Source organism: Orbicella faveolata, unplaced genomic scaffold (assembly GCF_042242905.1).
Source record: "Orbicella faveolata isolate gen_17 unplaced genomic scaffold, um_ofav_v1 contig_1, whole genome shotgun sequence".
NCBI classification, from domain to species: Eukaryota; Metazoa; Cnidaria; class Anthozoa; order Scleractinia; family Merulinidae; genus Orbicella; species Orbicella faveolata.
Genome location: NW_028301536.1, coordinates 3590230 through 3661715, shown reverse-complemented (window position 1 = coordinate 3661715; position 71486 = coordinate 3590230). Strand labels below are relative to the sequence as shown.

At 39.7% G+C, this 71486-nt stretch overlaps 4 protein-coding genes and 1 long non-coding RNA gene across 18 annotated transcripts in view; all 5 read left to right on the top strand.

Moving 5' to 3' along the window:
- The window catches only part of LOC149117750 (uncharacterized), a 7243-nt gene extending 6020 nt beyond the window's left edge, over positions 1 to 1223 (top strand). For both annotated transcript variants that reach the window (XM_089285565.1, XM_089285561.1), the window contains exon 5: positions 1 to 1223. This exon is cut by the window's left edge and continues 1110 nt beyond it. The gene's annotated coding sequence lies outside the window, so the exon portion shown is untranslated.
- Positions 1224 to 6967: 5744 nt separating this feature from the next.
- On the top strand, positions 6968 to 8047 carry LOC149117749 (uncharacterized). The gene is made up of 2 exons (XR_016205332.1): positions 6968 to 7048; positions 7624 to 8047. It is a non-coding gene; the product is annotated as an uncharacterized LOC149117749 (long non-coding RNA).
- A 4851-nt stretch (positions 8048 to 12898) lies between these two features.
- On the top strand, positions 12899 to 44991 carry LOC149117748 (uncharacterized). 8 transcript variants are annotated; one of them, XM_089285602.1, is made up of 5 exons: positions 12899 to 13021; positions 14060 to 14112; positions 14368 to 14444; positions 14904 to 14963; positions 15519 to 17933. In XM_089285602.1, exon 5 carries the CDS (start codon positions 15536 to 15538, stop codon positions 16541 to 16543), a length of 1008 nt encoding a protein of 335 aa, XP_089141728.1. In that variant the 5' UTR covers positions 12899 to 13021; positions 14060 to 14112; positions 14368 to 14444; positions 14904 to 14963; positions 15519 to 15535; the 3' UTR covers positions 16544 to 17933. The 8 variants fall into 8 exon arrangements, with proteins under 8 accessions (XP_089141728.1, XP_089141709.1, XP_089141697.1 ...); XM_089285583.1 differs by lacking the exons at positions 14060 to 14112; positions 14368 to 14444; positions 14904 to 14963; positions 15519 to 17933 and adding exons at positions 40423 to 40475; positions 40731 to 40805; positions 41269 to 41328; positions 41880 to 44991 and having other exon boundaries at positions 12900 to 13021; XM_089285571.1 differs by lacking the exons at positions 14368 to 14444; positions 14904 to 14963; positions 15519 to 17933 and adding exons at positions 40731 to 40805; positions 41269 to 41328; positions 41880 to 44991 and having other exon boundaries at positions 12900 to 13021.
- Positions 44992 to 56575: 11584 nt separating this feature from the next.
- LOC149117747 (uncharacterized) lies at positions 56576 to 62588 on the top strand. Of its 5 annotated transcripts, XM_089285613.1 has the most exons (5): positions 56576 to 56660; positions 57753 to 57805; positions 59111 to 59185; positions 59653 to 59712; positions 60255 to 62588. In XM_089285613.1, the coding sequence occupies exons 2-5, from the start codon at positions 57760 to 57762 to the stop codon at positions 61193 to 61195; spliced, it is 1122 nt and encodes a 373-aa protein (XP_089141739.1). In that variant the 5' UTR covers positions 56576 to 56660; positions 57753 to 57759; the 3' UTR covers positions 61196 to 62588. The 5 variants fall into 5 exon arrangements, with proteins under 5 accessions (XP_089141739.1, XP_089141744.1, XP_089141748.1 ...); XM_089285618.1 differs by lacking the exon at positions 59111 to 59185; XM_089285622.1 differs by lacking the exons at positions 56576 to 56660; positions 57753 to 57805 and adding an exon at positions 57846 to 58703.
- Positions 56584 to 71486, top strand: part of LOC149117746 (uncharacterized) — a 21746-nt gene continuing 6843 nt past the window's right edge. For both annotated transcript variants that reach the window (XM_089285531.1, XM_089285518.1), the window contains exon 1: positions 56584 to 56660. The gene's annotated coding sequence lies outside the window, so the exon portion shown is untranslated. The remainder of the gene's footprint in view (positions 56661 to 71486) is intronic.

Here is a 71486-nt window from a genome sequence, read left to right as displayed (position 1 = left end):
CCCAGACTACATTAGTTTTGATGCATTTTTAGTTCCTGTTTTTCTTGCTTTTAATCTTTCTATTTTATTTTGTTATTGAAATTAAATGTACATTTTGATTTAAGAGCCTTTTTTTCAAGAATTTACTCTTGACACTCAGTCAGTCAGTCACATAGCATATGAACTATCTTGGTAGTTGGAAAGTTGGGATATTAGATTAGTTACCTTAACATTAGCCTCCAGTGCAGACGCTTATTGGGCTCATCATGGCGTGATGAAGAAACTGCTGTTGCGTGTTAAAATATTACTGTGGGTACAAAGTTAAGGAAGCCGTGACTTTGTAGTAGTTGATATTGCAATTATTTGGCTGCTTCGGTAAGTTTTCAAGACTAGTGTTATATTACATTGTGAGTGCTCAAACCAAGCCACATGGGCCAAATTGCTATTTTTAACTTTGTTCACTTGGGCAGAGTTAATTATGCTATCAAAACGTTAATTGAGAACAGAGGCTGGCGATATCTTTTTTTTGTAAATGAACCACTGACCTTGAAGAATATAAACAAGAAGTTGTTGATCTTTCGGGAAACTATGTCAATGTTTTTATTAATTAGTTTTGATCTTAATTTTTTGAAACAGTTTTAGACTTTGTCAGGCAATAAAATGTTACAGGTAAGAGTTTCGCATGCAAAATTCCCACAAAGGAAACAAAACACCCAAGTGAGATAGAATCCAAAGGGTGTGGACCGATGAACAATCAACACAATTTGTATATATAAAAATTATCTTATTGTCGTGAAACCATCAGCCATATAATCAACAACAAGTTTATTGATTGGATTATAATTCGATGTGAGACATACACTTATAGATATTAGCATTATCATAAATTTAGGATCAAAACTAATGAATCATCAAATGACCAAGTTTTCCAAGAGGTACGCAACTTCTTGCAACTTTGTTGGGTTTCAAACTTTGTTGCCGAACTGTATTGTTTGCATTCTTTGATTTCTTTTGATTTTACTGGAAAAGACACCATCCTTTGCTCTTGCTGATGTTGCAAGTGCCCTGGTTATTTTTCACTGGTATTGAATTATGTTGCATTGAATACTTTGTATTAACCAGGACTTAATAACTTTTGCTTAATTAGAGAAGTTGTGTTTCAGCTGCCAGACACAAACGGCTGTATCGTGTTTGATTCACATGTCTCTTTGTAAATAATTAAACGACTAGAGAAGGCTGGTTTACTTCTGGCTACTGGCTTGTTTCGTTTTCTTCTTTCCTTGGGTGAAACTTCCGACCGACTTCCCGTGGTCACACTGCCTTCTCTTAGGGATGGTTTGAAACATTCAAAGCCTCCAAGCGAGAGCAAACCATCCTGAGTCGTCCCCAGGACGTTATTGTAGAAAGGACTTAGCTAGTCGTCAAGTTTAAAATTATTTCCGTAGAAAAAAGCATGTTATCGCTTAACCGTAGATAAAAGTTTTTGTTGAAATTCGCTCAGCTCTTATTGTGAGCTCAACAGGCCACTCTTGAAGGGTTTAAGGGCGGCAACTGTTGAAATAATTCTATTTTTTGTCGCAGTGGGACTTGGAATATAGTTACCACCCAAATAAAATCGACATTTCCAACGGCCAACAATCAGCCTGCTCCAGCGTGATTGCTTGCTTGATTGATTGCTTGCTTGCTTGCTTGCTTGGACCACGAACAAAGTCATTTTCTTTACTTTCAAATTCTTGCTGTCATTTGTTGAAATTTCTCGGCCGGCTCTGGTTGAAGTCGTTCCACAGAAAAACGTAACATTGTTTATCAGGCGTCAATTCAAGGACTGGCGTTTAAAAACAATATGAAGCCCCGGACACACGGTGCAACATTTCGAGCATTTTTTTGCGCAACATTTTTTTTTTTTTTGGCTCAATTCCTGGAATTGTTACGCACAATACTGCAGATGCAGAATTAGATTCTACTTCTGCAAGTGTAGTTGCAAGTCTTGTTTTCCCCTTCAATATTGCACTTAGCAATTTAAGTATGGACACAAGATGTAATTGATAGGGACTATTGGGCACATGGTTGCATCGTGTGTCTGGGCCTTCATTATATAATCGTGATGTTTGTGAATGCCATCTGTGATGTGATATCGGGAAAACAAGTGCAAAAACGACACTAACTGAAAGGCGAGAAACTATTAGCACGTGAAAAAGGTAGCCTGCATAGCTCGACGGTTTAAGCAATTTTTTAAAGCAATTTGAGCGGGAGCGCACAAGTCGGCGAAGCCGCGAGGAAGACTCCCAGACTCCTCGCCGCTTTCTTAGCGCGCTCAATTTGCTAAACCGCCAAGCTACGCAGGCTATGAAAAAGTTAAAACGTGTCGGGGAGTGAAATTAATTGTACTGTTGACATTTGAAACTTTTAAGTAAAAATGACGAAAGGTAGTAATGTTACTGACGATGCGATGATATTCTGTAAACTCTTTGTTATCGGGTGATCGGTTAAATTACTAGTAACTTGAAAAGTCTGTTGTCACAAGCATTCTAGGCCGTGAACATGTCTAGTACACCGATCGTTTCTAAGGGTGGGTTGAGTTTTGAATATCTTGACTTTTATATCCCCTGGGAAAACGCTAGCATCTGTCGCAGCCGTCCTTCCCAAAAGAGAAAATAAGCAATTTTTCTCTTTCGTGGGGGACGGCTGTGACAGGCTAGAAAAACGCGCTATAGAAATTCAACGTTTAAGGACGGTGCCTACTTTTGTTAATGCGCACACGTTCTGCGCATCACGCAAGGCATGGTTTAAGCGCCACGCGCGCGCTGGGTTGACATGACGCAATTAACTACGCTAACCAGTACGCGACTAAGTTGAAAGCAAAATTTTCCTACTGTGACCAAATCAAGTTTAATGAACGTGTACTTAAACCAGCAACACCAGAACAGCAGCATATCGCTAACCACTAACTGTTAACGTCTTCCAGCTGAAAAAACTAGCTGTTATCTGTCGAAAATTATACTGAAATCCAACTAGACATGAAGCTGCAGATGGCGTAGTGCGCGCGCAAAACTATTGCGAGATACGCAAATGTTTTACTTACTGGGGAGGCTACAGGAAAAAATGCAATAGGTACCGTAAAAAGTTTAAAAAAGGATCAATAACTTTAAAAAACACGTGGTTACCCCTATATTTTCTGTTATGAAATGGAAGTGGCAAGCCTATTCAGCAGGTGATTAGTTTCTGGTTGTGAGCAAAAGATATTTAGACTGTATTTTAGCTGAAACAGAGGTAGGCTGTTAGAGACGCTGAAAGTGCTGTTGCGACGATTTTGTTACTAAAAACATACCAAAAATGGTTTTTATGTTACCATTTACCATGTAGTTTTCAGATCTATATAAATGTGTTTGCTTTTCTGTATGTAAAGGTGAATTCTAAAGAAAGCTGTGAAGAAATATCCTCTCCATCTCTTTTCAGAAAAATGCTGATGTTAGCATTTCTGTTGAGATTGAAGGCTAATTATCTCGAAAAAATGCGTGGCTACCCTCTTTTTTTATTTATGGATTCGGATAGCCCTTGCGCAAAGATCTACTTTTTCCGCAAGGTCCTAACCTGGCGCAAAAACCTTTGTATTTAGTAGGCACCGTCCTTAAGTAGTAAAAACTTGCTTACACCACATTCGTCTTACAAGCCTTGAACATATTTTCTGAATTTTTAAAACAGTATTTCGAGGGTGCTTAGTGGTTAGATGTTTCGGAGACTGCACTTTATCTTTTGACGATGCAATATTTTAACCTGAACAACAGATAATGACGCAAAACTTTTCTCTCGACAATCTTCAATCCGGCAATATCCATTCCAAGTGTTACCAACTATCTCGGTAGTTGTAGCCTTTAAAAAGGCTACGGCTAGAAGGGTCTGACCGCCAGAAGTGTGGCAGCTCTCGTAAGCTTTTAATTCTTTTCATTGTTAGCAGCTGTTATTGTTTTAGGGCTAGGGGCATTGTTTCTGTTGTTTGTTCTATTGTTCTCTTAAAGGCTATCAAGCCATTCATATGAGACTTTACGCTGACCGCGGCTGGAATGGGGTAGCGATTGGGACATCGAAGGGGGAGATGTCAATACAACATAATATATACAATACATGAATTTATATAGCGCTCATTTCCAGAGCTCAATGGCGCTTTATATATCAGGGCTGAAAAGTTCAGTACCAAAAGTTATAATGTTTCCTTGCAATTGTGGACCTTATTCCAGACTATTATATATACTCTATATACAGCTCCCTTAGGGAGGCGCGGTGGCCTCATGGTTAGTGCGCTCGTCTCCGGATCGAGCGGTCCGGGTTCGAGCCCTGGCCGGGGACATTGTGTTGTGTTCTTGGGCAAGACACTTTACTCTCACAGTGCCTCTCTCCACCCAGGTGTATAAATGGGTACCGGCGAACTAAATGCTGGGGGTAACCCTGCGATGGACTAGCATCCCATCCAGGGGGGAGTAGAAATATTCCTAGTCGCTTCATGCTACAGAAACCGGGATAAGCTCCGGCCTGATGGGCCACTTGGCGCGCATGCAGACTTTACCTATATACAGCTCCCTGACATTTTTAGCTTTTTAGTTTCAGTAAAAAGCGCATATAAGGCTAGGCATATAGGCTGAAATTTGGTATTTAAATAATCAGAAATAAAAAACCTGTTCACCCTGGCAAAGAAAAATAGGTTTTATACAAAGAAAAAAAACTCCAATTTTGATGGTCCAAATTCTGGAATTTTATTGTGTGAGTAACTTTTGACAAAAAGTTAAGGTGCCTATTTCATTGATTTACGTTTTTTGGAATTTCACTAGAAATATGTTTTCCATAAAGCTACGGTGCAATATAGGGCATATAAAATCTAAATATCTTATAAAATATAGAAAAGTATTGGAAAGCAGTTTTGTTGTTGAAAATAAAAGTTCTAAACCATTATGTATTGGTAAATATATTAACTAATATTAAAATGGAGTAAATGATGTGTTGTTGCTATGAAAAAAGTTACCGAAATAATGGCTGAATTATTTAAGTCCCTTGAGTATAGTAGGAATCACTAGTTTTATACGACAGCATTCAAAAATGACAGGATACGTTCAAAGACAAACTAGTTGAAGAGATTCCTGTTACACGTTAAAATGTTACTGTAGATAAAACGAACATTTTAGGTTTACATTTAGGGTGCGTCTCTTTGGGGTGATCTGGATTAGGATCAGTGATCCAATCACTCGGATCATGGTATATCAAAGGAAAGACGAATCCACTCTGGTCACGGATTACTCGGCTCCTTTTATGCACCATGATCAGAATGATCTTGGATCATTGGTCAAGTTGATCCTAGCCTGTAGAACAGGCGGATTAGAGGGGCAGAGAGCGAAACGCGATACACGAGCGCAGAGCGCTCGTGGTCGCTCTCCGCGCTCGTGTATCACCAGGACGGAAAAAGGCCGGGTACATATAAGCGCCCTGTATATCGCACTTAGTAGTACTTGATCCTGAGCGATCACCGCACGGGTCTCACCACACGATTCCTGCTCGGCCCGCCAAAACGGGAGATCATACGCAGTCATTGTATGCCTTCAAAACCATTTACAGTGTTGTGCGTTTTTTCCACGGGTTGCATGATATCATTTTTTACTGTTTCTCGTTTTCTGGTTGCAGGGTGTCACTTGATCGCTTATTTGTGGCCACGTAAGCAGTTGAACTAGTAATTCGAAACCTTTTCGCAGCAATGCTTTATCGAAAATCGAGTTAGAAATCTGCTTCACCTTTCAGCTGCTTGTCGACCCGCTCTTGTGCTCGCAGGTTTCTCATGTTTCGTCAACAAGCTGATATCAAACTGTTTGTTTTAGCGCAGTTGTGGCTTTTATCGATACATTCTTAGCATACTCCTGTCCTGAAGTAACATGAAATAATGCGCCGTTGAATGAGATCAATGGAGGTTTGGACAACATAACACAGGGCTCGATTTCCTCGGCTATGTCGGGTCTGAACTTCAGGATTAAGGACAGAGAGTCAGTTTTATATTGCATGAAGATGCAATTAACTTCGAACTTCCACTAAAGTGTACTCAGAAAACTTAGCAGTACCAGAGATGCTAACAGTACTTTTTACAGTTGTATGCCCTAAATTAGCTTGTTTCATTTGTTAAAATCAACATTTCTAAGTAACAGTTGGCCAGTGCAGTTTAGGGCCCCTTCATGTATGTCTCGTCAACCGGGCTGGCTCGGTTTCCGCGATCTCGCCTTGCCACTCTTTTGTTCGTAAAAATGTCAATGTGTTCATATGAGAAGCTTAGCTGGCCTTGTTACCGAGATCTCAGTTTATGCAACCAAGATCTTGATTACATGGATGTTAAACTTATCATTTGGTGTTAGGTCTTTTATATCACATCTTTTTCACGCGAAATTAATCTTTTATCGATTTTAAGTTTTTTGGTTGTTGTTTCTATGGAAATATCAAATATCAAAACTTCAGTCTATTTTCAACCACTGCCGGGTGTAAGGTTAATATCAATTGGGTGAAAGCAAGTGTGGTAAAAAGCTCAATAAAAATGTTTGGTATGGTCCAAAATAACTGTATCTGGGCATTCCACTCTGATGACAGTTTCTGTGCTCCTCTACCCAAAGTAGAACTCCACTGTGCTAATGATGCTCTCAATTAAATGTCATGTCTGGTAACTGTAGTTATATTGTTCCAGCTACACCCCGGAAGAAGGGAAACACTCAAGCTACAGTGAAGAAACAGGAAAAAGGGGACCGTGATTGATTGCTACAAACCTCTTAGAGGCTAATAATATTTGCCGCATTGTGCAAAACTGAACTCAACAGGAGTTAGATACAATGTACCAGTGATGGTAACAGGAGAAAACACTTTGATCATGAAAATTCTAAAACATTTCCACTGTTCTCCTGATGCCATACGTGTACATGTACATCAAGAGTTTGTGTGTCTAGTAATGGTGATGTTTGTTCATGTGTTGTACTGACTCCAGTAGTTTCTCACGAGATAGGTAACAAGAAACCACCAGCCAAGGCAGCAAGACCAGAGAAAAAGGCAGAAGGTGATTGGTATTTATGACTTCTTAATGTGGTACAGTTTTAAAGTTAAACCCACTGCCCCTGCTGTGGGCCAAATTCGAACTCAATAGCAATTACCGTCTCGAGACAAACAAGAACCCCCATGACACCTTGAACATTTAAACATGCAGATTAAAGCTCTCTTAACGTCTTGGAAGAGCACAGGCAGATAGAGACCAAGGTAGCACCTTAAGGTTATCCTAGAAAATTCGGTAACCCATCGATCATCATCATCAAAAACTATTTGGGTGTCACGTGACTGTCCGTATGTACGTCCGTACATCCGTGCGTCCGCACGCCAAGCCCCATACCTTGAAAAATAAGAGGGTAGCACCATTACCATAGGTACATCTTTGATATTGGACATCCATGCTATGATTAATTGACAGCTGTCAAACCAAGGTATCCGCTCACCAGTATCATGTGATCATATCGTGGGCTCAGGTTAAGAGTTCGCATGTCTTTTTGAAGTTGACCGCCGAAGAGGTACTGTGTTTTATTGGAGCTCAAGTTGAGTTTTCTAAAATGATTTGTGTGTACTGGCAAACTCTTTTTTCAGTTTTGCTCAAAGAAGGTGTGCCTAAGGATGAAGAATTAGAAGGACTGGGTAGGAGTATCGGCGACAAGCGGACCCAACTTGGTCGTCGATTAAAAATCGGGGAGCTATTTCTTCAAGCCCTATGTAGAAATTTTGATTCGGACCATGAAAGGGTGTTTCGGATGCTGTTATATTGGAAACAACAGCGCGGTTCTGCCGCAACATATACGTCTTTATCTGATGCTTTAAAGCACAAGTTGGTGAAACGAAAAGACTTGGCGGAGAAGTATTGCCACAAGTAATATTAAGCGTGCCAGTAAATCTGGCGAAATAACCGTTATTTTATTATTTGTATAGAAAACTTGGTGTATGGGAAGCATGCTTCTTTGTGTCAGTAGTGAAAATATTTGCGTAAGACGTGATAAAATACATATCAGACGTTATAGTTGTGATGTTAAATGTATGTATGATAAAATTCATCTCAGATGTTTTAGTTGTGATGTAAAATGTCATGGTCATGGGTCATGGGCCCGATTCCTATCGAGTACTCAGATTTTTTCTTTGTCCCACGCTCGTGTCATGTTGATCAGATCACTTTTCACATTTCATTACCGAGCTTAAAATTCACCATGTTTATTCACTTATCACGCTCACGATGACTTCGACAGTGCTGACCCTAGTAGTGTGCAGGACGCATGTCACATATGGACTCAGTTAAATGAATTTGCTCCCCATGAGTTCTCGTAGCTCAGTGGATAGAGCGCCCGCCCGGTGTTCAGGAGGTCATGGGTTCGATTCCTGCCGGGAACTCAGATTTTTTCTTTGTCCCACGCTCCTGTGATGTTTATCAGTTCACTTTTCACATTTCATTACTAAGCTTAAAATTCACCATCTCTATTCACTTATGAACTATACCTTATCAATCAACGTACTGGCTGAAATGTCCATCGCACTCAGTCTAAATCCCGAGGGAGACCGCCTCTTGTCCGCCTGAGAGTGCTAGACTTCCTGCAGTCTGCTGTTCTCTCGAACTCACCAACGCAATACAGGACTGGGAACGCCCAAACCCCTTCTCGTCCATAGCACCATTTTGCGTTCTCGGAGTCGCGGAAGTAAATGCTCGGCGGACCGCTAACTTTCTAGAGCGCAGCTGACTTTTCAGGTTGACATCGTTTTCGTTGGTAACACGTGGCGAGAATGTACAAGGGTGCGGTCGCCCTTTCAAGAACTGTATTTAGCAATGCATTGCCTGGCGTATTCATCTAGACCCACTTTGAACTGAGCGTATTATACGTCTTCCTCGGTGAATGCATCAGTAACACATTTTAAAAGCAGTAACCACGGTGTAGTTAGATTTATGTATAGTTTTAAATAATATCTTAAAATTATATGTGTAGCATCTCGTACTCAGTGTAAACCGCCAGAAGTAGTACAAAATAAAGTGAAAACTTCAAGTAAAGGTTATGGAGGTATTAGTTTTTCTGGCTTTTTAATTGAAAAGGCAGTTGACGATTGGAGTGGTTTACAGCATTCTCGTCCCCAGAGGCCCTAATCCTATTGGTCAGCACCGAGGATGGTCCAACACCGGACGTCCGCCATTCACGGACTTCCTCTCAAATCTGACAAATCTGATTGGCTGGGAATACGAAACGATTGGGGACGAGATTGGACCTGCATCCGTTTTTGTGTTTTATGTGTGCGCTTATGTTTCCAGCGTTTGCTTAGTGACCCGAAATCGCACAGAGGTCAAAGAACACAACGGCCAGGCGTTTTGTAATTTTCGCTAGTCGCAAACCGGGTCGCGAAGCTTGGAATGATGGAGACAAACAAAGAGAAATGCTCTTTTCTGACTCCTCGGCTGTAATACATATATATGTTATTAGCCGACTGGGAGGTCCGTATAAAAATGCTGTCCGAGGACGAACCAGTACATAGCAAGAGCGCGCGCGGACACTGTGTTCGCCACCTTAATCTTATAGGTTATTTGGTTTTATCAACTGGGTTGATAATGTAAATTAGCCACCATAAAGAGATTCGAATCTCTTTACGGTGGCCAATTCACATAATCAACCCAGTTGATAAAACCAAATTATCTTGTTATACTCCCCACCTACGCAGCACCACAGTTTATTTAGAACGTTACCCCCCCCCCCCCCTTAATCTTATAGGCCCTACAATGTATCAACGAGAGTCTTAATGCGACCAATTTGTAAGAGTGTGAGGTAAAGCTGGGAATTAATTGGTTAATAACCCAGTGAAGGTTTTATTTTATTACCATCATTTTTATTGTTATCATCTTTGAGCGATCCATAGTCCCATGTTTAATTGCCATTGGATAAATTCGTCTGGGACAAGAGAAAATGAGGTACATTTTCTCTTGTCTGGGATCATTTCAGGGCTGACGCAAAGAAAAATTAAGATCATTTCGGGGTCGAGATCACCTCGGGGGCTGTACAGTTTCCCCCAGGATTTTAACCTCCTTTTGTCATCTAAAAATACAGACATTCCTTGTTTTAGGATTCTGGGCCTTGGTTTTCGGAATTCCGGGTTTCTGGGTTTCCGGCATTCCCTTTTTACAGTTTTAGGAGACTTGCAAATTGACATGAACTTTTTAACGCAATACTTTTAGAATTCTTATAAGATTAAACTTGGAAATACAGTTAACAATAAAGATTAGCGAAAAAACTGAGCAACGACGTTTCGGTGTCATCCTGGCACCATTTTCAAGTTAAAAAATATTTGTGCGAAAAGTAAACTAATTTATACCAATGGTAGAGGTGCGAAATTGAATAAATTAAGATTAAGATGAACATGAACATTGAACAGCTATCTTAATACTTTTAGAGAGAGTGGAAGGAATACTATTCAAACTTTATTTACCTACCTTTTGGTCTCAGTGTTGTGGAAACTGTCCGTACAGAAGAGTGAACATTACAAGAAAACAACCTTCTTGAAACAGAAAACATGGCCGCCACCGCCTCTGCCACAGTGATTTGGGTATCCCGTGTTCAGTGGGTACCCCCAGTAGGGATACCCAAAACACTGAAAGCGTTAAATACCACAGACTGGGGCAAGTGAAATCATCCATAATTCTACTCAAAAACCATTTATCTTCTTGCGAAGTTTTGTCTCAATAACTGAAAGCTTTCTTAATCTTGATATAAACACATAACGTCGCTGAAAAGAGTCGCAATTTATAACAGACTGCCTGATCCGAGTCCGCAATATTTATTATATGGCTGTGTCTCACAAGGACTGGGAACTACCGAATTCACGAATTTGATTGGCTGAAATCGATATTGACCGCGGTCTAGATTTTCCCATATAGACCGGCATCTAGACCGGTTTCATTTTGGGTTGAAAAATTAGCGAACTAAAATACAGAAATGTTCACCATTTTCTTTTATTTTCTGCTTCATCATTTATGTAAGTGCCAAAAAGCCTGATGACAAAAAAAAAAAAAGTAAAGAGGACGAGCAAATTTCGGCAGGTTTAAGTTAAGCTCATCTCCGTTTGCAAGCAAAATGTCAGCAAACCAGTTACATTAAACGAATTAAAGTTTTCTTCTTTGCCATATAATAAACATCTTATTAACCGAGCTAAGTCGGTCTGTATGGGAGAATCTTGACCTCGGTCGTGTGTACAGACCTCACTGCGTTCAGTCTGTACTCACGACCTCGGTCAAGATTCTCCCATACAGACCTCCTGCTCGGTTAATAAGAGCTAATTGAACGCAATACAAAACCGACTAACGCGCTTAAGTTCCTTGTATGAACATGCGCTTGTTGCGTATGGATAACCCTTGAAATGAACGTTATTTTAAACGAGAAAGGCGCATTCTAAACCTCGGATAGTTCGGCGATTGAATTTAATCAACATGCGAGCGAACACACTGAGATAACGGCCGTTACGTAATATGCACACTTTCACTGACCTCTGTGTATGTTGCCTGTCTAAAATAAACTTTGTTTTAGGGTGCGTTTCTTTCAGAAAATTCAAGACTGGATTCTTTAATTGAATTCGAAAGAATCCGAAAACGGATTTTGCGTTTCTTTGCTAAACAGATCAATCAAGGTCTCTCAGATCACGGTGCGTCAAAGGTAGATTTTGCCGGCGAACAGTTCTCTATGCCTTTAAAGGAGTTTTTTTGTTTCGGAAGCAAATCCCCCTTCCCCCCCCCCCCCCCCCAAAAAAAATCAATCAATCAATCAATCAATCAATAAAAAAATAAATAAATAAATAAGAATAAATAAATAAATAAAGAAGACAAGGCTTAAATCTTCGGACAAAGGGAAACAAATAAAGTAGGGATACCCAAATCCTTAGTGATTTGTGTATTCCTTTCTTAGGTGTTGGCTTGTAATCATTTCTTTACTTCAGCGTAGCGCCAAATCGATCGTTGTAAAAAAGGCAAAGTAAACTTACAAATAGGAAAGGCATTCAAGGGAGGAAAGGATTAGAAATGCCAAAATGTAAGGGATACTTAAATCCCTAGTGATATGGGTAACCCCTTCCAGAGAGTTTGTTTGGCCTCGTTTCTTTAATTCATGCCAGGGTAGCCAGATCGATCTAGGATTAAAAGGTAAAGCAAACTTACAAAGACGAAAGCCATTCCAATGAAGAAAGGACTTAAAATGTCAAAATGAAAGGGATTCCCAATTCCATAGTCATACGAGTATCCCCTTCCAGAGAGTTTGCAAGTTATCGACCGAAGACGGAAAGGAAAAGCAAAATTGCAAAAACGTAAGTCATTCAAGGGAGAAAAGCCCTAGAAAAGATAAATTTTAAGGGATACCCAAATCCCTAGTGATATGGGGCCCTTTCCAATAAGTTTGTTTGTTATCGTATCTTTAATTCAGGGTAGCCACGAAATCGACCGAACACGAAAAGGAAAAGAAAACTTACAAAGAGGAAAGACATTTAAGGGAGAAAAGGACTAGAAATGCTAAATTGTAAGGGATACCTAAATCCCTAGTGATATCGGGGTATCCCTTTCCAATATGTTTATTTGTTATCGTTTCTTTTCAGCTACGTATTGTGTTTATATCAAGTATAACCCTTTAATTTCTTGAGACAAAGCTTCGTAAGAAGATGATTATGTTTTGAGCAGACTTGTGGAGGATTTCACTTGCCCAAGATTTAAGCTTTCAGTGTTTTGGATATCCCCAGTGAGGATACCCAAGACACTTGGGATTTGGGTTCCACCGTACCCAAAACTCGGGGATACCCTAATAACTGTGACGCTTCGACTGTCTCAGACCTGACCAGGATGCGGTCAGCGGTTTGCCGCTACTCACCATGAACCGCGAATGCAAGTCACGTGATGTATTTCGGCGGGAACTGGAAAAAGATAGACTTTCTGGAGAATAGCAGATCGAAGGAGTTGTTGATTTCTCAGGATTATTTTTATTCCAAACTAGTAAGTATAGTAGCTTTGTTATGAATGTTCTTATCTCCGTTTAGATAAAAGAGGGTCAGAGCCACTTTGATTGTCGATTGACTGATTCCGCTAATGTAGCAAAGCTCTTCAAATTAAGATGCACGTTCGAGAATTGACTTCAGTTCTTCGATGATTTCGAGTAGTTAAATTAGTCATTTCATGTTCAGTTATTAAAATCTTTCTAGGTATTCATGTATAATTATGAACAGCACACCAGTTAATGAAGCCCGGCATAGCCAGACGAATCCAATCGAACTGAATTTCAATCCATGGATTGAGTTCGATCGAAATCGATCGAAATCCAACTCACACAAAAATAATTGGACAATCGAAGTCAATCAAACGTTAATTTGATTTCCGAACTCTTGCGTTTTGTAAAACTGTGGTTGAAAATCAGTAACAAGTCTTTCGAGGCTCGAGCTACTTCCAGTTGAATCCCTTGAAAATTTCATTTTTTCTTCCTTGTTCCTTATAATAAATTCCATTTTCCCCAAGACTTTGTTGTCAAAGTTCCCTTTAGTAGTAGAGATACCCTTCTTTCCTCAAATTAATTCCAAAAATATATCTTGTTCCCCCAAAGACCTGGCAGACCCTTACTTTGGTAAAACACATGTTCTTTTTTTTTTGAGACCACATAATGCATCAATTTCTGTTTCTTCCCATAACATGATCCTTGTTCTAGTGAATTTATTCACCAAACACAGTTGAACATAATCCATTAGATTGAGCTTGATTTTCAGTTTGGTTGCCAAACTTCACCGAGCACAATCTAATGGATTGTATTCAATTGGGTTCAATTTGTTCAGCTGAGTTCAATTGGTTTGGAAATCGCACTCACACAAAGTTCAGTGTTAAATTTTGATTTGTAATGAAAGGGCTTCTTGAAAGAAGCCCATAAAATAGGGCTGAATGTGCATGTAAGTTGTGTTAATTTCCATTGTTAAAAAACAATTAAATTCTAGTCATCTGGTGAAAAAATAAAAATTAAGTAACAATTTTGATGCTTTCTTTTTGTAGACATGATATGGCTGGTAAAAACAAAGGATCAAATTCCTGCAAAAGAAAGGGAGGTAAGACAAGCATGTTCTCTCTAGCTAGTGTACACTCACCAAAAAGGCATTTGCAACATGACAAGAAAGTGACCTACGTCTTTAGACTTTTAATTTTTTTTTAAATTTTTTTTTGCCTTCTCTATAACTGCAGTTTAGTTACGAAACACCATGGTACTTAAACCTCTCTCATGCAAACATGACATGAGTACATGTATATGCTAATGATGATGATAGTGATGTGTGCATCTTCCATGAGTGTGTGATTAAATGCAGGTTCTCCTGAAGAAACTGCAGCAAAAAAGAGAAAGACTGAAAAAAAAAAAAATCCAAACAAGCTAAAACAAGGAAAGGTGATTATGATTGATTACACCTTTTTACAGGGGAGCAGGGATGGTGTAGTGGTGCGAGTGCTTGCCTCACAACAGTGTGGCCTAGGTTTGATTCTGACCTGCTGCCACATGTAGTTTGAGATTGTTGTTGGTTCTTGTCTTGCTCAGAAGGCTTAAATTTCTCTAGGAACTCTGGTTCTCTCTCCAGAAAAACCAACATTTCTAAATTCCAATTTGACCAGGATAGATCAAGAAGACCTACATGTACAATACAACCAGCTAAGGCTGATTTGGCTGTCTCTAAATATTGTAACATATTTTAATTTTTATTAAGAAAATTTTGGCACTGTTCAAACTCAATACAGTAGCTTGAGGCCTAACACTACGGTTATGAAAATTGTGAAATGTCCTGATGCTTTCCATTACAAGTTATCATGTTTGGTAATTGTAATTCTTTGTTTCCATCTCAACTGACTGCAGCTGTTAGCAAGAAGGACAAGGGAGATAATCAAGCTAAAGTTGGCAACCAGAAGAAAAAAGGTGACTCTGATTGATTGCTGTAAATTTTCAACATGTAACCCACTGCCCCTCTATACAGGGCCAATTACGACTGCCCCTCTACTCATATACTATCATTGTGAAAAAAGTATGACTCAAAATGCTTTTGCGATTTACACAAAATCAAACTATAGAATTTCCTTAATCTTGCATATTCCACTTGCCATGCTCTATAGAAAAGACACTCAGTATGGAATGCTATTGTGAAGCTAGGAAAAAGCCAATTAGGCATCAGAAAACCAAACCACAAACAGAACCAGTAGTTTGTGGTTTATTAGGTTTGCTTGCACGTCATGAACTTTATTGTGATTGGTCAGTACACAAAAAACCTGTCTGAATCAAATCAAGGGCTTGCGTTTTTTTGACTTGCGTAGTCAAAATTGATCCTAGTGCATAAGTACTGCTGTGACTGTCTAACTCATGTTGTTCCTGTTTACCTAGTTGCTTTCTGATTTCTTTTGATGCTTATAGTTCATTTTTGCAGCGACAGAAACTCCAGAAAACTTTTCAATATCTTTTTTTTTTTTTGTATTTCAGAAAATCTGCCAAGCCACATGAATACTAAATCCAACAGATGTACATCAAGTTTGAAAAGACACCTGAAATTTAAGAGTGCCAACAAATGCTACAAATGCACTCAGTGTAAGAAATGTTTTAACTACCCATCGGATTTGAAAAGACACCTAAGGATTCACAGTGGTGAGAAACCCTACAAATGCACTCAGTGTAAGAAATGTTTTAACCGGTCATGGCATTTGAAAAGACACCTAAGGATTCACAGTGGTGAGAAACCCTACAAATGTACTCAGTGTAAGAAATGCTTTAACTGCTCATCAACTTTGAAAAGACACCTAAGGATTCACAGTGGTGAGAAACCCTACAAATGCACTCAGTGTAAGAAATGCTTTAACTGCTCATCAACTTTGAAAGCACACCTAAGGATTCACAGTGGTGAGAAACCCTACAAATGCACTCAGTGTAAGAAATGTTTTAACTGCTCATCGAATTTGAAAGCACACCTAAGGATTCACAGTGGTGAGAAACCCTACAAATGCACTCAGTGTAAGAAATGTTTTAACTGCTCATCGAATTTGAAAGCACACCTAAGGATTCATAGTGGTGAGAAACCCTACAAATGCACTCAGTGTGACAAATGTTTTAACCAATCATCAGTGTTAAAACAACATATGAAGATTCACAGTGGTGAGAAACCCTACAAATGCACTCAGTGTAAGAAATGCTTTAACAACCCATCGGATTTGAAAAGACACCTAAGGATTCACACTGGTGAGAAACCCTACAAATGCACTCAGTGTGACAAATCTTTTAACCGATCATCAATATTAAAACAACACATGAGGATTCACAGTGGTGACAAACACTTCAAATGCGACCAATGCCGTAAATGCTTCAAGTATAATAAGACTTTGAAAAGACACAGATGCAGGAAACGTTCCACTGAAGACAGAGAAAATTTCACCTGCTGGATGTGTGGAGAATACTGTCATAATGTATGCGGGATTCTCTTTCACATGTCTGAACATGGTATGCGGAAATCTTGATACTTAGGAAAGTTGGGGTATACTCCTGTTTGAAAAAAAAATTATTCAAATAGGAATTTATGTGATTAATGATCATGATTGGTAGCATTCACAGTGGACCAGTACCTTACCAGATTTTTATTAGCCATTTTCTAAATCAATTACATGACTGGTTTGAGAAATCTTAAAATTCCAGACTACATTAGTTTTTATGCATTGTTAGTTCCTGTTTGTCTTGTTTTTAATCTTTCTGTTATTCTATTTTGTTATTGAAATTAAATGTAGATTTTAATTTAAGAGGCTTTTTTTCAAGAATTTACCCTTGACACTCAGTCAGTCAGTCACATAGCATATTAACTATCTTGGTAGGTGGAAAGTTGAGATATTAGATTCGCTACCTTAACATTAGCCTCCAGCACAGACGCTTATTGGGCTCATCATGGCCTGATGAAGAGATTGCTGTTGTGCATTAAAATAATACTGTAGGTACAAAGTTAAGGAAGCTGTCACTTTGTAGTAGTTGATATTGCAATTATTTGGCTGTTTCGGTAAGTTTTCAAGACTTTTGTTATATTACATTGTGAGTGCTCAAACCGGGCCACATGAGCCAAATAGCTATTTTTAACTTTGTTCACTTGGGCAGAGTTAATTATGCAATCAAAACGTTAATTGAGAACAGAGGCTTGCGATATCTTTCTTTTTTTGTAAATAAACCACTGACCTTGAAGAATATAGACAAGAAGTTGTTTATCTTTCAGGAAATTATGTCAATGTTTTTCTTAATTAGGTTTGATCTTATTTTTTGAAACAGTTTTAGACTTTGTTGGCCAATAAAATGTTACAGGTAAGAGTTTGACATGCAAAATTCCCACAAAGGAAACAACACACCCAAGTGAGATAGAATCCAATGGGTGTGGACTGATGAACAATCAACATAATTTGTATATATAAAAATTATCTTATTGCCATGAAACCATTAGTCATATAATCAACAAGTTTATTGATTGGATTATAATTCAATGTGAGACATACACTTATATATATTACCATTATCATTTAGGATCAAAACTAATGAATCATCAAATGACCAAGTTTTTCATGAGGTAGGCAACTTGCAACTTTGTTGGGTTTCAAACTTTGTTGTTGAACTGTATTGTTTGCATTCTTTGATTTCATTGGTTGGTTTACACAAAAAGACAACATCCTTTGCTCTTGGTGATGTTCCAAGTGCCCTGGTTGTTTTACACTGGTATTGAATTATGTTGCATCGAATACTTTGTATTAACCAGGACTTAATAACTTTTCGAGAAGTTGTGTTTCAGCTGCCAGACACAAACGGCTGTATCATGTTTGATTCACATGTCTCTTTGTAATAGTTAAATGACCAGAGAAGGCAGGTTAACATTCTGTCTACTGGCTTGTTTCGTTTTCTTCTTTCCTTGAGTGAAACTTCTGACTGACTTCCCGTGGTCACACTGCATCTCTTAGGGATGGTTTGAGACATTCAAAGCCCCCAAGCGAGAGCAAAGCATCCTGACTCGTCCCCAGGACGTTATTGTAGAAAGGACTTAGCTAGTCGTCAAGTTTCAAATTATTATTTCCGTAGAAAAAAGCATGTTATCGCTTAACCGTAGATAAAAGTTTTTGTTGAAATTTGTTCAGCTTTTATTGTGAGCTCAACAGGCCACACTTGAAGGGTTTAAGGGCGGCAACTGTTAAAATAATTCTGTTTTTTTGTCGTAGTCGGATTTGGAATATGGTTACCACCCAAATCAAATCGACATTTTCAACGGCCAATAATCGCCCTGCTCCAGCGTGATTGATTGGTTGGTTGGTTGGTTGGTTGGTTGGTTGGTTGGACCACAAACAAAGTCACATTCTTGACTTTCAAATTCTTGCTGTCATTTGTTGAAATTTCTCGGCTTGCTCTGATTGAAGGTCGTTACGGAGAAAAACGTAACATTGTTTATCAGGCGTTAATTCAAGGACTGGCGTTTAAAAACAAGCCCCGTAGACAGGGTGCAACATTTCGAGCATTTTTTTGCGCAACCTTTTTTTTTTTTGTTCAATTCCTGGAATTGTTATGCACAATATTGCAGAAGTAGAATTAGATTCTACTAGTCCAAGTGTAGTTGCAAGTCTTGTTTTCCCCTTCAATATTGCACGCAGCAATTTCAGTATGGACACAAGATGTAATTAATAGGGACAGAATTGCGCGCAATGTTGCACCGTGTGTCTGGGCCTTCATTATATAATCGTGATGTTTGTGAATGCCATCTGTCATGTGATATCGGGAAAACAAGTGCAAAAACGACACTAACTGACTCGTCCCCAGGAAAGGCGAGAAACCATTAGCACGTGAAAAAGGTAGCCTGCATAGCTCGGCGGTTTCAGCAATTTTTTAAGCAATTTGAGCGGGAGCGCACAAGTCGGCGAAGCCGCGAGGAACTCTCCCAGGCTCCTCGCCGCTTCGCCACTTTCTTAGCGCACTCAATTTGCTAAACCGCCAAGCTACGCAGGCTATGAAAAAGGTAAAATGTGTACATATATACATACATACATAATTTATTTGATAAAGCAGGTTAGAGATCAAAATTGGCAAGACGCTAAGTCCTGATGTGGACCTGCACTATCTAAAATTAATTATAGTGTCGGGGAATGACATTAATTGTGCTGTTGACATTTGAAACTTTTAAGTAAAAATAACGAAAGGTAGTTATGGTACTGACGATGCGATGATATTCTGTAAAATGTCTTTTATCGGGTAATCGGTGAGAATACTAGTAACTTGAAAAGTCTGTTGTCACAAGCATTCCAGGCCGTGAACATGTCTAGTACACCGATCGTTGCTAAGGGTGGGTTGAGTTTTGAATATTTTGACTTTTATATCCCCTGGGAAAACGCCGGGAAAACGCTAGCATGTGTAGCAGCTGTCCTCCCCAAAAGAGAAAATAAGCAATTTTTCTCTTTCGTGGAGGGCGGCTGTGACACAGGTTAGAAAAAAAGCGCTCTAGAAATTCAACGTTTAAGTAGTAAAAAGTTGCTTGCACCACATTCGTCTTACGAGCCTTGAACACATGTTCTGAATTCATTTTTAAAACAGTATTTCAAGGGTGCTTAGGGGTTAGATGTTTCCAAGATTACACTTTGTCTTTTGACTACGTAACATTTAATCTGAAAAACAGATAATGACGCAAGATTTTTCTCTCGACATACAATACATGAATTTATATAGTGCTCATTTCCAGAGCTCAATGGAGCTTTATATATCAGGGTTGAAAAGTTAAGAATGGATGACTGTTAGGATCGAGAAACGCCGGTCAACGTCCCATTTGACAAATCGCTCATATTTTGCCCAAAGATACCCTTAGGTGACCTAATTCTAAAAATCATACTTAAAGGTTCCAGCGAATTTTTATTTTTCAGAAATTCGCGAAAATTTGAAAGCGCGGTCAAAGTGCGGTTTTTCGTGTAATAAAATGACCGAAATAAGGTGCGAGGACGAAGCGCTGCTAAAGTCTTAAAATAAACTCAATTGACTTCAAACTTCACGCAAATGTGGAACAACCACTCTAATTTATTCCTCGCTTTAAACTAATCTCAGATATGTTGATATAGGGGTTTTCCGAACCATTTTAAAAACAGCTATGAAGCGTGTGAAAAATAACGGCAAAATATAGGTCATGTTTAACAGCATAAAAATGCATCTGGTACCTCACTTTCCGATTATTTTACTTTACAGCCTTAAAATATCATTATTAAGGATATACCATGCCAAGTTTCATGCTCGAACTCGCAGTATTTCCCTCTGTGAAAAAAGAAAATCTATGTCGATATGTTGGGCGCAAATAACACAATAATTATGCACGAACTAGAGACAAATCAATTTCAATGGCGAAAGTAAAAGGCTATCATTAATTAGAATCCCGTCAATTCACTGCTATCAGTAGAAACATAATGTCCACTGCATAAAAACTGTTTTTAGACGTTTTCGAACCATTGCGCGTTAACTTTGTTTAATTTCGTGTCCGCCGTCATGTCTAGTTTGTCATCCCGTGTATTTCCTTAATGTCAACAACACGTGAATGGTTGTCATAACAAACGCAAGAGATTTCCTGGAACCTTAATGTTTTCGATTCACCAAAACGCTTTAAGTTCGTTAAGACACAATAATGTGTCAACTTGGTATGCTTTTTAGCATCAAGGACGTTAAAGGACTGTAACTTAATCGAGTTGAAATATCTTGAAGCAAATCAAAATCGCGCCCTTATTCTAATTTGGTAAACAGCCGATCTACGCTCAAGTTCAAGAAGTCGAGAGGTTAATCCGGCAATGTATTACCGGTACAACAACAAAATCAAACCGAGGTCATCAAAAGTGTAAGTTTAAAAGTGTAGTGGCAAGTTCCAAATAAATTTCGCCTATATAAATTGGAAACAAGACGTGAAACGGTCTGACCCGAAACAAATAAACAAAATATTAATATGACTAATTTAACCCGAAAATGTTACAGAAAACATACCTAAAAGCCGTCGATTCCCCTCGATACCACTCCGCATTGCCTTAAAGAGCCCAAGCTTTCTGCTGTAAGAATCAGGGGCCTCATGAATCTGTATTTATTATATCGGCAACCATGCTGCGTGGCTGATATTCGAGACTCAGTAAAAGTTGTCACACAACCGTACGAGCAGCCCAGTCACGCTTTCACTGCTCTTGCACAAATGTTCAACATTTCGCAATTTACATAAACCGACTACAAGTTTAAAGTAGTGACAGTAGATTGAAATGCGCTTTTTAAAGCTGTCCTATCGAGGAACAATTATTTCTTGTTTTTGAATGGCTCTTAGTTGTAGCTACAGTCGGGGAGGGGGGGGGGGGGGGGGGGGAGAGGGTATTCCCGGAAATTTCGGATATCTGTATGCCGTGGAAGATTAAGTGGTCTCCAGCTCTTAACGCCAACACTGAAACACTAGATGATTCTCGAAGTATCACAGGGGTCACTAAGCTAAATAATTTTGAGTGTAGCACCGCTGAGTCAATTAACCGTTGGCGAGCATATTGCATTGACCGTGGACAGGTGGAAAAACAGTTAAACCGGAAAAGCCTGTTGCACATTGTAATTTAGCGTTGTCCAACACGCAGTCGGTCTGGTTGTAATGTTAATCGTATTTGAGAGAATCTCAAGTTTTCTTTCGACACATACTGGGGTGACATATTACTAGATGGGCGTGACCGGGAGCCACGAGTCAAGTCAGTCAACTCGCCATGCTTAACCGAGAGGAGTGACTGCGACCTTAACATCAGTGCCATTATCAACGGGTGTGACCGAGGAAGCGTCTGCTGAGGTTTCCATAGATAGTAACCATGCACGGTAGGGGTGTATTGATGTCTTCAAGGCCGCTGCATTCGTGTCTTTTATAGGCTGTCTACTTTAGAGAGGCACTTGTCACTGGAGAAATGTACTCAGTCCCTGGAAAGCTATTCCCTTATGGACTTAGCCAAAATGTGCAAACCTTGCTTGGAGCAGGCGTTAGCGCTTAACTCAAAGCCACAATAGGTCACCAGGAAGCCCTCGTTGTTTTAAAAAAGGTTTCGGCTTTCAGGGCAGTCAGTGACAAGCAGCAATCGTACGCCGAACTGGTGGCGCGGGAATGCGCAGTACCCGGGATCCTTATAATTTTCGTCTTTTTCAGGTGCTAGTTTTTCTTTCATCTAAGTGCCGCAATGCGCCAAAGTGATTCTGGTGAGATGCATGTTCAGGCATCTAAAGAGGTGAGAAATTTTAGTCAGGCAAAGGAAGTTGTAGAAATACTCCAGCTCCAGCATCCTTTGGTACACGACCAGCGAGACTCCTGTGCCTTGGCGATGGAGGGTGACCTAAAGAACCTGAAACTGTGTATGCTACGGTGCGGGTGCGAAGACATGGGACTAGATAGACCTCTCCCACTAGTGCGCGGAAAAGCTCCAAACTCGGCGCTTTCTAAGTATTTTACTAACAACTGCACTTGGCGGAAGTATTCTTAGGAACTGCCGGTGTTTGGCTTCTTCGGTATTTAGCAAACACCTCTTGCGGGAGCGGGGGGGGGGGGGGAGGGGGGAGGATCGTTAAATTTTTGTAGAAAAGGGGAGGGAGTAGAGGAGGAAGACCCTTAAGAGGAAAAACTAACGGCCGAATCGTCTCAACCTCGTTCCCAGGGTCTCTCATTTCACCACCCCCCTGGAGCGAGCTCAGCATCAGTTCATTAGAATAACACAGAGGCCTGTTAGGGTAAAGCGTAGGGACAATCTGCAGTCCTTCCACTAGTGTCTCACTATCACTCTTCTCGGTTAAGCATGGCAAATTGACTGATTTGACTCGTGGCTCCCGGTCACGCCCATCTAGTAATATGTCACCCCAGTATGTGTCGAAAGAAAACTTGAGATTCTCTCAAATACGATTAACATTACAACCAGACCGACTGCGTGTTGGACAACGCTAAATTACAATGTGCAACAGACTTTTCCGGTTTAACTGTTTTTCCACCTGTCCACGGTCAATGCAATATGCGCGCCAACGGTTAATTGACTCAGCGGTGCTACACTCAAAATTATTTAGCTTAGTGACCCCTGTGATACTTCGAGAATCATCTAGTGTTTCAGTGTTGGCGTTAAGAGCTGGAGACCACTTAATCTTCCACGGCATACAGATATCCGAAATTTCCGGGAATACCCTCTCCCCCCCCCCCCCCCCTCCCCGACTGTAGCTACAACTAAGAGCCATTCAAAAACAAGAAATAATTGTTCCTCGATAGGACAGCTTTAAAAAGCGCATTTCAATCTACTGTCACTACTTTAAACTTGTAGTCGGTTTATGTAAATTGCGAAATGTTGAACATTTGTGCAAGAGCAGTGAAAGCGTGACTGGGCTGCTCGTACGGTTGTGTGACAACTTTTACTGAGTCTCGAATATCAGCCACGCAGCATGGTTGCCGATATAATAAATACAGATTCATGAGGCCCCTGATTCTTACAGCAGAAAGCTTGGGCTCTTTAAGGCAATGCGGAGTGGTATCGAGGGGAATCGACGGCTTTTAGGTATGTTTTCTGTAACATTTTCGGGTTAAATTAGTCATATTAATATTTTGTTTATTTGTTTCGGGTCAGACCGTTTCACGTCTTGTTTCCAATTTATATAGGCGAAATTTATTTGGAACTTGCCACTACACTTTTAAACTTACACTTTTGATGACCTCGGTTTGATTTTGTTGTTGTACCGGTAATACATTGCCGGATTAACCTCTCGACTTCTTGAACTTGAGCGTAGATCGGCTGTTTACCAAATTAGAATAAGGGCGCGATTTTGATTTGCTTCAAGATATTTCAACTCGATTAAGTTACAGTCCTTTAACGTCCTTGATGCTAAAAAGCATACCAAGTTGACACATTATTGTGTCTTAACGAACTTAAAGCGTTTTGGTGAATCGAAAACATTAAGGTTCCAGGAAATCTCTTGCGTTTGTTATGACAACCATTCACGTGTTGTTGACATTAAGGAAATACACGGGATGACAAACTAGACATGACGGCGGACACGAAATTAAACAAAGTTAACGCGCAATGGTTCGAAAACGTCTAAAAACAGTTTTTATGCAGTGGACATTATGTTTCTACTGATAGCAGTGAATTGACGGGATTCTAATTAATGATAGCCTTTTACTTTCGCCATTGAAATTGATTTGTCTCTAGTTCGTGCATAATTATTGTGTTATTTGCGCCCAACACATCGACATAGATTTTCTTTTTTCACAGAGGGAAATACTGCGAGTTCGAGCATGAAACTTGGCATGGTATATCCTTAATAATGATATTTTAAGGCTGTAAAGTAAAATAATCGGAAAGTGAGGTACCAGATGCATTTTTATGCTGTTAAACATGACCTATATTTTGCCGTTATTTTTCACACGCTTCATAGCTGTTTTTAAAATGGTTCGGAAAACCACTATATCAACATATCTGAGATTAGTTTAAAGCGAGGAATAAATTAGAGTGGTTGTTCCACATTTGCGTGAAGTTTGAAGTCAATTGAGTTTATTTTAAGACTTTAGCAGCGCTTCGTCCTCGCACCTTATTTCGGTCATTTTATTACACGAAAAACCGCACTTTGACCGCGCTTTCAAATTTTCGCGAATTTCTGAAAAATAAAAATTCGCTGGAACCTTCAAATATGATTTTTAGAATTAGGTCACCTAAGGGTATCTTTGGGCAAAATATGAGCGATTTGTCAAATGGGACGTTGACCGGCGTTTCTCGATCCTAACAGTCAGCCATTCTTTTAAGAATGGCTGACTGTTAGGATCGAGAAACGCCGGTCAACGTCCCATTTGACAAATCGCTCATATTTTGCCCAAAGATACCCTTAGGTGACCTAATTCTAAAAATCATACTTAAAGGTTCCAGCGAATTTTTATTTTTCAGAAATTCGCGAAAATTTGAAAGCGCGGTCAAAGTGCGGTTTTTCGTGTAATAAAATGACCGAAATAAGGTGCGAGGACGAAGCGCTGCTTAAGTCTTAAAATAAACTCAATTGACTTCAAACTTCACACAAATGTGGAACAACCACTCTAATTTATTCCTCGCTTTAAACTAATCTCAGATATGTTGATATAGGGGTTTTCCGAACCATTTTAAAAACAGCTATGAAGCGTGTGAAAAATAACGGCAAAATATAGGTCATGTTTAACAGCATAAAAATGCATCTGGTACCTCACTTTCCGATTATTTTACTCTACAGCCTTAAAATATCATTATTAAAGATATACCATGCCAAGTTTCATGCTCGAACTCGCAGTATTTCCCTTTGTGAAAAACGAAAATCTATGTCAATGTGTTGGGCGCAAATAACACAATAATTATGCACGAACCAGAGACAAATCAATTTCAATGGCGAAAGTAAGGCCCAGTTCAGACGTCGTGCTTCTGCCGTGCCGAACTAAATTGAGGAATTAAGTTCGACAAAAGCACGGCAGAAGCACGGCGTCTGAATCAAACTTTTGAATTAAGTTCGGCAAGCAATTAAGTTCGACAAGCTCTGCCGTGCTACACGACTCTGGCACGGCAGCGATTCAAACGTCGTGCTTCTGTCGCGCCAAACTAAATACACAAATTATGTCAATGTGTTTTGGCGAGATTTCGTTCCCTCGGGGAGTTAGGAGGAGAATTGTTACGAGGCTTCAGTAAACCCTGGATTTGATTCGACTCTGGCACGACGTCTGAATCAGAGTTGATTTTCTGTCGTGCTACAGTCGAACCAAATTGCAATTTAGTTCGGCACGGCAGAAGCACGACGTCTGAACTGGGCCTAAAAGGCTATCATTAATTAGAATCCCGTCAATTCACTGCTATCAGTAGAAACATAATGTCCACTGCATAAAAACTGTTTTCAGACGTTTTCGAACCATTGGGCGTTAACTTTGTTTAATTTCGTGTCCGCCGTCATGTCTAGTTTGTCATCGCGTGTATTTCCTTAATGTCAACAACACGTGAATGGTTGTCGTAACAAACGTAAGAGATTTCCTGGAACCTTAATGTTTTCGATTCACCAAAACGCTTTAAGTTCGTTAAGACACAATAATGGGTCAACTTGGAATGCTTTTTAGCATCAAGGACGTTAAAGGACTGTAAATTAATCGAGTTGAAATATCTTGAAGCAAATCAAAATCACGCCGTTATTCTAATTTGGTAAACAGCCGATCTCCGTTCAAGTTCAAGAAGTGGAGAGGTTAATCCGGCAATGTATTACCGGTACAACAACAAAATCAAACCGAGGTCATCAAAAGTGTAAGTTTAAAAGTGTAGTGGCAAGTTCCAAATAAATTTCGCCTATTTAAATTGGAAACAAGATGTGAAACGGTCTGACCCGAAACAAATAAACAAAATATTAATACGACTAATTTAACCCGAAAATGTTACAGAAAACATACCTAAAAGCCGTCGATTCCCCTCGATACCACTCCGCATTGCCTTAAAGAGCCCAAGCTTTCTGCTGTAAGAGTCAGGAGCCTCATGAATCTGTATTTATTATATCGGCAACCATGCTGCGTGGCTGATATTCGAGACTCAGTAAAAGTTGTCACACAACCGTACGAGCAGCCCAGTCACGCTTTCACTGCTCTTGCGCAAATGTTCAACATTTCGCAATTTACATAAACCGACTACAAGTTTAAAGTAGTGACAGTAGATTGAAATGCACTTGTTAAAGCTGTCCTACCAAGGAACAATTATCTCTTGTTTTTGAATGGCTCTTAGTTGTAGCTGCAGTCGGGGAGGGGGGAGAGGGTATTCCCGGAAATTTCGGATATCTGTATGCCGTGGAAGATTAAGTGGTCTCCAGCTCTTAACGCCAACACTGAAACACTAGATGATTCTCGAAGTATCACAGGGGTCACTAAACTAAATAATTTTGAGTGTAGCTCCGCTGAGTCAATTAACCGTTGGCGCGCATATTGCATTGACCGTGGACAGGTGGAAAAACAGTTAAACCGGAAAAGCCTGTTGCACATTGTAATTTAGCGTTGTCCAACACGCAGTCGGTCTGGTTGTAATGTTAATCGTATTTGAGAGAATCTCAAGTTTCCTTTCGACACATACTGGGGTGACATACTACTAGATGGGCGTGGCCGGGAGCCACGAGTCAAGTCAGTCAATTTGCCATGCTTAACCGAGAAGAGTGACTGCGACCTTAACATCAGTGCCATTATCAACGGGTGTGACCGAGGAAGCGTCTGCTGAGGTTTCCATAGATAGTAACCATGCACGGTAGGGGTGTATTGATGTCTTCAAGGCCGCTGCATTCGTGTCTTTTATAGGCTGTCTACTTTAGAGAGGCACTTATCGCTGGAGAAATGTACTCAGTCCCTGGAAAGCTATTCCCTTATGGACTTAGCCAAAATGTGCTACAAACCTTGCTTGGAGCAGGCGTTGGCGCTTAACTCAAAGCCGCAATAGGTCACCAGGAAGCCCTCGTTGTTTTAAAAAAGGTTTGGACTCTCAGGGCAGTCAGTGACAAGCAGCAATCGTATCTAATGGCAAAATTGCGCGTTGGTCAAACGACAGACCGAAAGGTTGACGCCGAACTGGTGGCGCGGCAATGCGCAGTGCCCGGGATACTTATAATATTCGTCTTTTTCAGGTGCTAGTTTTTCTCTCACCTAAGTGACGCAATGCGCCAAAGTGATCCTGATGAGATGCATGTTCAGGCATCTGAAGAGGAGAGAAATTTTAGTCAGGCAAAGGAAGTTGTAGAAATACTCCAGCTCCAGCATCCTTTGGTACACGACCAGCAAGACTCCTGTGCCTTGGCGATGGAGGGTGACCTAAAGAACCTGAAACTGTGTATGCTACCGTGCGGGTGCGAAGACATGGGACTAGATATACCTCTCTCACTCGTGCGCGGAAAAGCTCCAAACTCGGCGCTTCTGAAGTATTTTACTAACAACTGCACTTGGCGGAAGTATTCTTAGGAGCTGCCGGTGTTTGGCTTCTTCGGTATTTAGCAACCACCTCTTACGGGGGGAGGGGGGAGGGGGGAGGATCGTTAAATTTTTGTAGAGAAGGGGAGGGAGTAGAGGAGGAAGACACTTAAGAGAAAAACTAACGGCCGAATCGTCTCGACGTCGTTCCCAGGGTCTGTCATCTCACCACCCCCCTCGAGCGAGCTCAGCATCAGTTCATTAGAATAACACAGAGGCCTATTAGGGTAAAGCGTAGGGACAATCTGCAGTCCTTCCACTAGTGGCTCACTATCACTCTTCTCGGTTAACATGGCAAATTGACTGACTTGACTCGTATGTCACCCCAGTATGTGTCGAAAGGAAACTTGAGATTCTCTCAAATACGATTAACATTACAACCAGACCGACTGCGTGTTGGACAACGCTAAATTACAATGTGCAACAGGCTTTTCCGGTTTAGCTGTTTTTCCACCTGTCCACGGTCAATGCAATATGCGCGCCAACGGTTAATTGACTCAGCGGAGCTACACTCAAAATTATTTAGTTTAGTGACCCCTGTGATACTTCGAGAATCATCTAGTGTTTCAGTGTTGGCGTTAAGAGCTGGAGACCACTTAATCTTCCACGGCATACAGATATCCGAAATTTCCGGGAATACCCTCTCCCCCCTCCCCGACTGCAGCTACAACTAAGAGCCATTCAAAAACAAGAGATAATTGTTCCTTGGTAGGACAGCTTTAACAAGTGCATTTCAATCTACTGTCACTACTTTAAACTTGTAGTCGGTTTATGTAAATTGCGAAATGTTGAACATTTGCGCAAGAGCAGTGAAAGCGTGACTGGGCTGCTCGTACGGTTGTGTGACAACTTTTACTGAGTCTCGAATATCAGCCACGCAGCATGGTTGCCGATATAATAAATACAGATTCATGAGGCTCCTGACTCTTACAGCAGAAAGCTTGGGCTCTTTAAGGCAATGCGGAGTGGTATCGAGGGGAATCGACGGCTTTTAGGTATGTTTTCTGTAACATTTTCGGGTTAAATTAGTCGTATTAATACGTTGTTTATTTGTTTCGGGTCAGACCGTTTTACATCTTGTTTCCAATTTAAATAGGCGAAATTTATTTGGAACTTGCCACTACACTTTTAAACTTACACTTTTGATGACCTCGGTTTGATTTTGTTGTTGTACCGGTAATACATTGCCGGATTAACCTCTCGACTTCTTGAACTTGAACGGAGATCGGCTGTTTACCAAATTAGAATAAGGGCGTGATTTTGATTTACTTCAAGATATTTCAACTCGATTAATTTACAGTCCTTTAACGTCCTTGATGCTAAAAAGCATTCCAAGTTGACCCATTATTGTGTCTTAACGAACTTAAAGCGTTTTGGTGAATCGAAAACATTAAGGTTCCAGGAAATCTCTTACGTTTGTTATGACAACCATTCACGTGTTGTTGACATTAAGGAAATACACGCGATGACAAACTAGACATGACGGCGGACACGAAATTAAACAAAGTTAACGCCCAATGGTTCGAAAACGTCTGAAAACAGTTTTTATGCAGTGGACATTATGTTTCTACTGATAGCAGTGAATTGACGGGATTCCAATTAATGATAGCCTTTTACTTTCGCCATTAAAATTGATTTGTCTCTGGTTCGTGCATAATTATTGTGTTATTTGCGCCCAACACATTGACATAGATTTTCGTTTTTCACAAAGGGAAATACTGCGAGTTCGAGCATGAAACTTGGCATGGTATATCTTTAATAATGATATTTTAAGGCTGTAGAGTAAAATAATCGGAAAGTGAGGTACCAGATGCATTTTTATGTTGTTAAACATGACCTATATTTTGCCGTTATTTTTCACACGCTTCATAGCTGTTTTTAAAATGGTTCGGAAAACCCCTATATCAACATATCTGAGATTAGTTTAAAGCGAGGAATAAATTAGAGTGGTTGTTCCACATTTGTGTGAAGTTTGAAGTCAATTGAGTTTATTTTAAGACTTAAGCAGCGCTTCGTCCTCGCACCTTATTTCGGTCATTTTATTACACGAAAAACCGCACTTTGACCGCGCTTTCAAATTTTCGCGAATTTCTGAAAAATAAAAATTCGCTGGAACCTTTAAATATGATTTTTAGAATTAGGTCACCTAAGGGTATCTTTGGGCAAAATATGAGCGATTTGTCAAATGGGACGTTGACCGGCGTTTCTCGATCCTAACAGTCAGCCATTCTTAAGTACCAAAAGTTATAATGTTTCCTTGCAATTGTGGACCTTATTCCAGACTATTATATACACTCTGTATATAGCTCCTTGACATTTTTAGCTTTTTAGTTTCAGTAAAAAGCGCATATAAGAACCCGGTGATTTAAGAACCTACAGGCTGAAATTTGGCATTTAAATAATCAGAAATAAAAAAACCTGTTCAGCCTGGCAAAGAAAAATAGGTTTTTATACAAAGAAAAAAAACCTCCAATTTTGATGGTCTAAATTCTGGAATTTTATTGTGTGAGGAACTTTTCACAAAGAGTTAAGGTGCCTATTTCTTTGATTTACACTTTTTTTGATTTTCACTAGAAATATGTTTTCCATAAAGCTACTGTGCAATATATAAAATAAAATATAGAAATGTATTGGCAAGCAGTTTTGTTGTTGAAAATACAAGTTCTAAACTATTATGTACTAGTAAATATATTAACTATTATTAAAATGGAGTAAATAATGTGTTGTTGCTATTAAAAAAAGTTACCGAAATAATGGCTGAATTATTTAAGTCCCTTGAGTATGGTAGGAATCACTAGTTTTATACGACAGCATTCAAAAATGACAGGATACGTTCAAAGACAAACTAGTTGAAGAGATTCCTGTTACACGTTAAAATGTTGCTGTAGATAAAACGAACATTTTAGGTTTACATTTAGGGTGCGTCTCTTTGGGTTGATCTGGATCAGGATCGGTGATCCAATGCAATCACTGGGATCGTGGTATGTCAAAGGAAAGACGAATCCACTCTGGTCACGGATTACTCGGCTCCTTTTATGCACCATGATCAGAATGATCTTGGACCATTGGTCAACTTGATCCTAGCCTGTAGAACAGGCGGATTAGAGGGGCAGAGAGCGAAACACGATACACGAGCGCAGAGCGCTCGTGGTCGCGCTCCGCGCTCGTGTATCACCAGGACGGAAAAAGGCCACGTACATATAAGCGCCCTGTATATCACACTTAGTAGTACTTGATCCTGAGCGATCACCGCACGGGTCTCACCACACGATTCCTGCTCGGCCCGCCAAAACGGGAGATCATGCGCAGTCATTGTATACCTTCAAAACCATTTACAGTGTTGTGCGTTCTTTCCACGGGTTGCATGATATCATTTTTTACTGTTTCTCGTTTTCTGGTTGCAGGGTGTCACTTGATCGCTTATTTGTGGCCACGTAAGCAGTTGAACTAGTAATTCTAAACCTTTTCGCAGCAATGCTTTATCGAAAATCGATTTAGAAATCTGCTTCACCTTTCAGCTATTTGTCGAACCGCTCTTGTGCTCGCAGGTTTCTCATGTTTCGTCAACAAGCTGATATCAAACTGTTTGTTTTAGCGCAGTTGTGGCTTTTATCGATACATTCTTAGCATACTCCTGTCCTGAAGTAACATGAAATAATGCGCCGTTGAATGAGATCAATGGAGATTTGGACAACATAACACAGGGCTCGATTTCCTCGGCTATGTCGGGTCTGAACTTCAGGATTAAGGACAGAGAGTCAGTTTTATATTGCATGAAGATGCAATTAACTTCGAACTTCCACTAAAGTGTACTCAGAAAACTTAGCAGTACCAGAGATGCTAACAGTACTTTTTACAGTTGTATGCCCTAAATTAGCTTTGTTTCATTTGTTAAAATCAACATTTCTAAGTAACAGTTGGCCAGTGCAGTTTAGGGCCCCTTCATGTATGTCTCGTCAACCGGGCTGGCTCGGTTTCCGCGATCTCGCCTTGCCACTCTTTTCTTCGTAAAAATGTCAATGTGTTCATATGAGAAGCTTGGCTGGCCTTGTTACCGAGATCCCAGTTTATGCAACCAAGATCTTGATTACATGGATGTTAAACTTATCATTTGGTGTTAGGTCTTTTATATCACTTCTTTTTCACGCAAAATTAATCTTTCATCGATTTTAAGTTTTTTGGTTGTTGTTTCTATGGAAATATCAAATATCAAAACTTCAGTCTATTTTCAACCACTGCCGGGTGTAAGGTTAATATCAATTGGGTGAAAGCAAGTGTGGTAAAAAGCTCAATAAAAATGTTTGGTATGGTCCAAAATAACTGTATCTGGGCATTCCACTCTGATGACAGTTTCTGTGCTCCTCTACCCAAAGTAGAACTCCACTGTGCTAATGATGCTCTCAATTAAATGTCATGTCTGGTAACTGTAGTTATATTGTTCCAGCTACACCCCGGAAGAAGGGAAACACTCAAGCTACAGTGAAGAAACAGGAAAAAGGGGACCGTGATTGATTGCTACAAACTTCTTAGAGGCTAATAATATTTGCCGCATTGTGCAAAACTGAACTCAACAGGAGTTAGATACAATGTACCAGTGATGGGAACAGGAGAAAACACTTTGATCATGAAAATTCTAAAACATTTCCACTGTTCTACTGATGCTATACGTGTACATGTACATCAAGAGTTTGAGTGTCTAGTATAATGGTGATGTCTGTTCATGTGTTGTACTGACTCCAGTAGTTTCTCACGAAATAGGTAACAAGAAACCACCAGCCAAGGCAGCAAAACCAGAGAAAAAGGCAGAAGGTGATTGGTATTTATGACTTCTTAATGTGGTACAGTTTTAAAGTTAAACCCACTGCCCCTGCTGTGGGCCAAATTCGAACTCAATAGCAATGACTGTCTCGAGACAAACAAGAACCCCCATGACACCTTGAACATTTAAACATGCAGATTAAAGCTCTCTTAAGGTCTTGGAAGAGCACAGGCAGATAGAGACCAGGGTAGCACCTTAAGGTTATCCTAGGAAATTCGGTAACCCATCGATCATCATCAGCAAAAACTATTTGGGTGTCACGTGACTGTCCGTATGTACGTCCATACATCCGTACGTCCGCACGCCAAGCCCCATACCTTGAAAAATAAGAGGGTAGCACCATTACCATAGGTACATCTTTGATATTGGACATCCATGCTATGATTAATTGACAGCTGTCAAAACAAGGTATCCGCTCACCAGTATCATGTGACCATACCGTGGGCTCAGGTTAAGAGTTCGCATGTCTTTTTGAAGTTGACCGCCGAAGAGGTACTGTGTTTTATTGGAGCTCAAGTTGAGTTTTCTAAAATGATTTGTGTGTACTGGCAAACTCTCTTTTCAGTTTTGCTCAAAGAAGGTGTGCCTAAGGATGAAGAATTAGAAGGACTGGGTAGGAGTATCGGCGACAAGCGGACCCAACTTGGTCGTCGATTAAAAATCGGGGAGCTATTTCTTCAAGCCCTATGTGGAAATTTTGATTCGGACCATGAAAGGGTGTTTCGGATGCTGTTATATTGGAAACAACAGCGCGGCTCTGCCGCAACATATAAGTCTTTATCTGATGCTTTAAAGCACAAGTTGGTGAAACGAAAAGACTTGGCGGAGAAGTATTGCCACAAGTAATATTAAGCGTGCCAGTAAATCTGGCGAAATAACCGTTATTTTATTATTTGTATAGAAAACTTGGTGTATGGGAAGCATGCTTCTTTGTGTCAGTAGTGAAAATATTTGCGTAAGACGTGATAAAATACATATCAGACGTTATAGTTGTGATGTTAAATGTATGTATGATAAAATTCATCTCAGATGTTTTAGTTGTGATGTAAAATGTCATGGTCATGGGTCATGGGCCCGATTCCTATCGAGCACTCAGATTTTTTCTTTGTCCCGCGCTCGTGTCATGTTGATCAGATCACTTTTCACATTTCATTACCGAGCTTAAAATTCACCATGTTTATTCACTTATCACACTCACGATGACTTCGACAGTGCCGACCCTAGCAGTGTGCAGGACGCATGTCACATATGGACTCAGTTAAATGAATTTGCTCCCCATGAGTTCTCGTAGCTCAGTGGATAGAGCGCCCGCCCGGTGTTCAGGAGGTCATGGGTTCGATTCCTGCCGGGAACTCAGATTTTTTCTTTGTCCCACGCTCCTGTGATGTTTATCAGTTCACTTTTCACATTTCATTACTAAGCTTAAAATTCACCATCTCTATTCACTTATGAACTATACCTTATCAATCAACGTACTGGCTGAAATGTCCATCGCACTCAGTCTAAATCCCGAGGGGGACCGCCTCTTGTCCGCCTGAGAGTGCTAGACTTCCTGCAGTCTGTTGTTCTCTCGAACTCACCAACGCAATACAGGACTGGGAACGCCCAAACCCCTTCTCGTCCATAGCACCATTTTGCGTTCTTGGAGTCGCGGAAGTAAATGCTCGGCGGACCGCTAACTTTCTAGAGGGCGGCTGACTTTTCAGGTTGACATCGTTTTCGTTGGTAACACGTGGCGAGAATGTACAAGGGTGCGGTCGCCCTTTCAAGAACTGTATTTATCAATGCAATGCCTGGCGTATTCATCTAGACCCACTTTGAACTGAGCGTATTATACGTCTTCCTCGGTGAATGCATCAGTAACACATTTTAAAAGCAGTAACCACGGTGTAGTTAGATTTATGTTTAGTTTTAAATAATATCTTAAAATTATATGCGTAGCATCTCGTACTCAGTGTAAACCGCCAGAAGTAGTACAAAATAAAGTGAACACTTCAAGTAAAGGTTATGGAGGTATTAGTTTTTCTGGCTTTTTAATTCAAAAGGCAGTTGACGATTGGAGTGGTTTACAGCATTCTCGTCCCCAGAGGCCCTAATCCTATTGGTCAGCACCGAGGATGGTCCAACACCGGACGTCCGCCATTTACGGACTTCCTCTCAAATCTGACAAATCTGATTGGCTGTGAATACGAAACGATTGGGGACGAGATTGACCTGCATCCGTTTTTGTGTTTTACGTGTGCGCTTATGTTTCCAGCGTTTGCTTAGTGAGCCGAAATAGTACAGAGGTCAAAGAACACAACGGCCAGGCCTTTTGTAATTTTCGCTAGTCGCAAACCGGGTCGCGAAGCTTAGAATGATGGAGAGAAACAAAGAGAAATGCTCTTTTCTGACTCCTCGGCTGTAATACATATATATGTTATTAGCCGACTAGGAGGTCCGTATAAAAATACTGTCCGAGGACGAACCAGTACATAGTAAGAGCGCGCGCGGACACTGTGTTCGCCACCTTAAATCTTATAGGTTATTTGGTTTTATCAACTGGGTTGATAATGTAAATTAGCCACCATAAAGAGATTCGAATCTCTTTACGGTGGCCAATTCACATAATCAACTCAGTTGATAAAACCAAATTATCTTGTTATAGTCCCCACCTACGCAGCACCACAGTTTCTTTAGAACGTTCCCCCCCCCCCCTTAATCTTATAGGCCCTACAATGTATCAACGAGAGTCTTAATGCGACCAATTTGTAAGAGTGTGAGGTAAAGCTGGGAATTAATTGGTTAATAACCCAGTGAAGGTTTTATTTTATTACCATCATTTTTATTGTTATAATCTTTGAGCGATCCATAGTCCCATGTTTAATTGCCATTGGATAAATTCGTCTGGGACAAGAGAAAATGAGGGACATTTTCGCCCAGGATTTTAACCTCCTTTTGTCATCTAAAAATACAGGCATTCCTTGTTTTAGGATTCCGGGCCTTGGTTTTCGCAATTCCGGGTTTCTGGGTTTCCGGCATTCCCTTTTTACAGTTTTAGGAGACTTGCACATTGACATGAACTTTTTAACGCAATACTTTTAGAGAGAGTGGAAGGAATACTATTCAAACTTTATTTACCTACCTTTTGGTCTCAATGCTGTGGAAACTGTCCGTACAGAAGAGTGAACATTACAAGAAAACAACCTTCTTGAAACAGAAAACAAGGCCGCCACTGCCTCTGCCACAGTGATTTGGGTATCCCGTGTTCAGTGGGTACCCCCAGTAGGGATACCCAAAACACTGAAAGCGTTAAATACCACAGACTGGGGCAAGTGAAATCATCCATAATTCCACTCAAAAACCATTTATCTTCTTACGAAGTTTTGTCTCAATACCTGAAAGCTTTCTTAATCTTGATATAAACACATAACGTCGCTGAGTCGCAATTTATAACAGACCGCCTGATCCGAGTCCGCAATATTTATTATATGGCTGTGTCTCACAAGGACTGGGAACTACAGAATTCACGAATATTGACCGTCTAGATTTTCCCATATAGACCGGCATCTAGACCGGTTTCATTTTGGATTGAAAAATTATAAAATACAGAAATGTTCACCATTTTCTTTTATTTTCTGCTTAATCATTTATGTAAGTGCCAAAAAGCCTGATGAGAAAAAAAAAGTAAAGAGGGCGAGCAAATTTCGGCAGGTTTAAGTTAAGCTCATCTCCGTTTGAAAGCAAAACGTCACCAAACCAGTTACATTAATCGAATTAAAGTTTTCTTCTTTGCCATATAATAAACATCTTATTAATCGAGCTAAGTCGGTCTCTATGGGAGAATCTTGACCTCGTTCATGTGCACAGACCTCACTGCGTTCGGTCTGTACTCACGACCTGGGTCAAGATTATCCCATACAGACCTCCTGGTCGGTTAATAAGAGCTAATTAAACGCAATACAAAACCGATTCACGCGCTAAAGTTCCTTGTATGAACATGCGCTTGTTGCGTATGGACTGAACCCTTGAAATGAACGTTATTTTAAACGAGAGAGGCGCATTCTAAACCTCGGATAGTTCGGCGATTGAATTTAATTTAATCAACATGCGAGCGAACACACTGAGATAACGGCCGTTACGCAATATTCACACTTTTACTGACCTCTGTGTATGTTGCCTGTCTAAAATAAACTTTGTCTTAGGGTGCGCTTCTTTAAGAAAATCCAAGATTGGATTCTTAAATCCGAAAGAATCCGAAAACGGATTTTGCGTTTCTTTACAAAACAGATCAATCAAGATCTCTCAGATCACGGTGCGTCAAAGGTAGATTTTGCCGGCGAACAGTTCTCTATGCCTTTAAAGGAGTTTTTTTGTTTCGGAAACAAATCCCCCTCCCCCCCTCCAAAAGAAATGAATCAATCAATCAATCAATCAATCAATCAATCAATCAGTCAATCAATCAATCAATCAATAAAAAAAATAAATAAATAAATAAATATAAATAAATAAAGAAGACAAGGCTTGAATCTTCGGACAAAGGGAAACAAATAATAGTAGGGATACCCAAATCCTTAGTGATTTGTGTATTCCCTTCCTAGGTGTTTGCTTGTAATCATTTCTTTACTTCAGGGTAGCGCCAAATCGACCGTTGTTAAAAAGGCAAAGTAAACTTACAAAGAGGAAAGGCATTCAAGGGAGGAAAGGACTAGAAATGCCAAAATGTAAGGGATACTTAAATCCCTAGTGATATAGGTAACCCCTTCCAGAGAATTCAAAAGCAAAAACCGACACAACGTAGATGGATTTTATGGCGCGCGTTTCCCCAGTAGAAAAGAAGGTATATGTAGTAAGTCCGTGAGAAAAAACTGTGCTACTTGTGCCTACATTTCTCACGGACTTACTACATATACCTTCTTTTCTACCGGGGAAACGCGCGCCATAAAATCCAACCTGACCTGTGACACTAAAAACCTCATCTACACGATTCAATGTAACCGCTGTAACTTACAATACATAGGAGAGACGAAACGACGATTAAAAGACCGATTTAATGAACACGGCCGTACCTTAGATAACCTTAACAACAAATCTAAACCTACTACAGCCGCCGAATATTTCCTGTCCTCTCCTAACCACACTGCTAACGACATGCAATTAATCCCCATCGAAAAAATCGTTTCTAAGCGAGACTCTATCCGCACGGCCAGGGAAGCTTTTTTAATTCAAAAAGGCAGAACAATTGATCCTAATTATCTGAACATCCGCGAAGAAACATATTAATTGTTTCCATTTGTTTTCTTTTATTATGTTCTTTTATCATGTTATTTTATTTTACCGTATGCTTATCTTCAATTTACACTATCTATTACTTTTGCGTATTTCCGGTATTACGTAAATATCGGCTACATAAAAACACGCACCAATGTAAAATCTACTATCGTACCTGAAGAAGGCTGGTTTGGCCAGCCGAAATATAGTACACCTTCAAAAAATCATTCTACGTTGTGTCGGTTTTTGCTTTTGTATTCTTCATTTTATATGTAAAGTCGCTTAGATCACTATTGATCCAACGTATACCAGCAGGATCATCGTTCCGGTTGCTTGCTTAAACATTTTACCTTCCAGAGAGTTTGTTCGTCCTCGTTTGTTAAATTCATGCCAGGGTAGCTAGATCGACCTAGGATTAAAAGGTAAAGCAAACTTACAAAGACGAAGCCATTCCAATGAGGAAAGGACTTAAAATATCAAAATGAAAGGGATTCCCAATTCCATAGTGATACGGGTATCACCTTCCAGAGAGTTTGCAAGCTCCCGAATCGACCGAAGACGAAAAGGAAAAGCAAAATTGCAAAAACGTAAGTCATTCAAGGGAGAAAAGCACTTGAAAAGCTAAATTTTAAGGGATACCCAAATCCCTAGTGATATGGGGCCCTTTCCAATAAGTTTGTTTGTTATCGTATCTTTAATTCAGGGTAGCCACGAAATCGACCGAACACGAAAAGGAAAAGAAAACTTACAAAGACGAAAGACATTTAAGGGAGAAAAGGACTAGAAATGCTAAATTGTAAGGGATAACTAAATCCCTAGTGATATCGGGGTACCCTTTCCAATATGTTATCGTTTCTTTTCAGCTACGTATTATGTTTATATCAAGTATAACCCTTTAATTTCTTGAGACAAAGCTTCGTAAGAAGATGATTATGTTTTGAGCAGACTTGTGGAGGATTTCACTTGCCCAAGATTTAAGCTTTCAGTGTTTTGGATATCCCCAGTGGGGATACCCAAGACACTAGGGATTTGGGTTCGGCGGTACCCAAAACTCGGGGATTGACTGTGACGCTTCGACTGTCTCAGACCTGACCAGGATGCGGTCAGCGGTTTGCCGCCACTCACCATGAACCGCGAATCCAAGTCACGTGATGTATTTCGGCGGGAACTGGAAAAAGATAGCCTTACTGGAGAATTGTTGATTTCTCAGGATTATTTTTATTCCAAACTAGTAAGTATAGTAGCTTTGTTATGAATGTTCTTGTCTCCGTTTGGATAAAACAGGGTCAGAGCCACTTTGATTGACGATTGACTGATTCCGCTAATGTAGCAAAGCTCTTCAAATTAAGATGCACGTTCGAGAATTGACTTCAGTGCTTCGATGATTTCGAGTAGTTAAATTAGTCATTTCATGTTCAGTTATTAAAATCTTTCTAGGTATTCATGTATAATTATGAACAGCACACCAGTTAATGAAGCCCGGCATAGCCAGACGAATCCAGTCCAACTGAATTTCAATCCATGGATTGAGTTCGATCGAAATCGATCGAAATCCAACTCACACAAAAATAATTGGGCAATATCGAAGTCAATCAAACGTTAATTTGATTTCCGAACTCTTGCGTTTTGTAAAACTGTGGTTGGAAATCAGTAACAAGTCTTTCGAGGCTCGAGCTACTTCCAAAGGGGGTACTATGTTCCCTCGATCCCTTGAAAATTTCATTTTTTCTTCCTTGTTCCCCATAATAAATTCCATTTTCCCCTAGACTTTGTTGTCAAAGTTCCCTTTAGTTGTAGAGATACCCTTGTTTCCTCAAATTAATTCCAAAAATATATCTTGGTTCCTGGAGATAAAGTGATCATATTCCCTTGTTCACCCAAAGACCTGGAAGACCCTTACTTTGGTGGAACACATGTTTTTTGTGGTGTTTTTTTGAGACCACATAATGCATCAATTTCTGTTTCTTCCCATAACATGATCCTTGTTCTAGTGAATTTATTCACCAAGCACAATTGAACATAATCCATTGGATTGTGCTTGATTTTCAGTTTGGTTGCCAAACTCCACCGAGCACAATCTAATGGATTGTATTCAATTGGGATCAATTTGTTCAGCTGACTTCAATTGGTTTGGAAATCGCACTCACAAAGTTCAGTGTTAAATTTTGATTTGTAATGAAAGGGCTTCTTGAAAGAAGCCCATAAAATAGGGCTGAATGTGCATGTAAGTTGTCTTAATTTCCATTGTTAAAAAACAATTAAACTCTAGTCATCTGGTGAAAAAATAAAAATTAAGTAACAATTTTGATGCTTTCTTTTTGTAGACATGATATGGCTGGGAAAAACAAAGGATCAAATTCCTGCAAAAGAAAGGGAGGTAAGACAAGCATGTTCTCTCTAGCTAGTGTACACTCACCAAAAAGGCATTTGCAACATGACAAGAAAGTGACCTACGTCTTAAGACTTTTAATTTTTTTTTTAATTTTTTTTTGCCTTCTCTATAACTGCAGTTTAGTTACGAAACACCATGGTACTTAAACCTCTCTCATGAAAACATGACATGAGTACATGTATATGCTAATGATGATGATAGTGATGTGTGCATCTTCCATGAGTGTGTGATTAAATGCAGGTTCTCCTGAAGAAACTGCAGCAAAGAAGAGAAAGACTGAAACAAAAATATCCAAACAAGCTAAAACAAGGAAAGGTGACTATGATTGATTACGTCTTTTTACAGGGGAGCAGGGATGGTGTAGTGGTGTGAGTGCTTGCCTCACAACAGTGTGGCCTGGGTGTGATTCTGACCTGGTGCCACTTGTGGGTTGAGATTGTTGTTGGTTCTTGTTTTGCTCAGAAGGCTTAAATTTCTCTGGGAACTCTTTTTCTCCTCTCTCCAGAAAAACCAATATTTCCAAATTCCAATTTGACCAGAATAGATGAAGAAGACCTACATGTACAATAAAACAAGCTAAGGCTGATGTGGCTTTGACGCTAAACATTGTAATATATATTAATTGTATTAAGAAAATTTTTGCACTGTTCAAAATCATTTTAGTGACTGGAGGCCTAACACTGCAGTCATCAAAATTGTGAAATGTCCTGATGCTTTCCATTACAAGTTATCATGTCTGGTAATTGTAATTCTTTGTTTCCATTTCAACTGACTGCAGCTGTTAGCAAGAAGGACAAGGGAAATAATCAAGCTAAAGTTGGCAACCACAAGAAAAATGGTGACTTTGATTGATTGCTGTAAATTTTCAACATGTAACCCACTGCCCCTGGGGGGCCAATTGCGACTGCCCCTCTGTTCATATACTATTATTGTGAAAAAAGTATGACTTAAAATGCTTTTGCGATTTACACAAAATAAAACTATAGAATTTCTTTAATCTTGCATATTCCACTTGCTATACTCCATAGAAAGGACACTCAATATGGAATGTTATTGTGAAGCTAGGAAAAAGCCAATTAGGCATCAGAAAACTAAACTACAAACAGCACCAGTAGTTTGCAGGTTTTTTTCAGGTTTGCTCACATGTCATGAACTTTATTGTGATTGGTCAGTACGCAATAAACCTGTCTGAATCAAATCAAGGGTTTGCAGTTTTTTGACTTGCATGGTCAAAATTGATCCTAGTGCATAAGTACTGCTGTGACTTTCTAACTCATGCTGTTCCTGTTTAGCTAGTTGTTTTCTCATTTCTTTTGATGCCTATAGTTCATTTTGTCAGTGACAAAAACTCCAGAAAACTTTTCAATATCTTTTTTTTTTGTATTTCAGAAAATCTATCAAGCCACATGAATACTAAATCCAACAAATGTACATCAAGTTTGCAAAGACATCTGAAAGTTCACAGTGGCAAGAAATGCTACAAATGTACTCAGTGTAAGAAATGTTTTAACTCCTCATTGGATTTGAAAAGACACCTAAGGATTCACAGTGGTGAGAAACCCTACAAATGTACTCAGTGTAAGAAATGCTTTGACTACTCATCGCATTTGAAAACACACCTAAGGATTCACAGTGGTGAGAAACCCTACAAATGCACTCAGTGTAAGAAATGTTTTGACTACTCATCGCATTTGAAAACACACCTAAGGATTCACAGTGGTGAGAAACCCTACAAATGCACTCAGTGTAAGAAATGCTTTAACCGCTCATCGGCTTTGAAAACACACCTAAGGATTCACAGTGGTGAGAAACCCTACAAATGCACTCAGTGTAAGAAATGCTTTAACAACTCATCGAATTTGAAAAGACACCTGAGGATTCACAGTGGTGAGAAACCCTACAAATGCACTCAGTGTAAGAAAAGCTTTAACTGCTCATCAACTTTGAAAAGACACTTAAGGATTCACAGTGGTGAGAAACCCTACAAATGCACTCAGTGTAAGAAATGCTTTAACCGCTCATGGAATTTGAAAGCACACCTAAGGATTCACAGTGGTGAGAAACCCTACAAATGCATTCAGTGTGACAAATGTTTTAACCAATCATCAGTGTTAAAACAACATATGAGGATTCACAGTGGTGACAAACGCTTCAAATGCGACCAATGCTGTAAATGCTTCAAGTATAATAAGACTTTAAAAAGACACAGATGCAGGAAACGTTCCACTGAAGACAGAGAAAATTTCACCTGCTGGATGTGTGGAGAATACTGTCATAATGTATGCGGGATTCTCTTTCACATGTCTGAACATGGTATGCGGAAATCTTGATACTCAGGAAAGTTGGGGTATACTCCTGTTTGCAAAAAAAAATGTCAAATAGGAATTTATATGATTAATGACGATGACTTGTAGCATTCACAGTGGACCAGTACCTTACCAGATTTTTATTAGCTATTATCTAAATCAATTACATGACTGGTTTGAGAAATCTTAAAATTCCAGACTACATTAGTTTTTATGCATTTTTAGTTCCTGTTTGTCTTGTTTTTAATCTTTCTATTATTCTATTTTGTTATTGAAATTAAGTGTAGATTTTAATTTAAGAGGCTTTTTTTCAAGAATTTACCCATGACACTCAGTCAGTCAGTCAGTCAGTCAGTCACATAGCATATGAACTATCTTTTTGGTTGAAAAGTTGGGATATCAGATTAGTTACCTTAACATTAGCCTTCAGCGCAGACGCTTATTGGGTTCATCATGGCATGATGAAGAGATTTCTGTCGCGTGTTAAAATATTACTGTAGGTACAAAGTTAAGGAAGACGTCACTTTGTAGTAGTTGATATTGCAATTATTTGGCTGCTTCGGTAAGTTTTCAAAACTAGTGTTATATTATTGTGAGTGCTCAAACCGGGCCACATGGGCCAAATAGCTATTTTTAACTTTGTTCACCTGGGCAGAGTTAATTATGCAATCAAAACGTTAATTTAGAACAGAGGCTGGCGATATCTTTTTTTTTTGTAAATGAACCACTGATCTTGGAGAATATAAACAAGAAGTTGTTGATCTTTCGGTAAACAATGTCAATGTTTTTGTTAATTAGTTTTGATCTTATTTTTTGAAACAGTTTTAGACTTTGTCGGCCAATAAAATGTTACAGGTAAGAGTTTCACATGCAAAATTCCCACAAAGGAAACAAAACCCTCAAGTGAGATAGAATCCAATGGGTGTGGACTGTTGAACAATCAACACAATTTGTATATATAAAACTTATCTTATTGTCGTGAAACCATCAGTCATACAATCAACAAGTTTATTGATTGGATTATAATTCGATCTGAGACATACACTTATATATTTTACCATTATCATTTAGGATCAAAACTAATGAATCATTAGATGACCAAGTTTTCCAAGAGGTAGGCAACTTCTTGCAACTTTGTTGGGTTTCAAACTTTGTTTGCATTCTTTGATTTCAGTGGTTTGTTTACACAAAAAGACTCCATCCTTTGCTCTTGCTGATGTTCCAAGTGCACTGGTTGTTTTTCACTGGTATTGACTGGTATTGAATTATGTTGCATTGACTACTTGGTATTAACCAGGACTTAATAACGTTTGGTTAATTATATAGCTGTCAGTTAATCCAGTATTGTCAGCACAGCTATTATCCTTTAACTTCTGAAAACTGTCCAATTTGGGATTTAATTTGGACAGTTTTCAATAAGGACTTTGAGTAAAAATGCAGAAACTGTGCAATTTGGGAAAAAAAATGACAGTTTGTCTCCGCCAATGAAATTAAGCTATTAACCTTCTGAAGATTATCGAAGGCCACATGAAAACTTCTGAAGATTTCCGAAGATCACCTGAACACTCCCGAAGATTTCCGAAGATCACCTGAACAATTCCAAAGACTTCCAAAGATTACCCGAACACTTCCAAAGATTTCCGAATAACACCCGAACATCTCCGAAGATTTCCAAAGGTCACATGAGTACTTCCGAAGACCGCCCGAACACTTCCGAAGATTTCCGAAGATCACCCAAACACCTCCCAGGAATTCCGCAGACTTGTGACAATCTCCGAAAATCACCGGAGATCACCAGATATTTTCGAAGCTGTCCCAAGTTTCGGAAGATCGCGGGCCCAGTCTGTTTTTCTTCAGAGACAGTTACTGTAGTTTTCCTTGCAAAGCTGCATTACCTCAAGAGCTATATAATTAATAAGTAACAGGACTACATGCTTATCCAATTTGGAAATAATTGGATTCAAAAAATTCCTCTGACAGCCAAATTGGACTTGGCCTACGGCCTCATCCAATTTTGGCTGTCCGGAATTTTTTTCATCCAATTATTTCCAAATTGGACAGCATGTATTCCTATTTCATATACTAATTAGAGAAATTGTGTTTCAGCTGCCAGACACAAACGGCTGTATCATGTTTGATTCACATGTCTCTTTGTAATAATTAAATGACCAGAGAAGGCATTTTAACATTCTGGCTACAGGCTTGTTTCGTTTTCTTCTTTCCTTGGGTGAAACTTCCGACTGACTTGCCGTAGTCACACTGCATCTCTTAGGGATGGTTTGTAACATTCAAAGTCTCCAAGCGAGAGCAAAGCATCTTGACTCGTCCCCAGGACGTTATTTTAGAAAGGACTCAGCTAGTCGTCAAGTTTAAAATTATTTCCCTAGAAAAGAGCGTCTTATCGCTTAACCGTAGATAGAAGTTTTTTGTGAAATTCGCTCAGCTCCTATTGTGAGCGCAACAGCCCACACTTGAAGGGTTTAAGGGCGGCAACTGTTGAAATAATTCTATTTTTTGTCGCAGTGCGATTTGAAATATGGTTGCCACCCAAATCAAAATCGACATTTCCAACGGCAAACAATCAGCGTGATTGATTGATTGATTGATTGATTGATTGATTGATTGATTGATTGATTGATTGATTGATTGATTGATTGATTGATTGATTGATTGATTGATTGGACCAGGAACAAAGTCATTTTCTATACTTTCAAATTCTTGCTGTCATTTGTTGAAAATTCTCGGCTGGCTCTGGTTGGAGTCGTTACACAGAAAAAGGTCAAAGGTAACATCGTTTTTCAGGCGTTAATTCAAGGGCTGGCGTTTAAAAGCAATCTGAAGCCCCGGACACGGTGCAAAATTTCAAACATTGTTTTACGCAATTTTTTTTTTTTTTTTTTTTTTTTTGCTCAATTCCTGGAATTGTTACGCACAATATTGCAGAAGTAGAATTAGATTCTACCAGTGCAAGTGTAGTTGCAAGTCTTGTTTTCCCCTTCAATATTGCACGCAGCAATTTTAGTATGGACACAAGATGTAATTGATAGGGGCAATATTGGGCACAATGTTGCACCGTGTGTCTGGGCCTTCATTATATAATCGTAATGTTTGTGAATGCCATCTGTGACGTGATATCGGGAAAACAAGTGCAAAAACGACACTAACTGACTCGTTCTCAGGAAAGGCGAGAAACTATCAGCACGCGAAAAAGGTAGCCTGCATAGCTCGGCGGTTTAAGCAATTTTTTTAAAGCAATTTGAGCGGGAGCGCACAAATCGGCGAAGCCGCGAGGAACTCTCCCAGGCTCCTCGCCGCTTCGGCGCTTTCTTAGCGCGCTCAATTTGCTAAACCGCCAAGCTACGCAGGCTATGAAAAAGGTAAAACGTGTCGGGGAATGAAATTAATTGTACTGTTCACATTTGAAACTTTTAAGTAAAAATGACGAAAGGTAGTAATGTTACTGACGATGCGATAATATTCTGTAAAATGTCTTATCGGGTAGTCGGTAAGTTGAAAAGTCTGTTGTCACAAGCATTCTAGGTCGTGAACATGTCTAGTACACCGATCGTTGCTAAGGGTGGGTTGAGTTTTGAATATCTTGACTTTTATTCTCTTGGAAAACGCTAGCATGTGTCGCAGCCGTCCTCCCCAAAAGAGAAAATAAGCAAATTTTCTCTTGCGTGGAGGGCGGCCGTGACACAGGCTAGAGAAACGCGCTCTACATTGAAATTCAACGTTTAAGTAGTAAAAAGTTGCTTACACCACATTCGTCTTACGAACCTTGAACACATTTTCTGAATTTTTAAAACAGTATTTCGAGGGTGCTTAAGGGCTAGATGTTTTCAAGACTGTACTTTATCTTTTGACTATGTAATATTTTAACCTGAACAACAGATAATGACGCAAGATTATTCTCTCGACAATCTTCAATCCGGGAATATCCATTTCAAGTGTTACCAACTATCTCGGTAGTTGTAGCCTTTAAAAAGGCTACGGCTAGAAGGGTCTGACCGCCAGGAGTGTGGCAGCTCTCGTAAGCTTGTAATTCTCTTCATTTTTAGCAGCTGTTATTGTTTTAGGGCTAGATGCATTGTTTCTGTTGTTTGTTCTATTGTTCTCTTAAAGGGTATCAAACCATTCATGCGAGACGTCATGAAAGCTGCCACATCACCGCTAACCGCAGCTGGAATGGGGTAGCGATTGGGGCATCGGAGGGGGATATGTCAATACAACATAATATATATAAATTTATATAGCACTCATTTCCAGAGCTCAATGGCGCTTTATATATCAGGGCTGAAAAGTTCAGTACCAAAAGTTATAATGTTTCCTTGCAATTGTGGACCTTATTCCAGACTATTATATATACTCTATATACAGTTCCCTGACATTTTTAGCTTTTTAGTTTCAGTAAAAAGCGCATATAAGAACCCAGTGATTTAAGAACCTACCGGCTGAAATTTAACATTTAAATAATCAGAAATATAAAAACCTGTTCACCCTGGCAAAGAAAAATAGGTTTCTATACAAAGAAAAAAAACTCCAATTTTGATGGTCTAAATTCTGGAATTTTATTGTGTGAGAAACTTTTGACAAAAAGTTAAGGTTCCTATTTCTTTGATTTACATTTTTTGGAATTTCATTAGAAATATGTTTTCCATAAAGCTACGGTGCAATATAGGGCATATAAAATCTAAATATCTTATAAGATAAAATATAGAAAAGTATTGGAAAGCAGTTTTGTTGTTGAAAATAAAAGTTCTAAACCATTATGTATTGGTAAATATATTAACTAATATTAAAATGGAGTAAATGATGTGTTGTTGCTATGAAAAAAGTTACCGAAATAATGGCTGAATCATTTAAGTCCCTTGAGTATAGTAGGAATCACTAGTTTTATACGACAGCATTCAAAAATGACAGGATACGTTCAAAAACAAACTAGTTGAAGAGATTCCTGTTACACGTTAAAATGTTACTGTAGATAAAACGAACATTTCAGTTTACATTTAGGGTGCGTCTCTTTGGGGTGATCTGGATCAGGATCAGTGATCTAATCACTCGGATCATGGTATATCAAAGGAAAGACGAATCCACTCTGGTCACGGATTACTCGGCTCCTTTTATGCACCATGATCAGAATGATCTTGGATCATTGGTCAACTTGATCCTAGCCTGTAGAACAGGCGGATTAGACGGGCAGAGAGCGAAACGCGATACACGAGCGCAGACCGCTCGTGGTCGCGCTCCGCGCTCGTGTATCACCAGGACGGAAAAAGGCCGGGTACATATAAGCGCCCTGTATATCACACTTCGTGGTACTTGATCCTGAGCGATCACCGCACTGGCCTCACCACAGGATTCTTGCTCGGCCCGCCAAAACGGGAGATTATGCACAGTCATTCTATACCTTTAAAACCATTTACAGTGTTGTGCGATCTTTCCACGGGTAGCCTGCAGAACAGGCGTAATTTTTTGCGTATTTTAGGGGAACAGAGGCGAAAGCGAGGCGAGCGCGAGGAGAAGGGCGCGAAAAAATAACGCTTTATTTTTTTTCGCGCTTTTCCCCTCGCGCTCGCCTCGCTTTAACCTCTGTTTGCCTAAACTACGCAAAAAATTACGCCTGTTCTGCAGGCTATTCTACGGGTTGTATCATATCATTCTTTGCTGTTTCTCGTTTTCTGGTTGTAAGGTGTCACTTGATCGCTTCTTTGTCTAGGTAAGCAGTTGAACTAGTAATTCTAAACCTTTTCGCAGCAATGCTTTATCGAAAATCGATTTAGAAATCTGCTTCACCTTTCAGCTGCTTGTGGAACCCCTCTTGTGCTCGCAGCTTCCTCATGTTTCGTCAACAAGCTGATATCAAACTGTTTGTTTCAGCGCACTTTGCGGCTTTTATCGATACATTCGTAGCATATTCCTGTCCCGTAGTAACATGAAATAATGCGCCGTTGAATCCGATCAATGGAGGTTTGGACAACATAACACAGGGCTCGATTGCCTCGGCTATGTCGGGTCTGGACTTCAGGATTAAGGACAGAGAGTCAGTTTTATATTGCGTGAAGATGCAATTAACTTCCAACTTCCACCAAAGGTACTCAGAAATCTTACCAGTACCAGAGATGCTAACAATACTTTCTACAGTTGTATGCCCTAAATTAGCTTTGTTTCATTTGTTAAAATCAACATTTCTAAGTAACAGTTGGCCAGTGCAGTTTAGGGCCCTTCATTTATGTCTCGTCAATCGGGCTGGCTCGGTTTCCGAGATCTTGCCTTGCCACTCTTTTCTTCGTAAAAATGTCAATGGGTTCATATGAGAAGCTTGGCTGGCCTTGTTACTGAGATCTCAGTTTCTGCAACCAAGATCTTGATTACATGGATGTTAAACTTATCATTTGGTGTTAGGTCCTTTATATCACATCTGGTTCAAGCAAAATTAATCTTTTATCGATTTTAAGTTTTTTGGTTGCTGTTTCTATAGAAATATCAAATATCAAAACTTCAGTCTATTTCCAACAACTGGTGTAAGGTTAATATCAATTGGATGAAATGAAGTGTGGTAAAAAGCTCAATAAAAATGTTTGGTATGGTCCAAAATAACTGTATCTGGGCATTCCACTCTGATGAGTTTCTGTGCTCCTCTACCCAAAGTAGAAGTCCGCAGTGCTAATGATGCTCTCAATTAGATGTAATGCCTGGTAACTGTAGTTCTATTGTTCCAGCTACACCCCGGAGGCAGGGAAACACTCGAACTACAATGAACAAACAAAAGAAAAGTGACTGTGATTGATTGCTACACATAGAAACCTCTTAGAGGCTAATAATATTTGCCATATTGTGCAAAACTGAATATAACAGGAGTTAGATACAATGCACCAGTGATGGTAACAGGAGAAAACACTTTGATCATGAAAATTCTATATTTCCACTCTTCTACTGACGCTACATGTATAGATCAAGAGTTTGTGTGTCTAGTAATTGTGATGTCTTCTCATGTGTTGCACTGACTCTAGGAGTTTTTCACGAAACAGGTACCAAGACAACACCAGCCAAGGCAGCAAAACTGGAGAAAAGGACTGAAGATTATTGGTATTTACGACTTCTTAATGTTGTACAGTTTTAAAGTTAAACCCACTGCCCCTGCTGTGGGCCAAATTCGAACTCAATGGCAGTTACTGTCTCGAGATAAACAAGAACTCCCATGACACCTTGAACATTTAAACAGGTAGGTAGGTAGGTAAAACTTTATTTATGCAGGGTGGCTCATTCAGCACAGTGGCTGGTATCCAGAGGGGCCCTGCTAAATACAATTTCTAAAAATATAAAACGTCTAATAGTATAAAATAGTTATAAAAATAGAGTTAAAAAAAAAACTAACGTCTAGTAGTTGAAATAGTTATATAAAAAGAGTTTAAAAAATTGAAACGAGTTACAAGCATGAACTGGTAGGGAAAAAATAGATATCATAAATTAGGTGCTATAAATAAAATGGGCTTTGACAAGATTTTTAAAAGAGGAGAGTGATACAGCTTGTTGGATTTTACAAGGTAGTGAATTAAAAAGGGCTGTGCCAGAAAATCTAAAAGTACGTTTGCCAAGGCTAAGTTTGGGTTTGGGTAGATGGAGGTCAGCCTTCCTTCGAGTGTTGTAACCATGTACATTGTCGTTCCTAATGAAATAGTTACTTAAATACTAAGGAACTAAGTTATGCAAACATTTAAAAACTAAAACACATTTGTGGATTTTACGGTTCGTTTCTAAGTCAGTCCACCCTAAAACATTAAAAGTATCTCTAGAAGAGTCACGCTTGAGAATGATACGGGCAGCACGGTTTTGCAACCGCTGCAGACTTTTGCTGGAGCCAACAGACAGTTCACCCCAAGCAGTGTCAGTATAACTTAAGATTGGCTCAATAAGGGTATTGTAGACACACTTCGCTGCTTTAAGAGTGAGGCAAGATCGTATGCGTGCTAGAAGTCCTAGACGCTTATTAACTTTTTTACAAGTAGTGTCTATATGCTCTTTCCAGTGAAGCTGTTCATCGAGCATAGTCCCAAGGTAAGTGAACTTCGTCACTCTCTCTATGTCCTTGCTTTGAATCTGCAGGACAAAGTCTGAGGTGGTTTGCAGCAGTTGTCTTGTTCCAAAGAGTAACCCTTTGGTTTTGCTCTGGTTTAGTATTAGCTTACTGTTCACCAACCACTGCTCAACACGGTTGAGGTCTTCTTGTAAATTTTCCCTGATGTTGCTAACCTCAGATCCAGAATAATAGATAACAGTGTCATCCGCATACATGCTAATCGACGAGTGCAGTAAACATTGAGGCAAATCGTTTATGTGTATCACAAATAATAGAGGCCCCAACAAGGAACCCTGAGGAACACCGAAGTCGAGAGGAAGGCTGGATGATAACTCCTTTCCATATTGAACTCGCTGCGAGCGGGTGGTGAGATAGTTTCTGAACCAGCCGAGACTGTGCCCTCTAACTCCATAGTGCTCTAGCTTGTGAAGGAGACATTTGTGGTCAACAAGATCAAAAGCCTTTTTTAAGTCAATAAAGGCAGCGCCAGTCAACTGTTGTTTGTCCATGTGTTCTAATATATGATCAACCAAGTGGACAACCGCGGTTTCGGTAGAATGCTTCTTACGGAAGCCGGATTGATATACCGATAGAACTTTGTTAACCTCAAAAAATGCTAACAGTTGAACTTGGACCGCACGTTCCATGACCTTGGAAACGAGGGGGAGAACTGAAATCGGACGATAGTTGTTCTCGTCATCCTTTTTTCCTGCCTTAAAAATGGGAGTTACTTTAGCCTCCTTCCACTGAGATGGGATTTCGCCAGACGAAATTGTGAGGTTTATGAGATAAGTGATTGGCTTGGCTATAACAGAGGATGCGTCTTTGAGGAGTTTTGCGGGGATTTTGTCAAGCCCGGTAGCTTTGGATGATTTTAGCTTTGACAGCTCATGGCGCACGAAACTGGCGCTAACTTCTTGCAGAGTAAAGTCATTGTTAACTCTGGGGGCTAAAATTCTTGGCAAGGTATGGTCTTTGAAGACGCTGCATAGATTCTTTGCAATTGATGAAAAGAACTTGTTAAAGTTCGTTGCCGACATTGTTTCTGATCCTCCGGACGCAGATTTCTTTTGTTTAGGTAAGATCTTGTTTAGCGTTCGCCACATTTCTTTCGAGCTTTGATCATTTGGAGATTAATGCTCTCTTATGACATGCAGATTAATGCTCTCTTAAAGTCTTGAGAGAGCACAGGGAGATAGAGACCAAGGTAGCACCATAAGATAGAGCCCCATACGTTAGAAAATATGGTAACCCATCGATCTAAAAAAATTTGGGTGTCACGTGACTGTCCGTATGTACGTCCGTACATCCGTACGTCCGTACGCCAAGCCTCATACCTTGAAAAATAAGAGGGTAGCACCATTATATTACCATCGGTACATCTTTGATATTGGACATCCATGCTATGATTAATTGTCAGCTGTCAAAACAAAGTATCCGCTCACCAGTATCATGTGACCATATCATGGGGCCAGGTTAAGAGTTCGCATGTCTTTTGAAAGTTGACCGCCGACGAGGTACTGTTTTTTCTCTTTGGAGCTCAATTTGAGTTTTCTAAACTGTAATTTGTTTGTACTGGCAAACTCTTTTTCAGTTTTGCTCAAAGAAGGTGTGCCTAAGAATGAAGAATTAGAAAGACTGGCTACGAGTATCGACGACAAGTGGATCCAACTTGGTCGTCGATTAAAACTCGAGGAACCATTTCTTCAAGCCCTATGTAGAAATTTTGATTTACACCATGAAAGGGTGTTTCGGATACTGTTATATTGGAAAGAACAGCGCGGTTCTGCCGCAACATATAAGTCTTTATCTGATGTTTTAAAGCACAAGCTGGTGAAACGAAAAGACTTGGCGGAGAAGTATTGCTTCAAGCAACAGTAATCATGCCAGTAAATATGGCCGTATGTGACATAGTGTATTGTTATTAGTGTAAGTATGTAGTATTGTAAGTAATGCATTTTATTGTACTGTTAAAAAAATAAAATGTCGAAAAAAAAAATATGGCGAAACAACCGTTATTTTATTTTTATAGAAAACTTGGCGTATGCGAAGCATACTTCTTTGTGTCAGTATTGAAAATATTTGCGTAAGACGTGATAAAATACATTTCAGACGTTATAAATGTGATGTTAAATGTACATATGATAAAATTCATCTCAGACATTTTAGTTATGATGTAAAATGTCATGGTCATGGGTTATGGGCTTAATTCCTGTCGGGTACTCAGATTTTTTCTGTCCCACTGCACGCTCTAGTCATGATGATCAGATCATTTTTCACATTTCATTACCGAGCTTAAAATTCACCATCTTTATTCACTTATCACACTCACGATGACTTCGACAATGCTGATCCTAGCAGTATGCAGGACGCACGTCACATATGAACTCAGTTAAATGGTTCTGCTCCCCATGATTTCTCGTAGTTCTGTGGATAGAGCGCCCGGTCGGTGTTGAGGAGGTCATGGGTTCGATTCCTGTCGGGAACGTTAACTCAGATTTTTTCTTTGTCCCACGCTCCTGTAATGTTAATTAGTTCACTTTTCACATTTCATTTCTGAGCTTAAAATTCATGATCTCTATTCACTTATGAACTATACCTTATCAATCAACGTCCTGGCTGAAATGTCCATCGCACTGATCAGTCTAAATCCCGAGGGAGACCGCTTCTTGTCCGCCTGAGAGTGCTAGAATGCCTGCAGTCTGCTGTTGTCTCGAACTCGCCAACGCAATACAGGACTAGAGACGTCCAAACTCCTTCTCGTCCATAGCGCCATTTTGCGTTCTCGGAGTCGCGGAAGTGAATGCTCGGCGGACCGCTAACTTTCTAGAGGGCAGCTGACATTTAAGGTTGACATAGTTGTGGTTGCTAAGCTCCAACAAAACAAGTCAGGGAGCGAGTATATTGTAGGGGGCGGTCGCCCTTTTAAGAGCTGCATTTATCAATGTGTAGCGTAATAATCTACACCTACTTTGACCTGAGCGTATTATGTGTTTCTCGGTAAATGCATCAGTAACGCATTTAAGCAGAAACTACAGTGCAGGTAGATTCATGTAGTTTTAAATAATAAGATAAAATTAGATGCGTAGCATCTTTTACTCAGTGTAAACCGCCAGAAGTAGTATAAAACAAAGTGACAATTTCCAGTAAAGGTTGCGGAGGTATTAGTTTTTCTGGCTTTTAATTCAAAAGGCAGTTGACGATTGGAAAGGTTTACAGCATTTTCGTCCCCAGAGGCCCTATTCCTATCGGTCAGCACCGAGAATGGTCCAACACCGGAAGTCTGCCATGCACGGTCTTCCTGTCAACTCTGGCAAATCTGATTGGCTAGGAATACGAAACGAGTGGTAACGAGATTGGGCCTCCATCCGTTTTTGTGTTTTATTTGTGTGCTTATGTTTCCAGCGTTTGCTTGGTGAGCTCAAGTAGCACGGAGGACAAAGAACACAACGGCCAGGCATTTCAGTCGTATTCTTCGCTAGTCGCAAAGCGGGTCGCGAAGCTTAGAATGATGGAGACAAACAAAGAGAAGTGCTCTTCTCTGACTCCTCGGCTGTAATTCATATAAATTTTATAAGCCGACTGGGAGGTCCGTATAAAAATGCTGTCTGAGGACGAACCAGTACATAGCAAGGGCGCGCGCGAAAACTGTGTTCGCCACCTTAATCTTATAGGTAGTTTGGTTTTATCAACTGGGTTGATAATGTGAATTAATATTGCCACCGTAAAGAGATTCGAATCTCTTTACGGTGGACAATTCAAATTATCAACCCAGTTGATAAAACCAAATTATCTTGTCATACTCCTCACCGACACAGCACTATAGTTTCTTTAGAACCTTACTCCCCCTTAATCTTATAGGCCCTATCAACAAATGCGACCCACTTTGTAAGAGTGTGCGGTAAAGCTGGGAAATAATTGGCTAATAACCCAGTGAAGGTTTTATTTTATTACCATCATTTTTATTGGTAAACTGTTTGAGCGATCAATAGTCCCATGTTTAGTTGCCATTCGATATATTCGTCGGGGATCATTTCAGGGCTGACACAAAGAAAAATTAGGATCATTTCGGGGTCGAGATCACCTCGGGGGCTGTACAGTTTCCCCCAGCATTTTCAGCTCCATTTGTCATCTAAAAATACAGGCATTCCTTGTTTTAGGATTCCGGGCCTTGGTTTTCGGAATTCCGGGCTTCTGGGTTTCCGGCACTCCTTCTATTACAGTTTTAGGAGACTTGCACATTGACATGAACTGTTTAACGCAGCACTTTTAGAGAAAACGGAAGGAATACTATTCAAACGTTATTACCCTACCTTTTGGTCTCAATGTTGTGGAAACTGTCCGTACAGAAAAGTAAACATTACAAGAAAACAACCTTCTTGAAACAGAAGACATGGCCGCCACTGCCTCTGCCACAGTGATTTGGGTATCCCATGTTCAGTGGGTACCCCCAGTAGGGATACCCAAAACAATGAAAGCGTTAAATACCACAGACTGGGGCAAGTGAAATCATCCATAATTCTACTCAAAAACCATTTATCTTCTTACGAATCTTTGTCTTAATAACTGAAAGCTTTCTTAATCTTGATATAAACACATAACGTCGCTGAAAAGAGTCGCAATTTATAACAGACTGCCTGATCCGAGTCTGCAATATAACGACGTACAAAACCGATTCACGCGCTACAGTTCCTTGTATGAACATGCGCTTGCTGTCTATGGATAACCCTTGAAATGGACGTTATAAATATAAATAAATAAATATAAATAAAGTAGACAAGGCTTAAATCTTCGGAAAAGGGAAGCAAATAAAAGTAGGGATACCCAAATCCCTAGTGATTTGTGTATCCCCTTCCTAAGTGTTGGCTTGTGGTCATTTCTTTACTTCAGGGTAGCGCCAAATCGACCGTTGTTAAAAAGGGAAACTAAACGCACAAAGAGAAAAGGCATTCATGGGAGGAAAGGACTAGAAATTCCAAAATGTAAGGGATACTTAAATCCCTAGTGATATGGGTAACCCGTTCCAGAGAGTTTGTTTGTCCTCGTTTCTTTAACTCATGCCAGGGTAGCCGAACCGACCGAAGATTAAAAGGTAAAGCAAACTTACAGAGACGAAAGCCATTCTAATGAGGAAAGGACTAACTGAAAATTGTCAACATATAAGGGATAACCAAATCTCTAGTGATACGGGTATTCCCTTCCAGAGAGTTCGTTAGGTATCTTTTCTTTAATTCAGGGTAGCCGAATCGACCGAAGACGAGAAGGAAAAGCAAACTTGCAAACTGACGAAAGTCATTCCAGGGAAAAAAGGACTAGAAATGCTAAATTGCAAGGGATACCTAAATCCCTAGTAATATCGGGGTATCCCCTTCAAATATGTTTATTTGTTATCGTTTCTTTTCAGCTACATATTGTGTTTATATCAAGCTCTACAACGCTTTAATTTCTTGAGACAAAGCTTCGTAAGAAGATGATTAGGTTTTGAGCAGACTTGTGGACGATTTCACTTGCCCCAGTTTTAAGCTTTCAGTGTTTTGGGTATCCGCAGTGGGGATACTCAAGACACTAGGGATTTGGGTTCGGCCGTACCCAAAACTCGAGGATACGCAAATCACTGTGACACCGCCAATGAGCATGCGGTCAGCGGCTTGCCGCCACTGAACATAAACCGCGGTTCCAAGTCACGTGATGCATTTCGGCGGGAACTGGAAAAAGATAGACTTTCTGGAGAATAGCAGATCGAAGGAGTTCTTGATTTCTCGGGATTATTTTTATTCCAAACTAGTAAGTATAGTAGCTTTGTTGTGAATGTTCTTATGTCCGTTTAGATAAAACAGGGTCAGAGCCACTTTGATTTAGGATTGACTGATTCCGCTGATCTAGCCAAGCTCTTCAAATTAAGATGCACGTTCGAGAATTGACTTCAGTGTTTCGATGATTTCGAGTAGTTAAATTAGTCTTTTCATGTTCAGTTATTAAAATCTTTCTAGGTATTCATGTATAATTATGAACAGCACACCAGTAAATGAAGCCTGGCATGGCCAGTCGAACCCAATGGAACTAAATTTCAATCCATGGATTGAGTTCGATCGAAATCGATTGAAATTCAACTCACACAAAAATAATTGGACAATCGAAGTCAATCGAACGTTTGAATTCCGAATTCTTGAGTTTTGTAAAACTGTGGCTAAAAATCAGTAACAAGTCTTTCGAGGCTCGAGCTACTTCCGAAGGGGGTACTATGTTCCCTTGCTCCCTTGAAAATTTTATTTTTTCTCTGTTGTTCCCATAATAAATTCCATTTTCCCCTAGACTTTGTTGTCAAAGTTTCCTTTAGTAGTAGAGATACCCTTGTTCTCTCAAATTAATTCCAAAAATATATCTTTTTCCCTGGAGATAAAGTGATCATGTTCCCTTGTTCCCCCAAAGACCTGGAAGACCCTGACTTTGGTAGAACACATGTTTTTTGTGTTTTTGAGACCACATAATGCATCATTTTCTGTTTGTTCCCATAACATGATCTTTGTTCAAGTGAATTTATTCACTGAAGTTCAGTTACACAGTTGAACGTAATCCATTGGATTGTGTTGATTTTGAGTTTGGTTGCCAAACTCAATCGAGCACAATCTAATGGATTGCATTCAATTGGGTTCAATCTGTGCGATTGAGTTCGATTGGTTTGGAAATCGTACTCACACAAAGTTCAGTGTTTAATTTTGATTTGCAATCAAAGGGCTTCTTGAAAGAAGCCCATAAAATAGGGTTGAATGTGCATGTAAGTTGTCTTAATTTGCATTGTTAAAAAAAAATTAAGTTCTAGTCATCTGGTGAAGTAAATAAAAATTAATTAACAATTTTGATGCTTTCTTTTTGTAGACATGATATGGGTGGTAAAAACAAAGGATCAAATTCCTGCAAAAGAAAGGGAGGTAAGACAAGCATGTTCTCTCTAGCTAGCGTACACTCATTGAAAAGGCATTTGCAACATGACGAGAAAGTGACCTACGTCTTTAGACTTTAGATTTTTTTTTTAAATTTTTTTTGCCCTTCCTTTTTCTCCTTTTGACCTTCTACTGGTCTTGCTTTCAGTTGAAGAATTCCAGAGAAAGCGTCATCAAGACCGGAAATTCTTAGCAGAGAATAGCCTTACAGTATAAATGAGGGAAATTTTGCTCCGAGTTTTTCACTCATATTTCTAAGCATTTTCATGCATACTATTGCTCAATTTCTCCAATTTTATAACAGTGTCCCCAGTTAGTCACCTAGCTAAATACCCTGACAGTAAAATTAAGTTTATGATGATGATGATCACACTGACCTGAGTATCGCTGGAAAGATCTTTCCCTACAGCAGAACTTGAGTATAGGTGATGCCGGTAACCGAGGAAAAGTATAGTGTAGAAATTGTTGAGATATCTTTGTAGCAAGTGCTCATGTGTTTAGTGCATAGAGAGTAGAAAAATAGAAAAAAATTCCTCTTAACAAAGTGGATTTCAATTCAACAGGCAAAAGGGATAAATTAACTATTGTTTAGGCAAAGAAATCTCAGACTGCCATTTTCCTGTCACTGTCAAGTGCTGTTGAGCATTTCCTATCTATCAGCAGCTCGGTAGCTCAGCAACAGGATACATGCTGGTGCAAGAAGAAGAACCGTTGTTCGCAAACAAAAGAAAAAAATAACAGAATTAAGGTGTATGGAGAAGACAAGCAAATGTTTGAATTTAAAGCAGCCCCAAGTAAGAAGTATTGCAGTTGCTAAACATCTACAGCTGTACCCAGCCCAGGCTTCGCTGCAGATGCTGTTTGACTTTTCTTGTGATAGAAAAAGGTGTTCTGCGAGATATCAGAATTTTCTTTCTACTATTAATTTTATCTATAAAGATTTATAGTTTAGGAGAGTTTTCACTTGTCATAACAGCCTTTGCACAGTGTTCACCAACTGCAAATCGACAACGACCTTTGTTCAGTGTTGGACTATTCGAAGTCAGAAATTTTATGCCTTCCAAATATAGTTTCTGTACAGCATTGCAAGACTTGCTCTCCGAGAAAAGCTCAGACTGTCCATTGTCTGTTATCAATTAGCTCTGTTTAAACAGCTTCTTTATAACTACAGTTTAGTTACGAAACACCATAGTACTTAAACCTGTCTCATGAAAACATGACATGAGTACATATACTAATGATGATGATAGTAATGTATGCGTCCTCCATGAGATTGTGTGTGATTAAATGCAGGTTCTCCTGAAGAAACTGCAGCAAAGAAGAGAAAGACTGAAACAAAAATATCCAAACAATCTAAAACAAGGAAAGGTGACTATGATTGATTACACCTTTTACAGGGAAGCAGGCATGGTGTAGTGGTGAAAATGCTTCCCTCACAACAGTGTGGCCTGGGTTTGATTCTGACCTGCTGCCACATCTGGGTTGAGATTGTTGTTGGTTCTTGTCTTGCTTAGAAGGCTTAAATTTCTCTGGGAACTCTTGTTCTCTTCTCTCCAGAAAAACCAACATTTTCAAATTGTAATTTGACCAGGATAGATGTATCAAGAAGACCTACATGTACAATAAAACCAGCCAAGGCTGATTTGGCTTTGTCTCTAAATATTGTGATATATTTTAATTTTTGTTAAGAAAATTTTTGCACTGTTCAAACTCAATACAGTGGCTGGAGACCTAACACTACAGTCATTAAAATTGTGAAATGTCTTGATGCTTTCCATTACAATTTATCATGTCTGGTAATTGTAATTCTTTGTTTGCATTTCCACTGACTGCAGCTGTTAGCGAGAAGGACAAGGAAAATAATCAAGCTAAAGTTTGGACCGAGAAGAAAAAAGGTGACTTTGAGTGATTGCTGTACATTTTCAACATGTAACCCACTGCCCCTCTATGCAGGGCCAATTGCGACTGCGCCTCTTTTCATATACTATTATTATGAAAAAAGTATGACTTGAAATGCTTTTGCAATTTACACAAAATCGAACTATTAAATTTCTTTAATCTTGCATATTCCACTTGCCATACACCATAGAAAAGACACTCAATATGGAATGTTATTGTGAAGCTTGGAAAAAGCCAATTAGGCATCAGAAAACTAAACCACAAACAGCACCAGTAGTTTGGTGTTTTAGGTTTGCTCGCATACCATGAACTTTATTGTGATTGGTGATTACACAATAAACCTGTCTCAATCAAATCAAGGGTCTGCGGATTTTGACTTGCATAGTCAAAATTGATCCTAGTGCATAAGTACTGCCGTGACTGTCTAACTCATGTTGTTCCTGTTTAGCTAGTTGCTTTCTGATTTCTTTTGATGCTTATAGTTCATTGAACTCCAGAACACTTTTCAATATCTTTTTTTTTTTTTTTTGTATTTCAGAAAATCTGCCAAGCCATATGAATACTAAATTCAACAGATGTACATCAAGTTTGACAAAACATCTGAAAGTTCACAGTGGCAACAAACCCTACAAATGCACTCAGTGTAAGAAATGTTTTAACTACTCATCGGATTTGAAAAGACACCTAAGGATTCACAGTGGTGAGAAACCCTACAAATGCACTCAGTGTAAGAAATACTTTAACTACTCATGGAATTTGAAAGCACACCTAAGGATTCACAGTGGTGAGAAACCCTACAAATGCACTCAGTGTAAGAAATGCTTTAACTACTCATTGCATTTGAAAAGACACCTAAGGATTCACAGTGGTGAGAAACCCTACAAATGCACTCAGTGTAAGAAATGCTTTAACCGCTCATGGAATTTGAAAGCACACCTAAGGATTCACAGTGGTGAGAAACCCTACAAATGCATTCAGTGTAAGAAATGCTTTAACCAATCATCGCATTTGAAAACACACCTGAGGATTCACAGTGGTGAGAAACCCTACAAATGCATTCAGTGTAAGAAATGCTTTAACTGCTCATCAACTTTGAAAAGACACTTAAGGATTCACAGTGGTGAGAAACCCTACAAATGCACTCAGTGTAAGAAATGCTTTAACCGCTCATGGAATTTGAAAGCACACCTAAGGATTCACAGTGGTGAGAAACCCTGCAAATGCACTCAGTGTGATAAATGTTTTAATAAATCATCAATGTTGAAACAACATATGAGGATTCACAGTGGTGACAAAGGCTTCAAATGTGAGCAATGCCGTAAATGCTTCAAGTATAATAAGACTTTTAAAAGACACAGATGCAGGAAACGTTCCTCTGAAGACAGAGAAAATTTCACCTGCTGGATGTGTGGAGAATACTGTCATAATGTATGTGGCATTCTCTTTCACATGTCTGAACATGGTATGCGCAAATCTTGATACTCAGGAAAGTTGGGGTATACTCCTGTTTGAAAGAAAAAAAAAAGTCAAATAGGAGTTTATATGATTAGTGATTATGACTGGTAGCGTTCACAGTGCACCAGTACCTTACCAGATTTTTATTAGCTATTATCTAAATCAATTGCACGACTGGTCTGAGAATTCTTAAAATCCCAGACTACATTAGTTTTGATGCATTTTTAGTTCCTGTTTTTCTTGCTTTTAATCTTTCTATTTTATTTTGTTATTGAAATTAAATGTACATTTTGATTTAAGAGCCTTTTTTTCAAGAATTTACTCTTGACACTCAGTCAGTCAGTCACATAGCATATGAACTATCTTGGTAGTTGGAAAGTTGGGATATTAGATTAGTTACCTTAACATTAGCCTCCAGTGCAGACGCTTATTGGGCTCATCATGGCGTGATGAAGAAACTGCTGTTGCGTGTTAAAATATTACTGTGGGTACAAAGTTAAGGAAGCCATCACTTTGTAGTAGTTGATATTGCAATTATTTGGCTGCTTCGGTAAGTTTTCAAGACTAGTGTTATATTACATTGTGAGTGCTCGAACCAAGCCACATGGGCCAAATTGCTATTTTTAACTTTGTTCACTTGGGCAGAGTTAATTATGCTATCAAAACGTTAATTGAGAACAGAGGCTGGCGATATCTTTTTTTTGTAAATGAACCACTGACCTTGAAGAATATAAACAAGAAGTTGTTGATCTTTCAGGAAACTATGTCAATGTTTTTATTAATTAGTTTTGATCTTAGTTTTTTGAAACAGTTTTAGACTTTGTCGGGCAATAAAATGTTACAGGTAAGAGTTTCGCATGCAAAATTCCCACAAAGGAAACAAAACACCCAAGTGAGATAGAATCCAAAGGGTGTGGACCGATGAACAATCAACACAATTTGTATATATAAAAATTATCTTATTGTCGTGAAACCATCAGCCATATAATCAACAACAAGTGTATTGATTGGATTATAATTCGATGTGAGACATACACTTATAGATATTAGCATTATCATAAATTTAGGATCAAAACTAATGAATCATCAAATGACCAAGTTTTCCAAGAGGTAGGCAACTTCTTGCAACTTTGTTGGGTTTCAAACTTTGTTGCCGAACTGTATTGTTTGCATTCTTTGATTTCTTTTGATTTTATTGGAAAAGACACCATCCTTTGCTCTTGCTGATGTTGCAAGTGCCCTGGTTGTTTTTCACTGGTATTGAATTATGTTGCATTGAATACTTTGTATTAACCAGGACTTAATAACTTTTGCTTAATTAGAGAAGTTGTGTTTCAGCTGCCAGACACAAACGGCTGTATCATGTTTGATTAACATGTCTTTGTAAATAATTAAACGACTAGAGAAGGCTGGTTTACTTCTGGCTACTGGCTTGTTTCGTTTTCTTCTTTCCTTTGGTGAAACTTCCGACTGACTTCCCGTGGTCACACTGCCTTCTCTTAGGGATGGTTTGAAACATTCAAAGCCTCCAAGCGAGAGCAAACCATCCTGAGTCGTCCCCAGGACGTTATTGTAGAAAGGACTTAGCTAGTCGTCAAGTTTAAAATTATTTCCTTAGAAAAAAGCATGTTATCGCTTAACCGTAGATAAAAGTTTTTGTTGAAATTCGCTCAGCTCTTATTGTGAGCTCAACAGGCCACTCTTGAAGGGTTTAAGGGCGGCAACTGTTGAAATAATTCTATTTTTTGTCGCACCCAAATAAAATCGACATTTCCAACGGCCAACAATCAGCCTGCTCCAGCGTGATTGCTTGCTTGATTGATTGCTTGCTTGCTTGCTTGCTTGGACCACGAACAAAGTCATTTTCTTTACTTTCAAATTCTTGCTGTCATTTGTTGAAATTTCTCGGCCGGCTCTGGTTGAGCGCACAAGTTGGCGAAGCCGCGAGGAAGACTCCCAGACTCCTCGCCGCTTTCTTAGCGCGCTCAATTTGCTAAACCGCCAAGCTACGCAGGCTATGAAAAAGTTAAAACGTGTCGGGGAGTGAAATTAATTGTACTGTTGACATTTGAAACTTTTAAGTAAAAATGACGAAAGGTAGTAATGTTACTGACGATGCGATGATATTCTGTAAACTCTTTGTTATCGGGTGATCGGTTAAATTACTAGTAACTTGAAAAGTCTGTTGTCACAAGCATTCTAGGCCGTGAACATGTCTAGTACACCGATCGTTTCTAAGGGTGGGTTGAGTTTTGAATATCTTGACTTTTATATCCCCTGGGAAAACGCTAGTATGTGTCGCAGCCGTCCTTCCCAAGAGAGAAAATAAGCAATTTTTCTCTTTCGTGGGGGGCGGCTGTGACAGGCTAGAAAAACGCGCTATAGAAATTCAACGTTTAAGGACGGTGCCTACTTTTGTTAATGCGCACACGTTCTGCGTATCACGCAAGGCATGGTTTAAGCGCCACGCGCGCGCTGGGTTGACATGACGCAATTAACTACGCTAACCAGTACGCGACTAAATTGAAAGCAAAATTTTCCTACTGTGACCAAATCAAGTTTAATGAACGTGTACTTAAACCAGCAACACCAGAACAGCAGCATATCGCTAACCACTAACTGTTAACGTCTTCCAGCTGAAAAAACTAGCTGTTATCTGTCGAAAATTATACTGAAATCCAACTGTAGACATGAAGCTGCAGATGGCGTAGTGCGCGCGCAAAACTATTGCGAGATACGCAAATGTTTTACTTACTGGGGAGGCTACAGGAAAAAATGTAACAGGTACCGTAAAAAGTTTAAAAAAGGATCAATAACTTTAAAAAACACGTGGTTACCCCTATATTTTATGTTATGAAATGGAAGTGGCAAGCCTATTCAGCAGGTGATTAGTTTCTGGTTGTGAGCAAAAGATATTTAGACTGTATTTTAGCTGAAACAGAGGTAGGCTGTTAGAGACGCTGAAAGTGCTGTTGCGACGATTTTGTTATTAAAAACATACCAAAAATGGTTTTTATGTTACCATTTACCATGTAGTTTTCAGATCTTTATAAATGTGTTTGCTTTTCTGTATGTAAAGGTGAATTCTAAAGAAAGCTGTGAAGAAATATCCTCTCCATCTCTTTTCAGAAAAATGCTGATGTCAGCATTTCTGTTGAGATTGAAGGCTAATTATCTCGAAAAAATGCGTGGCTACCCTCTTTTTTATTTATGGATTCGGATAGCCCTTGCGCAAAGATCTACTTTTTCCGCAAGGTCCTAACCTGGCGCAAAAACCTTTGTATTTAGTAGGCACCGTCCTTAAGTAGTAAAAACTTGCTTACACCACATTCGTCTTACAAGCCTTGAACATATTTTCTGAATTTTTAAAACAGTATTTCGAGGGTGCTTAGGGGTTAGATGTTTCGGAGACTGCACTTTATCTTTTGACGATGCAATATTTTAACCTGAACAACAGGTAATGACGCAAAATTTTTCTCTCGACAATCTTCAATCCGGCAATATCCATTCCAAGTGTTACCAACTATCTCGGTAGTTGTAGCCTTTAAAAAGGCTACGGCTAGAAGGGTCTGACCGCCAGAAGTGTGGCAGCTCTCGTAAGCTTTTAATTCTCTTCATTGTTAGCAGCTGTTATTGTTTTAGGGCTAGGGGCATTGTTTCTGTTGTTTGTTCTATTGTTCTCTTAAAGGCTATCAAGCCATTCATATGAGACTTTACGCTGACCGCGGCTGGAATGGGGTAGCGATTGGGGCATCGGAGGGGGAGATGTCAATACAACATAATATATACAATACATGAATTTATATAGCGCTCATTTCCAGAGCTCAATGGCGCTTTATATATCAGGGCTGAAAAGTTCAGTACCAAAAGTTATAATGTTTCCTTGCAATTGTGGACCTTATTCCAGACTATTATATATACTCTATATACAGCTCCCTTAGGGAGGCGCGGTGGCCTCATGGTTAGTGCGCTCGTCTCCGGATCGAGCGGTCCGGGTTCGAGCCCTGGCCGGGGACATTGTGTTGTGTTCTTGGGCAAGACACTTTACTCTCACAGTGCCTCTCTCCACCCAGGTGTATAAATGGGTACCGGCGAACTTAATGCTGGGGGTAACCCTGCGATGGACTAGCATCCCATCCAGGGGGGAGTAGAAATACTCCTAGTCGCTTCATGCTACAGAAACCGGGATAAGCTCCGGCCTGATGGGCCACTTGGCTCGCATGCAGACTTTACCTATATACAGCTCCCTGACATTTTTAGCTTTTTAGTTTCAGTAAAAAGCGCATATAAGAACCCAGTGATTTAAGAACCTATAGGCTGAAATTTGGTATTTAAATAATCAGAAATAAAAAACCTGTTCACCCTGGCAAAGAAAAATAGGTTTTATACAAAGAAAAAAAACTCCAATTTTGATGGTCTAAATTCTGGAATTTTATTGTGTGAGAAACTTTTGACAAAAAGTTAAGGTGCCTATTTCATTGATTTACATTTTTTGGAATTTCACTAGAAATATGTTTTCCATAAAGCTACGGTGCAATATAGGGCATATAAAATCTAAATATCTTATAAGATAAAATATAGAAAAGTATTGGAAAGCAGTTTTGTTGTTGAAAATAAAAGTTCTAAACCATTATATATTGGTAAATATATTAACTACTATTAAAATGGAGTAAATGATGTGTTGTTGCTATGAAAAAAGTTACCGAAATAATGGCTGAATTATTTAAGTCCCTTGAGTATAGTAGGAATCACTAGTTTTATACGACAGCATTCAAAAATGACAGGATACGTTCAAAGACAAACTAGTTCAACAGATTCCTGTTACACGTTAAAATGTTACTGTAGATAAAACGAACATTTTAGGTTTACATTTAGGGTGCGTCTCTTTGGGTTGATCTGGATCAGGATCAGTGATCTAATCACTCGGATCATGGTATATCAAAGGAAAGACGAATCCACTCTGGTCACGGATTACTCGGCTCCTTTTATGCACCATGATCAGAATGATCTTGGATCATTGGTCAACTTGATCCTAGCCTGTAGAACAGGCGGATTAGACGGGCAGAGAGCGAAACGCGATACACGAGCGCAGACCGCTCGTGGTCGCGCTCCGCGCTCGTGTATCACCAGGACGGAAAAAGGCCGGGTACACATAAGCGCCCTGTATATCACACTTCGTGGTACTTGATCCTGAGCGATCACCGCACTGGCCTCACCACAGGATTCTTGCTCGGCCCGCCAAAACGGGAGATTATGCACAGTCATTCTATACCTTTAAAACCATTTACAGTGTTGTGCGATCTTTCCACGGGTAGCCTGCAGAACAGGCGTAATTTTTTGCGTATTTTAGGGGAACAGAGGCGAAAGCGAGGCGAGCGCGAGGAGAAGGGCGCGAAAAAATAACGCTTTATTTTTTTCGCGCTTTTCCCCTCGCGCTCGCCTCGCTTTCACCTCTGTTTGCCTAAAAGACGCAAAAAATTACGCCTGTTCTGCAGGCTATTCTACGGGTTGTATCATATCATTCTTTGCTGTTTCTCGTTTTCTGGTTGTAAGGTGTCACTTGATCGCTTCTTTGTCTAGGTAAGCAGTTGAACTAGTAATTCTAAACCTTTTCGCAGCAATGCTTTATCGAAAATCGATTTAGAAATCTGCTTCACCTTTCAGCTGCTTGTGGAACCTCTCTTGTGCTCGCAGCTTCCTCATGTTTCGTCAACAAGCTGATATCAAACTGTTTGTTTCAGCGCACTTTGCGGCTTTTATCGATCCATTCTTAGGATATTCCTGTCCTGCAGCAACATGAAATAATGCGCCGTTGAATCCGATCAATGGAGGTTTGGACAACATAACACAGGGCTCGATTGCCTCGGCTATGTCGGGTCTGGACTTCAGGATTAAGGACAGAGAGTCAGTTTTATATTGCGTGAAGATGCAATTAACTTCCAACTTCCACCAAAGGTACTCAGAAATCTTACCAGTACCAGAGATGCTAACAATACTTTCTACAGTTGTATGCCCTAAATTAGCTTTGTTTCATTTGTTAAAATCAACATTTCTAAGTAACAGTTGGCCAGTGCAGTTTAGGGCCCTTCATTTATGTCTCGTCAATCGGGCTGGCTCGGTTTCCGAGATCTTGCCTTGCCACTCTTTTCTTCGTAAAAATGTCAATGTGTTCATATGAGAAGCTTGGCTGGCCTTGTTACTGAGATCTCAGTTTCTGCAACCAAGATCTTGATTACATGGATGTTAAACTTATCATTTGGTGTTAGGTCCTTTATATCACATCTGGTTCAAGCAAAATTAATCTTTTATCGATTTTAAGTTTTTTGGTTGCTGTTTCTATAGAAATATCAAATATCAAAACTTCAGTCTATTTCCAACAACTGGTGTAAGGTTAATATCAATTGGATGAAATGAAGTGTGGTAAAAAGCTCAATAAAAATGTTTGGTATGGTCCAAAATAACTGTATCTGGGCATTCCACTCTGATGAGTTTCTGTGCTCCTCTACCCAAAGTAGAAGTCCGCAGTGCTAATGATGCTCTCAATTAGATGTAATGCCTGGTAACTGTAGTTCTATTGTTCCAGCTACACCCCGGAGGCAGGGAAACACTCGAACTACAATGAACAAACAAAAGAAAAGTGACTGTGATTGATTGCTACACATAGAAACCTCTTAGAGGCTAATAATATTTGCCATATTGTGCAAAACTGAATATAACAGGAGTTAGATACAATGCACCAGTGATGGTAACAGGAGAAAACACTTTGATCATGAAAATTCTATATTTCCACTCTTCTACTGACGCTACATGTATACATCAAGAGTTTGTGTGTCTAGTAATTATGATGTCTTCCCATGTGTTGCACTGACTCTAGGAGTTTTTCACGAAACAGGTACCAAGACAACACCAGCCAAGGCAGCAAAACTGGAGAAAAGGACTGAAGATTATTGGTATTTACGACTTCTTAATGTTGTACAGTTTTAAAGTTAAACCCACTGCCCCTGCTGTGGGCCCAATTCGAACTCAATGGCAGTTACTGTCTCGAGATAAACAAGAACTCCCATGACACCTTGAACATTTAAACATGCAGATTAATGCTCTCTTAAAGTCTTGAGAGAGCACAGGCAGATAGAGACCAAGGTAGCACCTTAAGGTTATCCTAGGAAATTCGGTAACCCATCGATCATCATCAGCAAAAACTATTTGGGTGTCACGTGACTGTCCGTATGTACGTCCGTACATCCGTGCGTCCGCACGCCAAGCCCCATGCCTTGAAAAATAAGAGGGTAGCACCATTACCATAGGTACATCTTTGATATTGGACATCCATGCTATGATTAATTGACAGCTGTCAAAACAAGGTATCCGCTCACCAGTATCATGTGATCATATCGTGGGCTCAGGTTAAGAGTTCGCATGTCTTTTTGAAGTTGACCGCCGAAGAGGTACTGTGTTTTATTGGAGCTCAAGTTGAGTTGTCTAAAATGATTTGTGCGTACTGGGAAACTCTTTTTTAAGTTTTGCTCAAAGAAGGTGTGCCTAAGGATGAAGAATTAGAAGGACTGGGTAGGAGTATCGGCGACAAGCGGACCCAACTTGGTCGTCGATTAAAAATCGGGGAGCTATTTCTTCAAGCCCTATGTAGAAATTTTGATTCGGAACATGAAAGGGTGTTTCGGATGCTGTTATATTGGAAAGAACAGCGCGGTTCTGCTGCAACATATAAGTCTTTATCTGATGCTTTAAAGCACAAGTTGGTGAAACGAAAAGACTTGGCGGAGAAGTATTGCCTCAAGTAATATTAATCGTGCCAGTAAATCTGGCGAAATAACCGTTATTTTATTATTATTATTATTATTATTATTATTATTATTATTATTATTATTATTATTATTATTATTATTATAGAAAACTTGGTGTATGCGAAGGATGCTTCTTTGTGTCAGTATTGAACATATTTGCGTAAGACGTGATAAAATACATATCAGACGTTATAGTTGTGATGTTAAATGTATGTATGATAAAATTCATCTCAGATGTTTTAGTTGTGATGTAAAATGTCATGGTCATGGGTCATGGGCCCGATTCCTATCGAGTACTCAGATTTTTTCTTTGTCCCACGCTCGTGTCATGTTGATCAGATCACTTTTCACATTTCATTACCGAGCTTAAAATTCACCATCTTTATTCACTTATCACACTCACGATGAGTTCGACAGTGCTGACCCTAGCAGTATGCAGGACGCATGTCACATATGGACTCAGTTAAATAAACTTGCTCCCCATGAGTTCTCGTAGCTCAGTGGATAGAGCGCCCGCCCGGTGTTCAGGAGGTCATGGGTTCGATTCCTGTCGGGAACTCAGATTTTTTCTTTGTCCCACGCTCCTGTGATGTTTATCAGTTCACTTTTCACATTTCATTACTAAGCTTAAAATTCACCATCTCTATTCACTTATGAACTATACCTTATCAATCAACGTACTGACTGAAATGTCCATCGCACTCAGTCTAAATCCTGAGGGAGACCGCCTCTTGTCCGCCTGAGAGTGCTAAAGTGCTAGACTTCCTGCAGTCTGCTGTTCTCTCGAACTCACCAACGCAATACAGGACTGGGAACGCCCAAACCCCTACTCGTCCATAGCACCATTTTGCGTTCTTGGAGTCGCGGAAGTAAATGCTCGACGGACCGCTAACTTTCTAGAGCGCGGCTGACTTTTCAGGTTGACATCGTTTTCGTTGGTAACACGTGGCGAGAATGTACAAGGGTGCGGTCGCCCTTTCAAGAACTGTATTTAGCAATGCAATGCCTGGCGTATTCATCTAGACCCACTTTGAACTGAGCGTATTATACGTCTTCCTCGGTGAATGCATCAGTAACACATTTTAAAAGCAGTAACCACGGTGTAGTTAGATTTATGTATAGTTTTAAATAATATCTGAAAATTATATGCGTAGCATCTTGTACTCAGTGTAAACCGCCAGAAGTAGTACAAAATAAAGTGAAAACTTCAAGTAAAAGTTATGGAGGTATTAGTTTTTCTGGCTTTTTAATTGAAAAGGCAGTTGACGATTGGAGTGGTTTACAGCATTCTCGTCCCCAGAGGCCCTAATCCTATTGGTCAGCACCGAGGATGGTCCAACACCGGACGTCCGCCATTCACGGACTTCCTCTCAAATCTGACAAATCTGATTGGCTGGGAATACGAAACGATTGGGGACGAGATTGACCTGCATCCGTTTTTGTGTTTTATGTGTGCGCTTATGTTTCCAGCGTTTGCTTAGTGAGCCGAAATAGCACAGAGGTCAAAGAACACAACGGCCAGGCCTTTTGTAATTTTCGCTAGTCGCAAACCGGGTCGCGAAGCTTAGAATGATGGAGACAAACAAAGAGAAATGCTCTTCTCTGACTCCTCGGCTGTAATACATATATATATGTTATTAGCCGACTGGGAGGTCCGTATAAAAATGCTGTCCGAGGACGAACCAGTACATAGCAAGAGCGCGCGCGGACACTGTGTTCGCCACCTTAAATCTTATAGGTTATTTGGTTTTATCAACTGGGTTAATAATGTAAATTAGCCACCATAAAGAGATTCGAATCTCTTTACGGTGGCCAATTCACATAATCAACTCAGTTGATAAAACCAAATTATCTTGTTATAGTCCCCACCTACGCAGCACCACAGTTTCTTTAGAACGTTACCCCCCCCCCCCCCCTTAATCTTATAGGCCCTACAATGTATCAACGAGAGTCTTAATGCGACCAATTTGTAAGAGTGTGAGGTAAAGCTGGGAATTAATTGGTTAATAACCCAGTGAAGGTTTTATTTTATTACCATCATTTTTATTGTTATAATCTTTGAGCGATCCATAGTCCCATGTTTAATTGCCATTGGATAAATTCGTCTGGGACAAGAGAAAATGAGGGACATTTTCGCCCAGGATTTTAACCTCCTTTTGTCATCTAAAAATACAGACATTCCTTGTTTTAGGATTCCGGGCCTTGGTTTTCGGAATTCCGGGTTTCTGGGTTTCCGGCATTCTCTTTTTACAGTTTTAGGAGACTTGCACATTGACATGAACTTTTTAACGCAATACTTTTAGAGAGAGTGGAAGGAATGTTATTCAAACTTTATTTACCTACCTTTTGGTCTCAATGCTGTGGAAACTGTCCGTACAGAAGAGTGAACATTACAAGAAAACAACCTTCTTGAAACAGAAAACATGGCCACCACTGCCTCTGCCACAGTGATTTGGGTATCCCGTGTTCAATGGGTACCCCCAGTAGGGATACCCAAAACACTGAAAGCATTA

Excerpts from the sequence above, each read along its gene's own strand:
- LOC149117748 (XM_089285567.1), top strand. The coding sequence starts at position 14,067 with ATGGCTGGTAAAAACAAAGGATCAAATTCCTGCAAAAGAAAGGGAG. Across the intron at positions 14,113-14,903 it reads TTCCTGCAAAAGAAAGGGAG|CTGTTAGCAAGAAGGACAAG; the intron begins GTAAGACAAGCA and ends AACTGACTGCAG. Across the intron at positions 14,964-15,518 it reads TGGCAACCAGAAGAAAAAAG|AAAATCTGCCAAGCCACATG; the intron begins GTGACTCTGATT and ends TTTGTATTTCAG.
- LOC149117747 (XM_089285613.1), top strand. The coding sequence starts at position 57,760 with ATGGGTGGTAAAAACAAAGGATCAAATTCCTGCAAAAGAAAGGGAG. Across the intron at positions 57,806-59,110 it reads TTCCTGCAAAAGAAAGGGAG|GTTCTCCTGAAGAAACTGCA; the intron begins GTAAGACAAGCA and ends GATTAAATGCAG. Across the intron at positions 59,186-59,652 it reads ACAATCTAAAACAAGGAAAG|CTGTTAGCGAGAAGGACAAG; the intron begins GTGACTATGATT and ends CACTGACTGCAG.